Here is a 72,089-nt window from a genome sequence, read left to right on the forward strand (position 1 = left end):
TTGTTTCCATAAATGCAGTAGAAACTATACTGGCTTTAAATGGATGTGATAATGCACAAAAGTGTGCATACTTGGTAAGTCTGTCAACTACCACCATGATGACACTCTTTCCCTCAGACTTGGGTAAACCTGTGATACAATCCATTGATACCTCCTCCCAACGTTGGCTTGGAATGGATAAAGGTTGTAATAGACCCGGTGTCTTAATTGTTTCAACTTTATTTTGTTGGCAAACCAAACATTCTGCCACAAACTTTTGAATATCTGATTTAAGGCCATCCCAAAAAAATTCCTTCTTAACCCTGTGGTAAGTTTTTAAAAATCTTGAGTGCCCTCCTAAGGGAGAAGTGTGCAATTCCATAAGAATCTTTTGTTTTAGCTGGGAATTCTTACAGAGGTATAAGCGATCTTTGTACCATAACGAATCATTTTGCCAGCTAAATGTATTAGACGTACTGGAATCTTGTTGTAGCTTTTGAATAAGTGCCCACACTTCTTCGTCATTCTTCCATTCCCCCCTTGCTTCATTTATCCAATCTGGTTGGATGATAGAAATAGCGCACAACAATGCTTCCACATCCTCATCCTTTCTTGAGAGTGCATCTGCCACCACATTTTTCTTCCCTTTTTTGTAGATGATTTCAAAGTCATAACCCAACATCTTTGTGACCCACTTTTGTTGCTCTTCAGAGGATAATCTTTGTTCTAAAAAGTATTTAAGGCTATCATGATCCGTTTTTACCTTGAAGTGTCTTCCCATTAGGTAGGGTCGCCATTTCTTAAGTGCATGGAGTATTGCCAACATTTCCTTCTCATAAATAGCTTTGCTTAAAAACTTTCCCTTGATTGGATGACTTTCAAAAGCAATGGGTCTTTCATCTTGCATTAGAACAACACCAATTCCATTTCCTGAAGCATCACATTCCACAATAAAGGTTTTTGTGAAGTCCGGTGTAGCTAAGACCGGTGCTTGGCACATTGCCTCTTTAAGATGTTCAAAGGCCTTTGTTGCTTCCGGAGTCCATGAAAATGCATCTTTCTTCAATAATGTCATTAGAGGTGCTGCTATTCTCCCATAATTCTTAACAAACTTGCGATAATACCCCGTCAACCCAAGAAATCCGTGCAGATGCTTTATGGATGTGGGGATTTTCATTCCTTAATGGCTTTAATTTTGCTAGGGTCTACCTTAACTCCTTCATGAGATACAATATGACCCAAATATTCCACCTCCTGGACTCCAAAGAAACATTTGGATCTTTTTGCATATAATTGTTTCTCCTCCAATAGTTGTAGCACCCTGTCAACATGTTCAACATGATCCTTCCAAGACTTGTTGTAGATAAGTATATCATCAAAAAATACTAACACAAATTTTCTAAGGAATGTTTTGAAAATTGAATTCATCAAACCTTGAAATGTTGAAGGTGCATTGGTAAGGCCAAAAGGCATGACCAAAAATTCATAATGACCCTCATGAGTTCTAAATGTTGTTTTCGGAATGTCTTCAATCTTCATTCTGATTTGATGATATCCTGAACGAAGATCCAACTTGGTGAAGTAAATTGATACATGCAATTCATCCAGTAATTCATCAATGACAGGAATGGGGAACTTATATTTAATAGTGAGCTTGTTGAGCTCCCTATAATCCGGACACATGCGCCATGATCCATCCTCCTTGTGCACCAATACTACTGGAGCAGAGAAAGAACTTTGACTCGGTTGAATTATACCAGCCTCTAGCATTTCTGCAACCATACGTTCAATTTCACTTTTTTGGACATAGGGATATCTGTACGGCCTGATGTTTGGAGGAACACTTCCTGGAATCAGATGAATAGCATGATCATGATCACACATAGGTGGGAGACCTTTGGGAGTCTCAAATACCTTGGAATGATTGTCCAAGACTTTTTGGAGATCTGGAGAAATAGATGATTCTAATGTGGAAACATCTAGCGAACATAATTGTGCAATTACACCCCTTTGCTCATTTTTTAGAAGCTTTGTCATACCATTAGAGCTGATTATTTTTCCTGGTTTCCCTGCAATACCCCTTAATTCAACTTCCTTTCCTTCTGTAGAAAATTTGATGAAAAGTTCTTGAAAATTAAAAGCTATTGTACCCAAGGATTGTAGCCATTGGACTCCTAGTACAACATCAACACCTCCCATTGGAATGGAAAGCATTGGGCTAGTCAATACATATTATCCCATGGATAGCTTGATATTATGGCACTTTCCAGAGCAATTTATTGTTCCTCCATTTGCAATCATCACTTGACACTATGGTGCTGGATATAGGAAGCAATTCAATTCTTTTGCTACCCTACAGTGAATAAAATTGTGGGTGCTTCCTGAATCAATCAACACTATTACCTTTTTCTTCTTGATTTGTCCTTCTATATTGATGGTTTGAGTGGTAATTCCCGCCAATGCATTACAAGATATGATCAGATTTATTTGTTCTTCATCTAGGCTTTGTTCTTGGAGCATATCCTCTTCTTTTGACCTTTCTTTCTCCTTTTCTTCTTCCTCTTCACAATCTATGTAGAATAATTTCATCTCAACACACTTATGACCTTTAGTGTATTTGCTATCACAACTATAACAAAGCCCTTTTGCTCTTTTTTCTTCCAATTGTTGAGGTGTCAACCTTATAGGTTGTGGAAGACTAGGGGCAACTGCACTTCTGTCTTTATAGTTGTGAGTGGCATGCTTCCTGGTTGCCATAATTTTGCTTTCCATTTTTCTTGCTAACCTGAATTCCTTCTCTAATGAATCAGGTTCCCAAAGGCGAACATCATGTTGGATATTATCCTTTAAAGACCCTATGAACACATCAATCCTATGCTCCTCTGGAATATCTTTTGTACCCTTATGTTTAATTTTTGGAACTCCTCAATGTGCTCCATTATTGAACCCTGTTGTTTGATACTTATCAATTGGCTAAAAAAAGTGTTGCTTTTTGTATCCTCATAATGTGCTATCAATTATTCCGTAAACATTTCCCAAGTGATAAATTTTTTACGAGAGCAAAGCCATTGATACCATACAAACTGATTTGGTTCCAAATATAAAGTTGCCATACGTACCTTGAATGGCCCAGATCTGGCCATCGAATGTGTGCCACGTGTCATCCCTTGAACGGCCCAGATCTGGCCATTGGATGTGTGCCACGTGCCACGATTTCAACGCCCCAGATCTGGCCATCGGATGGGTGCCACGTGTCACGCCTTCAACGGCCTAGATCTGCGCCACGTGTCATCCCTTCAGCGGCCCAGATCTAGCAATCGGATGGGCGCCACTTGTCACGCCTACAATGGGCCAGATCTCGCCATCGGATTGGTGCCACTTGTCCCGCTTATAACGGCCCTGATCTGGGCATCTGATATGCGCCACTTATCGCGCTTACAACGGTCAAGATTTTGGCCGTCTTATTCCTGCCACTTGTCACGCCTTCAATGGCCCAGATCTCCCCATCAGATAGTCGCCACGTGTCTCACGATCAATGGCCCAGATATGGCCATCGGATGGGCGCCACTTGTCACGCCTTCAACGGCCCAGATCTGGCAATTGGATGTGCGCCATGTGTCACGCCTTCAACGGCCCAAAACTGACAACCGGATGTGCGCCACGTGTCGTGCCTTCAACGGCCTAGATCTGGCCATCAGATGAGCGCCACGTGTCACGACTTCAACGGCCCAGATCTGGCCATCGGATGGGCGCCACCTGTCACGATTTCAACAGCCCAGATTTGGCCATCGGATCGGCGCCACATGTCACGATTTCAACGGCCCAGATTTGGCCATTGGATGGGCGCCACGTGTCATCCCTTCAACGGCTTAGATCTGGCCATCGGATGGGCGCCACGTGTCATGCTTTCAACAGCCCAGATCTGGCCGTGGGATGGGCGCCACGTGTCGTGCCTTCAACGGCCTAGATCTAGCCATCCGATGGGCGCCACATGTCACGATTTCAACGGCCCAGATCTGGCCATCGGATGAGCGCCACGTGTCATGATTTCAACGGCCCAGATCTGGCCATCGGATGGGTGCCACGTGTCACTATTTGAACGGCCCAGATTTGGCCATGGGATTGGTGCCACGTGTCACGATTTCAACGGTCCAAATTTGGCCATTGGATCGGCGCCACGTGTCATCCCTCCAACGGCCCAGATCTAGCCATCGAATGGGCGCCACGTGTCATGCTTTCAACGGTCCAGATCTGGCCGTGGGATGGGCGCCACATGTCACGCCTTCAACGGCCCAAATCTGGCCATCCGATGGGCGCCACGTGTCACAATTTCAACGGCCTAGATTTGGCCATCGGATCGGCGCCACGTGTCACGATTTCAACGGCCCAGATTTGGCCATCGAATGGGCGCCACGTGTCATCCCTTCAACGGCCCAGATCTGGCCATCAGATGGGCGCCACGTGTCATGCTTTCAACGGCCCAGATCTGGCCGTGGGATGGGCGCCACGTGTCGTGCCTTCAACGGCCTAGATCTGGCCATCCGATGGGTGCCACGTGTCACGATTTCAACGGCCCAGATCTGGCCATCGGATGGGCGCCACGTGTCACAATTTCAACGGCCCAGATCTGGCCATCGGATGGGCGCCACGTGTCACTATTTCAACGGCCCAGGTTTGGCCATCGGATCGGCGCCACGTGTCACGATTTCAATGGCCCAGATTTGGCCATCGGATCGGCGAGGGTAAGTTCCTCAAAAAGAATACCAAAAGGACACCGCTCACAACCAGATCGCAGATCAATACACCAGTATTTTTGACGTGGTTAAAACCCTCAAAGTGCAAGGAGGGAAACAGTGCACGGCCTGTCCCAACGTGGGTACTACAGGAAATTTATTAATCAAAGAATGAAAATTTACATAAGATTCTCTCATGCACGGATTACCTGAACAATGACCCTCCATGCGCTTTAAATAGAACTCATGGACCAATCGGGTGTCAAGCCACGGATCAAGTGTCGGTAATACCGAGGAGAGAATGAACCGTCGGATCACTACATATCGTGACCGTCGGTTTGTAAGTTACAAAATGTACAATGGTAAAGAAACACACTTTACCTAACTCTAACCTAACTCTATAATAGACCAAGTTGAACTTAACTATATCCTATGTGTCGGAATATCCTAACATCCCCCCTTAAGAACAACTTGGGATAGGATTGAAGGATTTACAAATATGACACAATAGGAGAAGGAAGGAGGCACTAGAGCCTATCCCCCCTTAGTGACAGCTTCCTGAACTCCAAGCATATATCGAAGTTTAGTGAACTTCGCCTCTGTGAGAGCCTTTGTGAAGATGTCTGCAACCTGATCATCTGTTGGACAATATTGCACTTCAAGAACATGGTCATGAATGAGCTTTCTGATGAAGTGCATGTGTAGTTCAATGTGTTTGCTGCGCTGATGCTGGCCTGGATCTTTGCATAGCTGAATGGCACTTTGATTATCACACCAAAGTGTGGTTGGATGCTGCTGCTCAAAGCCAAACTCTGATAGGATCTGACGAAGCCACAAGGCTTCCTTACTAGCTTCCACGGCACCACGATACTCTGCTTCTGCTGACGAAAGAGAAATGGCAGCCTGTTTCTTACAAGCCCATGTAATAGGTCCTGAACCAAGAGTGAAGACATAACCGGCAGTAGACTTCCGATCATCAGGGTCACCAGCCCAATCAGAATCAGTGAAACCAACTAACAGAGGAGCTGCTTTGGCACTGTAATGAATCCCAAACTGTATTGTACCTCGAACATAACGAAGTATTCTTTTAGATGCTTTCCAATGACTTTCACGGGGGTTTTGCATAAAACGAGCAACAAGGCCAACAGCAAAGGAAAGATCAGGACGAGTATGGGTTAAATACAAGAGTTTTCGGACAAGTTGACAGTATAAGGTAGCATCAACTTCAGGAGAAGTACAAGAGACTGAAAGTTTGACTCCAGACTGAAAGGGAGAAGGGGCTGGCTTACAGTCTTCCATGTGAAAATGACGAAGAATATCACAAGCATACTTGGACTGGGAAAGGATAATACCCTCCTGGGATTGCAAGACTTGAAGACCGAGAAAATAGTGTAAGTGTCCTAAGTCTGTCATTTCAAATTTCTTTTTAAGGCTGGAATTCACATGGTTTATAAGGTTGGGATCACTACCAGTAAGAATAAGATCATCAACATAAAGAACAAGGATGATAAGAGAGTTGCCCACTTTCTTGGTGTAGACAGTATTGTCAGAATGACACCTAGAAAAGCCAGATTCTAAAAGAAAGCTATCCATTTTGGCATACCAAGCCCGAGGAGCTTGCTTGAGGCCATAAAGGGATTTCTTAAGTCGACAAACAAGGCTGGAGTCTGTTTGTATGAAGCCAATGGGTTGTTCCATATAGATTTCTTCCTGCAAGTCCCCATGCAAGAAGGCAGATTTAACATCCATCTGATGGACTTCCCATTTTAAAGAGGCAGCAAGGGAAAGAACAAGGCGGATAGAGTTCATTTTGGCAATAGGGGAGAAGGTTTCAGTGTAGTCAATGCCTTCAACCCGTGAAAAGCCCTTAGCAACGAGACGAGCTTTATGTTTATCAACTTTCCCATCTGGTCCATACTTGTTTCTGTAAACCCATTTACATCTAACAAGTTTGCGTCCCTTTGGTAGAGCAACAAGATCCCATGTATCATTTGTCATCAATGAATGATATTCTTCATTCATAGCTGCTTCCCAATGTGGATGGCCTGAAGCTTCTGCAAAAGTGTCAGGATCATGATTTACTGGAGCTTGAGCCAGTAAAGAAGAGGCTCTTTCAAACTGAGAACGTGTACGTCGCTGATCTGTAGGATCACCGACAAGATCACCTGCTGCATCCCGAGTAGCACGGACCCATCGTGGAAGTTGAGGATCCTGAGAAGGTGGGGGAGGATTATCATCCTCGCTTTCATCATCTGAAGAAGAAATGTTTTCAAAAGTAAAAGAGATAGGAAGAGGTGGCACATCCACCGGACTAGGCTCGCAGGCCGATTTATTTTCATCAAACTTTACATCTCTTCTAATGATAACATTTTTGGACTTAAATGGAATAAGTCTATAACCTTTTACATCTTCAGAATATCCAACAAAAGTACATTTCTCACTCTTAGGTTCTAAAGCTTTATGCTTTTCATCTGGAATATGGGCCCATGCTTCACTTCCAAACACACGAAAGTGACTTACATCTGGTTTAATGGAACTCCAAGCTTCTTCTGGAGTGATATTCTCTAGAACCTTAGTAGGAGTGCAATTGATTATATAATTTTCAAAATTAATTGCTTCGGCCCAAAAACTAAGACTGAGTCCTTTAGATTGCAGCATACAATTAGCCATTTCCTTTAAGGTGCGATTTTTCCTTTCAGCTACACCATTTTGTTGTGGAGTGTATGGAACAGTATGTTGCATTTGAATTCCATTTTCGGTGCAAAATTTGACGAATATGTTTTTAACATATTCTCCACCATTATCAGTTCTTAGCTTAAGAATTTGATGTCCAGATTGTTTTTCAACAAAGGCTTTGAAGGCCAAAAAGGTGTTAAATACTTCGCTCTCGAGTTTTAAGAAGTATACCCAAGTGCGTCTGGAGAAATCATCAATGAAAGTTAAGAAGTACTTGCAGCCAGAGAATGAAGCAACAGGAAGAGGACCACATAAATCACTATGCACAAGCTGTAAAGGGGCTGAGGCATGCCAAGAGGCACGTTTGTCAAAACTGTCCCGATGATGTTTTCCGAGTACACATCCAGAACAAACACCATCTCTGCAAGATACCATAGGAAGACCTGTCACCATATTTTCTTTACATAGATGCTGAAGGGAGCGATAGTTTAAGTGACCAGATCGCTCATGCCAAAGTTTGCTCACTTCATCATTATGAGCAACAAATACTGAGGGAAGATTTGATGACCCAAAGTTGTGAAACTTATACAACCTTTTGGAATCATCAGCAAGACCAGTAGCTAGAATCTGTTTAGGATCTTTTAGATCCTTGATTACAACATCATGAGGTGAAAATTCAACAATTTTACCTTCACCTGAATGAGTTATCTGATAGACAGATAGAAGGTTGCAGGATAAGGTTGGAACACATAATACATCATTAAACTGACCATTGTCTAGATGAACAGTTCCAGTCCCTACAACATTAAGAGATCTATCATCACCAACATATATAGTTTTGGTGTTACAATCATTTAAAGAAGAAAACATGGCTTGTTTTTGGCCATGTGACAAGAGGCTCCAGAATCAATGAGCCACTCATGAGAATGAGAAGAAGAAGAAGAAGATACATTTAATGCATAACCAGACTGAGATGATTGACAATGACATGCAGAAAGTGCCATTCCGGAAGTTGAAGTTGAAGTAGGCTCCACATGGATGTTATGTTTCTTCATTGCGGCTTCCAAGGCTTCCATCTTATTAAAGCATTTAGATTCTAAGTGGCCATCTCGATTACAAAAGTTACAGTGTCTATCAGTCTTCTTCCATTTGTTTTTATTGGTCTTATCATTTTGCTGAAATGATCTTTCATTTTGAGGCTGAGATGGTTTAGGACCATTCTTTTGAGGATATGACTTCTTAGGATTCTTTGAATTTGGTTGCTGCTGGGCGGCTAACGCTTTCGTGGAAGAGTTTCCAAGATTAAGAAGACCAAGGTGTAAGAGTTTTTCTTGTTCTCTTATTAAGGAATCACAAAAGGAGTCAAAGGAAGGGGCCTTGTAGTCTTTTCCTTGACAAATGAAAGCTTCCCTTGTAGAATGGAAAGTGGAAACAAATACAGAGTAGGCTGGTCCCAACTTAGTAAGGATGGAAAAAATAAGGTTACCATCTTCTTTCTTAACTTTAACACCTTCCAAGAGATATCTAAGGGTCTTGAATTTGGACAAGAAATCTTCAATGCAAGAAAAATTATTGGGATCCAAAGTAAGCAACTCATTTTCAAGTTGATGGGCTCTAATTTCATTTTTAATCCCAAAAACTTTAGCGAGTTTTTCTAATGCTTCATGAGGAGTCTCAAGGTCTGCAATGTGGAATCTAAGATCAGGAGAAATAGACATCCCTATCAAACCACGTGCTTGATCTTGTCTATTTTCCCATTTTGCAACCTTGTCTTCATCTTTTGGTTTCTTCTCTTGGTCTGTGGCTATTCTGAAGAGACCTTTACTTCTAAGTAAATCTTCCATGTAGGCTACCCATTGGAAGTAGTTAGTGCTGTCAAGAATGACTTGGCATGGACTTTCCATTTTTAAGAAAAACTGAAGCTGAAGATGCTGAAAGTAAGTGTTCCAATGGATAGATCTCGAAAAAATAGGCTGTTTTAAAAAAAACGGGTCTGAAAAAGGCTTCCGGATGAAGAAGTTATGGCTTTTTGAAAAAAAAATTGTTGAAGTTGCCAACAAAGTGCGCGAATGTGCGGGAATGAAAAAATCCGCCCCCACAAAATGGAGACTTGAACCCAAGACCTCTACTCTCTTTAAATAGCTTTGAACCAATTGATCTATACAAAAAAATTGAGAGAGAGAGAGAGAGAGAGAGAGAGAGGGGGGGGGGGGCCTTGGTTTGCGTGCTTGCCTTGAGAAAGCTCTTTTTCCCTACAAAACACAAAACACAAAACCCAACACGAATATGCAAAGAAAAACGAACCTTGCGGCTCGAAGTTAGCTTTAGCCAAAAAACTAGAAATTTAAAAAAAAATCTCAAAGTTAGCTTTAGTCGAAAAACTAAATATTTTTCTCAATGTTTCTGATTTTCCGAGATCACACTAAGGTGCAGGGAAAAGAGCATACGCATGAGAAAAATCCTTCCTTTCTGTTTCTGATTTGCCTAGATCGCACAGAGTCGCAGGGCAAAGAGCATAAGCAGAAATGAAAGGTATAGATCCGGTTAAAAAAAAAGGGCTAAATAAACCGAAACCGAAATAAGCAGAGAGAAAATAACAGTAAACTGCAAAAAAAACACTGTATACCTCCCGATCTGAAAAATGACGCAGCTAGGGCTACCGGAAACCTTTTTGCGTGAAACAAAAGGGGTTCCTTACTGGAACAGATGCTCCGAACGCAACAGAGCAGTCCACTCGGCCCGAAAGCAGTCAGAAACAGCAGATCTAGGAAACGACAGCCGCATGCAGTTCTACCGGCTTTATATTTTGATCACCAGCGGACGCGGCCCTCAAATAGCTCTGATACCATGTAGGAATTTACAGGGTAAGTTCCTCAGAAAGAATACCAAAAGGACACCGCTCACAACTAGATTGCAGATCAATACACCAGTATTTTTGACGTGGTTAAAACCCTCAAAGTGCAAGGAGGGAAACAGTCCACGGCTTGTCCCAACATGGGTACTACAGGCAATTTATTAATCAAAGAATGAAAATTTACATAAGCTTCTCTCATGCACGGATTACCCGAACAATGACCCTCCATGTGCTATAAATAGAACTCATGGACCAATCGGGTGTCAAGCCACGGATCAAGTGTCGGTAATACCGAGGAGAGAATGAACCGTCGGATCACTACATATCGTGATCGTCGGTTTGTAAGTTAAAAAATGTACAACGGTAAAGAAACACACTTTACCTAACTCTAACCTAACTCTATACTAGACCAAGTTGAACTTAACTATATCCTATGTGTCGGAATATCCTAACAGTGTCATCCCTCCAACGGCCCAGATCTGGCCATCAGATGGGCGCCACGTGTCATGCTTTCGATGGCCCAGATCTGGCCGTGGGATGGATGCCACGTGTCATGCCTTCAACGGCCTAGATCTGGCCATCCGATCGGCGCCACGTGTCACGATTTCAACGGCCCAGATCTAGCCATCGGATGGGCGCCACGTGTCACGATTTCAACGGCCCAGATTTGGCCATCGGATCGGCGCCACGTGTCACGATTTCAACGGCCCAAATCTGTCCATCGGATGGGTGCCACGTGTCTCGCCTGCAACGGCCCAAATGTAACCATCGGATGGGCGCCACGTGTCATCCATTCAACGGCCCAGATCTGGCCATTGGATGGGCGCCACGTGTGAGGCTTTCAACGGCCCAGATTTGGCTGTGGGATGGGCGCCACATGTCACGCCTTGTTTATGTAAGTAATAGATAAACTAAAAACAACTTGTTTTGACGATGAACCACATTTGTAGGTTTGTTGACAAATGTTTTATTATGTGATTTCCGCCAAAGACTCTTCTCAAAAAAACTTACATGGATCACAAAACCCTAAATTCAATAAACAAAAATTAGTAACTATTAGAAATGGAAATTACTAAAAAACCAATAATAAGAGCTCAACCAATCACCTTACAAATAAATAAATTTCAATAATAATAAAATTTGAATTTCTAATGTTAAACTATGGATAAGCGTCTTAATTTTTTGGTCAAAGACAAACTAATACCTAGTCGAATGCATTATACTAAGAAAAAACAATGTCGAATGCATTGTACTAAGAAAAAACAATGTCGGGAGTGGATTGAACCTGTGCCCTCCGTCTAGGAATATCGGACACCTGAGAGGTCGACACTTGTCACAGATTGGGCACCTGAGAGGCCAACACTTGTCAGCTGATGGTTAGATTAGCTAGACACCATCGGATGCTTTACTCCATGGCCAAAGTTGCAGGTTCTACGTAGAATAGCTAGACACCATCAGATGCTTTGCTCCATGGACAAAGTTGCAGAGTCGTCAATGAGAAGGGGGATTCCAAAGGACAATACTTTGCTTCGTAAGCGACGCCTTTTCCATCATCTCCTCGGATCATCCTCAACTTATTATTACAACACTCAAATGGTCAATTGGCCAATGTAATACTTGATCTATAACAATAAAATAATAATAATAATAATAATAATTGTTTAATAAATTTTATTTTATTATATAATATCATTTTTATATGATTTTTCTACATGTTTTATTTATTTAGGGCTTAAACCTATGTCAAAAAATTCAAATGTCAAAAGCTTGACCAATCCTGTTTACCCTAAAAACCATTATTCCAGTTTATCCATAGTAAAAAATAAATAAATATATTAAAAATCAATAAAATTAAATAAAATTACATTACATTACATATATTTCACAGTAAAAAATAAATAAATCTATTAAAAATCAATAAAATTACATATAGATTCAATATATATTGAATAATTTGAAATTTAATATATTTAAAACTATATTTCTAATAATTTTGATTATTCCATAATTTTTTACATACAACATTGGATTTTCTTATAATTTTGATATGATGAATTTTCTATAATTTTAATATGATTATTCCATTATTTTCTAAATACAACATTAGATTTCTTATAATTTTGATATCATAAATTTTTCTATAATTTTGATACGTAGATAATTAAATGTGTGTAAATTTAATAACTAGAACAGATCTATTTCAAGTTTAAATTTAATGAATTTGAAAAAGTAATTATTCCCCAGCAAAAATCTACTTTTTATACATCTTTTCTTATAATTTTGAAATCATGAATTTTTTATAATTTTGAAACCTAGATATCAATTCTACTTTTTACACATATTTTCTTATAATTTTGACATCATGAAATTTTCTATAATTTCGAAACCTAGATATCAATTAAATGTGTGTAAATTTAATGACTAGAACAGATCGATCAATTTTAAATTTAATAAATTTGACATCATGAATTTTTCTATAATTTCGAAACCTAGATATCAATTAAATGTGTGTATATTTAATGACTAGAACAGATCGATTTTAAGTTTAATGAATTTGAAAAAATGATTAATCACTAGCAAAAGTCTATTCTTTGCACATCTCCAAACGTAAAAAATATAACAAAGTTTCCAAGATTTATAGATACATATAAAAAATAAACCATCAATCATGAATACAAATAATTTTTTACATGATTTTTTTCAATAATAATACTTTTATTGAAGAAAAAAAAACAATATAACAAAGTTTCGAAGATTTATTTTTACATATAGATATATGTAAAAAAAATAAACCACCAATCCTGAATACAAATATTTTTTTATATGATTTTAATGATTTTAATTTTTTACATAATTTAATGATTTTAATTCCATAATAATATGCCTTCCATTAAAGAAAAAAAACAGACCAAATGCTCAGCTCTTCTCTTCTTTTGAACTAGGTAGACAGGAAAAAAACACACTCTAAATCATTCAAATTCAGGAAACTATAACACAGCATAAATTTTCACATCTTTGCCACTGCCAGTGGAAGTGCTGAAAAGAATCTGCAGAATAATAATTTACTGTTTGCAAATGCTACAATACATGACCATAAAATCAAAAGAATAAACGAATAACAACTGTGTACCCAAAAGCAGCATACAGTAATAGTAAAGTATTGTATTGTATAGTTATTATATGATATCATGTATGAGGGTTTTATGCGTGTGAGTCACAAAACCAAAAATTAAAAACAAAAAAATATAACATTATCAAATGATAAAATTTAAAACTATTAAACCTGAGATTAAATAATAATAATACGAGAATTCAATTTAAGTTGAAGATAGTACCAAATCTGATCAACTAGAAGTGGAACCTCTCTTTCCTCCAATTTAGTTCATTCATAATACAATTTTAAACGAATATGAAGTTGAGTTCAAGAGGAAAGATTCATTGGTAGGCATGGTAATTGATCACCTCGTAGCATTCATCTGTGATCTTTTTGAAATCACAGTTTTTATAGCCTCCAATTTAGTTCATACAATTTTAAACGAATATGAAGTTGAGTTCAAGAGGAAAGATTCATTAGTAGGCATGGCAATTGATCACCTCATAGCATTCATCTTTTATCTTTTTGAAATCACAGTTTTTATAGCAAATAAGGGGAAAATATCAGTATCTTTTATAGCCAATAAGGAAAAAACTACTCAGCTAAACCAATCGCATTATTACATGTTACATTTCTTGCTGTTAATCAATCCCTTTGTTAATACTTTGAATGTAGCGATGGTTAAGCAAAAACTACTCAGCTAAACCAATCGCATTATTACATGTTACATTTCTTGCTGTTAATCAATCCTTTTGTTAATACTTTGAATGTAGCAATGATAAAGCATAATCCGTTTTTTCTAATTATTGTTGCTATGATATCATACGTATGACTCCTATATCTACTGCTGTGGAGTGACAAAATTCAGGTTCTATTTCCTCCAGCTGATGGACAACCTCATCCATGTCTGGCCTTGGCCTTGCAAAAGGTGCAGGGTCCACACAATGCATAGCCAGTTGCAAAGCGTTAACTCATCACCATAATTGGAAAAAAAATTCATCAATTTCAGGTCAAAAGCTTCATTAGTCCACTCTTCTTTCAAAGCAACCCAATCAGGAAGGTCCATCTCACAGTCTGCGGTCGTGGGTTCACGTGGTGCTTCGCCAGCCAGAAGCTCCAGCAAGACAATCCTAAAGCTGTATACATCTGTCATGGTGGTGGCTTTCTTCAGTTTTGTGAGTTCAGGAGCCCCTGCTGTGGCAATCACATTAGAATTGGCAGCAGTTGTCATCAACCTAGACAAGCCAAAATCTGCAATCTTGGCATTCAAGTTTGCATCAAACAGGATGTTGCTGGAAGTGACATTTCCATGAATGATGTTCTCATTGATGTGTAGATAAGCAAGTCCTTGCGCTGCACGAATTGCAACTTCCATTCTGGTGTGCCAATTCAAAGGTGTCTCTGTGCCTCTTGCTGCCAAGGAGAAGAAATCATTATTTCTGAGTAATTTTGAGTGATATAAGACCCAAATCGTTTAGGGTGCATTTCCTCAGTATTGGGCCATATACCGATAAAAGGTGAACTGATTTCATTTACATAAACCACATTTTAATGTAAACCTAAGTTTATCAAATTGTGCTCTTATTTGGGTAAGAAAAATACCATGAAGGAATGCTGCAAGGTTTCCACTACGCATGAAGTCAAATTATGATGCCTGATCTTCCCAAGAACATTAGCTTCTGTCTCAAATTTTCTTTGATTCTTTCTTATTCGCTCCCTTAGCTTCTTCACTGCCACTTGATTCCCGTCCTCCAAAGTAGCCTTTTACACAGTTCCATAAGTGCTCTTGCCCATTACTTCTGCAGTTGCACAAAGTCGGCCATCCACTGTGGTATTGCTGTGAATACCTGACAACCATCTGTTGTGGCAACTACATTGGAATTGGCAGCAGTTGTCATCAACCGAGACGAGCCAGAATCTGTAATCTTGTCATTCATGATTGCATCAAGCAGGATGTTGCTGGAAGTGAGATTTCCATGAATGATGTTCTCATTACTGCGCAGATAAGCAAGTCCTGCCCGTGCACCAATTGCAATTTCCATGAATGATGTTCTCATTGCGGCGTAGATAAGCAAGTCCTCGCCATGCACCAATTGCAATTTCCATGAATAATTTTCTCATTGCTGCGTAGCTAAGCAAGTCCTTGTCATGCACCAATTGCAATTTCCATGAATGATGTTCTCATTGCTGCGTAGATAAGCAAGTCCTTGCCATTCACCAATTGCAATTTCCATCCTGGTGTGCCAATTCAAAGGTGTCTTGTCTGTGAGCCTCTTGCTGCCAAGGAGAAGAAAACAGTATCAATCAGAGATTTCTGAGTAATTTTGAGTGATATAAGACCAAATTCGTTTGGGATGCATTTCTCTGGATTGGGCCATATACCAATAAAAAGTGAACTAATTTCATTTACATAAACCACATTTTAATGCAAGCCTAAGTTTATCAAACTGTGCTCTTATTTGGGTAAGAAAAATACCATGAAGGAATGCTGCAAGTTTTTCACCAGACATGAAGTCAAAGACCAAGAGTTTTTCATCTTTAGGTCCCCAGTAATAAGCTCTCAGAAGCAAGCAAATTAAGATGCCTGATATTCCCAAGAGCATTAGCTTCTGTCTCAAATTCTCTTTGACTCTTTGTTATTCGCTCCCTCAGCTTCTTCACTGCAACTTGATTTCCCGTCCTCCAAAGTAGCCTTATACACAGTTCCATAAGTGATCTTGCCCATTAATTCTGCAGTTGCACAAAGTAGGTCATCTGCTGTGAATACCAGACAACCATCTGCTGTGGCAATCACATTGGAATTGGAAGCAATTGTCATCAACCTAGACAAGCCAAAATCTGCAATCTTGGCATTCAATGCAATCACATTGGAATTAGCAGCAATTGTCATCAACCTAGACAAGCCAAAATCTGCAATCTTGGCATTCATGTTTGCATCAAGCAGGATGTTGCTGGAAGTGACATTTCCCTGAATGATGTTCTCATTGCTGCGTAGATAAGCTAGTCCTTGCCCTGCACCAAATGCAATTTCCATCCTTCTGTGCCAATTCAAAGGTGTCTCTGAGCCTCTTGCTGCCAAGGAGAAGAAAACAAGAAAACAGTATCCATCAGAAATTCCCAAGTAATTTTGAGTGATATAAAACACAATTCGTTCGGGGTGCATTTCCTCAGGATTGGGCCATATATCAATAAAAAGTGAACTAATTTCATTTGCATAAACCACATTTTAATGCAAACCTAAGTTTATCAAACTGTGCTCTTATTTGAGTAAGAAAAATACCATGAAGGAATGTTGCAAGGCTTCCACCAGGCATGAAGTCAAAGACCAAGAGTTTTTCATCTTTAGGTCTCCAGTAATAAGCTCCCAGAAGCAAGCAAATTAAGATACCTGATCTTCCCAAGAGCATTAGCTTCTGTCTCAAATTCTCTTTGACTCTTTGCTATTCGCTCCCTCAGCTTCTTCACTGCAACTTGATTCCTGTCCTCCAAAGCAGCCTTTTACACAGTTCCATAAGTGCTCTTGCCCATTATATATGCAGTTGCACAAAGAAGGTCATCTGCTGTGAATACCAGACAACCATCAAAGTGTATAAGCTTTCCTCCTTCGACCACAGCAGCAGTGTCCTTCTCTCCCACAACTTTGCCAATAGAATTCCGACCCAAGAAACAGAAGAGGAGAACTAAACCAATGATCATCATCAAGCCAAGAACGCTCCCAATAATAATTAAAATGAGCCATATAATTTTAAGTATTCTTCCCTTCTTTCACGGTTAGTTCGATTGAGATACTGCTGGAGACCCACTTGGTGATAAGGACTGATTACAAGGGGTTGTAATATCGTATCCACACAGACCCAAATTCCCTGCAAAAGAGGTAGCATTGGATTTTCTTGGCAAATACGATGGGGCAGGACCACGAAGCCGATTGTCAGAGACATTGAAGCTCTTAAGATTGCTCAGCCTTACTAGAGTAGATGGTATGACGCCATTCAGCTTGTTAATTGATAAATCAAGTAATGACAGGCCAGTGATATCTCCAATGGACAGTGGAATCTGTCCAGTCGAATTGTTGTGTCCTAGACACAGGGGCTACCATTTTCTGAAGATTTCCTATTTTGCTGGGAATGGTATCGCTAATTATATTGTGACCTAAATCTAATTGGTTAAGAGAAGTAGGATTGCTGAGGTGTTCTGAAACTTCCATTCAATCTATTATAGGATAGGTCAAGGGCTTGGAACTGTTTAAGATTGCCAAGCTCATTCGGATTGTGTCCTTGAAGTTGATTGTGACTCAGGTTAAGTTGCTGAAGCTTTCTCAGATTTGCCGGTGAGGGGGAATGCTTCCAGCAAATGCATAGTTCTCAATATTCAAGTACTGGAGCTGGTACTCCTGCTTTCCTTCACTCTGTGTATTAGCCAATGAGCTCTGGAGATCATTATTCTGGAGGTTTCGAAATGTCAGAGAAGGATTCTGAGCCAGGTCTGCAGGAAATGATCTAGTGAGGTTGTTGATGCTCAAGTTAACTCTATATAGGTTGCTTGAACTTCCAATCCCAAGAGGAATAGCCCCACTGAATAAATTGTTACTCAGATCCAGATCTTGAAGGGAAGGAAAATCACCAATCCCTTGTGGAATGGTACCAGAGAGCTTGTTGTTAAAGAGTTACACCCGCTTAGGTTCCTCATAACAGCCAGGGAACTTGGCACTGCACCGGCTAAGACATTGTCATGCAGATTCAGCTTTCTCTGTGTAGTGAGCTAACCCACTTGCTCAGTAATACGACCTCCCAAACCCCTCCATGGAATCTGTATTGAGATCACTTGGCCATTAACACATTTGATTCCAAGCCATCCTTCAGAGCATGCTCCAATCCCACTGTCACTCCAGCTCTTCAAAACACCTCGAGGATCATCAAGGGCACGCTTGAAGGCCCCAAGAGCCTGATGATCCTGTTGTGTGACAATCATCCCATCATAATGCCATCATCCCATCATCAGATTTCCCAGTGAGGGGGAACGCTTCCAGCAAATGCATTGTTCTCGACATTCAAGTACTGGAGCTGGTACTCCTGCTTTCCTTCACCCCATGTATTAGGCAATGAGCCCTGGAGATCGTTATTCTGGAGGTTTAGAAATGTCAGAGAAGGATTCTGAGCCAGGTCTACAGGAGATGATCCAGTGAGGTTGTTGATGCTCAAGTTAACTCTAGATAGGTTGCTTGAACTTCCAATCCAAGAGGAATAGCCCCACTAAATAAATCGTTACTCAGATCCAAAGCTTGAAGGGGACGAGAATTACCAATCCCTCGTGGAATGGTACCAGAGAGCTTGTTGTTAAAGAGTTACACGCCCCTTAGGTTCCTCGGAACAGCCATGGAACTTGACACTGCACCGGCTAAGACATTGTCATGCAGATTCAGCTTTCTCATAGTGAGCTAACCCACTTGCTCAGTAATTCGACCTCCCAAACCCCTCCATTGAATCTGTATAGAGATCACTTGGCCATTAACACATTTGATTCCAAGTCATCCTTCAGAGCATGCTCCAATCCCACTGTCATTCCAGCTCTTCTAAACACCTCGAGGATCATCAAGGGCACGCTTGAAGGCCCGAAATGCCTTATTATCCTGCTGTGTGACAATCATCCCATTATAATGCCCTGAAACACTCGGCAAGCCTGATTATCCTGCTGCGTGACAATCATCCCATCATATTGCCCTGAAACACTCAGCAAAAGTGTGAGGAACCAACATCACCAGCCTACCACCGCTAGTTTCTTCCTCTCTTTTCCCATAGTCTTCCCAAAAGAGCTTTAAGCACTATAGCTCCACTAGACCCTTCAGGGACAATATGCAAACCTACAAGCACAGATTAAGAAATTCACAGCTCCAACCTGCTTTACAAAAACAATTCAAAACAAGAGATCAGCTTTACAGCAACACCAACAATAACAGCTAATATAGTAATATGTTGTCTCTGTTAATCCCTCCATATCCAAAAAAAATCAAAATGAGCAATGCATTTTCCTGTCTTCAGAAAGATATTGCTTGAGCATTAAATACATATACATTGCTTCTGCAATACATTGATCACAAAAACTGAAGCATGTACTGCTTCTGCAATACCAATCTAGTCATTCTATACCAAAAATCAAAACACCATTTCTTTTAACCGAAGATTTGAAACTTCTTGGGCATGTGGATTAGGTGATTCTCAGGTAAACCCCCAAACCCATATAGCAATGCACTGAGGATAGAACCTGGGCCAGTTGTGATAAACTCCCACGCTCTCAAATTTGGACTAGATGTGGTAAACTACAGATCTAGCCATTGATTGGTGGGTGAACGATCTTGCAATAATGTACGTGGAAGGTATTTGTCGTGTTTACATTCTTGAGATTGCCTAGAAATAGTATTGGGCAGATTTCAAGTTTCTTGAAAGATTATCATTGAACAAATTATTTTCAGCAACAAGGATTAAAAAATCTCGAAGTAGAACCATGACCTCATAGAGGTGAGCTGTACATTTTAGATTGGTAAAATTCAATAAATTTCAACATATTTGAAAACAAACACTGCTTTAACAACTTTACATGGTAATTTTCAACGTCAAACAATTAACCAAGTGATAGTACTTGGGATCGTCGTGGATTCATCAACATTATTGCAATGACAACCAAGTGATAATATTTGTTGGACTTGTAATCTTCTACGTGTTGATCCTCTAAGGGTTGGTGTGGAAGGTGAACAGTCAAAGGGAGTCAAAGGGAGTCCAACAGACCACTTGGAATATGAAACCAAGGGTCACTAGACTTGTATAAATATGTATCATTGTGAATAATAATGTATTCAAGGTTGATCCTTCATTTCTTTTGTCTTAGCCATTGTTGTGTTTAACATGGTATCAAAGCCACAATTTGTGGCCTTTTCCCACCATTAGTTGTGTGGTCTTTTTCAAACTAGGTGCTCTGCCATTCGACCGTTAAATATCTGACCCTTTGTGCACTATTTTCGCTGCCCTCTCTGCCTTCTGCATTGTCCTCCTCCTTGCAGAAACGTTACATTTACCTCAGAGCAAATCCTGTCAGTTATATTCTAGTTGCGAATGTCAGTTATATTCTAGTTGCGATTTTTGTCCAGTTATATGGCAGCTCTGAGAAACGCCAACGGTGACATATTAATTCACCTGATAATTATCAATCTTGGCATAAGCTCAGTCCTTTCATTTCTCAGGTTTTCCATTACCTCATAACGCTCCATCAATTTAGCCTCTGTCAGGAAATCCATTTGTTTCCTCTCTATGCGACTGAGGTAGGGATAGCTAAAATCGATTTTGATTTCAGACAATGTACACACGCAGTCCTCATTCTTTCTGCATCGATTCATATTCTCTGTGCAAAGTTTCAAGCTGTTCTTATGCATTTACCTTATAATAAGTTGAATACTGTAACTAGGATTAAAATGATTTCTTTTTCTCTATGTTGTCAATGTCGCTATTTCTGCATGCTCAAATAGTTTCCAGTGATGGGAACCTATCTGCTCTAATATGCCAAAGAAATGCCAAATGCCTTACCATTGCTTCTGTGTGTTTTTCTAGAGAAGTCTCCAATCGCAACAGTGTTCTTTCTTCAACTCCATCAACCATCATATGTGAAGATGTTCTACTAGTTCTTGGTGCTAGTGGCGGAGACCTGGAAACTCTGATATTGACAACCGATGGCAAAGATCTTGAAAATTCGTCTTGTTCCCTTATTAGAGAACTAACTAATCTGGGTGGCACTATTTCTTCAACTTCGTGAACTAGTGACTGTGTAGATGTTGCAGATATTGATCCCAAAAATGGGACTCTTTCAGCTTCAATATTTTGATGAAGAGAAGTAGGATGTTCTGACATTTTAGTGTGTCCCTGGCTGTAGCTGTTAAAATGTTAATTTGAACAGCGCGGTGGAGGTTTTCGAAAACCAGCCCGGTCTCCCCGCACCACCATTCGGCGAAGGCAGTTTCCATAGCAGGGGTGCCGACACAATCAGGGTGCGCCACGCGTCCCATGTACGAACACCCCAAAACCATTTTCCCCGGACGGTAACGAGCGTTTGGTTTGCCGGAGGAGGGTGTGCGAACCACGTTGGATCAGCCAAGTGATCTGGGCGCGTGATCTCAGCCGTTGACTCTTCGAAGTTGCCCTCCGCCCGCGTCAAATCAAGTTTCTGCGTGGAGTAAAAGGTTGACCGCCGTAGGAAGAATTAATGGTTTTATTGGTTGGTCGTAGATATTAGGTGGAGGCATAAATTTTAGTCATGGGCATATGTTTTAATGTAGGGATGGGCATACGTCCCATGTGTTTAATATGGTTATGGGGCATATTTTAATATATGCTTTTTATATATATTTTTTTATGATGTAGTAAAGAGACTACGTGTGGTAGTTGAGTGTCGTTTTTTTTGGATATATGTTTTATAAAAACAGTGTGTCGTGTAAGTGTGCACTAGAGTTTTTTTTGGTGAGTGGTGCATGCGCATGGCATTATGTAAGTTTTTTTTTTTTTTGTTTTTCTTGCTGTAAGCACAAAAACGCACAGCAGTGCGAGAGATAAAAGGGATGTAATGTTTTGTTATGCTGGCCATTGAAAAACAGAGGTATGTTTTGAAATTGGTTCATGTAACATCCACCGCAGTGGAAAACAAGAAAATACAGAGACAGAGTTTGTTTTGTAAATTCCTCTCTGCACAGAGGATGAAATTTGTATCAGTTTTTTTTAATTAATAGAAATGCTTTGTGACTGTGTAATGGTGTCTTCTGAGTCATTGTGATTTTTAAGAGGTTCTTGGCAAAAGATTCTGGACAAAGGAAACAGAGCATTGTCTCTGTGGTGAATTTTTATTTGGTTTTGGTATTTCTCCATTTAAAAATACCCAACAGTGGTATCAGAGCAGGCCCAGGCTCTTTAAAAAGTTAAAGAAGCTGAAGGGAGAAGGTTGTTGCTGCAGCAAAACCTCTCAGGCAGACAGAAGACTCAGACAGCGAAGGATTCAGGTATTCCCCAAAAGCATTTCTCTTGTTATTGCTGAAGACAGTCAGTTGTTTTTTAAAAAAAACACAGTCAAGGATTTAAAACCATAGTTCAAGATGCAAGGAATGGCAAGCACAAGCATGGGTATGTTCAACACCCAGCTCCCACACTTTAATGGGAAGAACTATGACTACTGGTCTATAACCATGAGAGCTTTGTTCATCGCTCAGGATATATGGGAACTAGTAGAATATGGGTTTGAGGAACCAGCAGATGAAAATGAGTTCAATGCACTAACTCAGGGAGAGAAGGATCAGCTGAAGCTCAATAGGAAGAAGGATGCAAAGGCCATTGTTTTGTTGTATCAAGCAGTGGACCAGAGTATATTCCCAAGGATAGCAGCAGCTACAACATCACACAATGCATGGCAAACCCTAAAAACTGCCTATCAAGGCATGGAGAGAGTGAAGACAGCAAAATTGCAAATGCTGAGAAAGGATTTTGAAAACTTGAAGATGAAGGAGTCAGACAACATTGAATCATTCTTCACTCATGTGATTGGTGTAATCACACAAATGAGAACTCATGGAGAAACAATTGAAGATAGAAGAATAGTGGAGAAAATATTGAGGGTCTTACCCTCAAGGTTTGATGCCATAGTCACCACCATTGAAGAGACAAAGGATCTCTCAAAATATTCAGTTGATGAGCTACATGCATCACTGATAACTCATGAGCAGAGGTTGAGTAGGAATGAAAACTCATCCCTTGAGCAAGCCTTCAAGACCCAGATGTCCTTTGGAAGAGGAAGAGGTCAAGGCAAAGGAAGCAAAAGAGGAAGAGGCAGAAGCCAGAACAGAGGAGGAAGGAACAGCCCATCAAATGCACAAGGAAGAGGCAGCAATCCAAATCAGAACCAAGGTCAAGGCAGCAACCAACAAAGAGAACAGTATCAGGCTCAAGGACAAAGGTATGATAAATCTAATGTTCAATGCTATTATTGCAAAAAGTATGGACATTATGCTAGTGATTGTAGAAAGAAACAACATGATATGAACAGCAGACAAAGTGCAAATGTTACAAGAGAAAACAGCAGTCAAGAAAATGTCCTGTTAGCTTGTAACATGGCTGAAACACATAGTGAAGACATATGGTTTTTAGACTCAGGTTGCAGCAACCATATGACAGGGAATGTAGCCCTCTTTTCAGCCTTAAATCAGAATTTGAAATCAGAGGTCACACTAGGAACTGATTGTAAAGTGTCTGTTATGGGAAAAGGGGAGGTAAAAATATTCACAAAACAAGGAGAAAAGAAAACCATAGCAGATGTCTACTATGTCCCCGGAATGAGATGTAACCTCTTGAGTGTTGGACAACTTATCCAAAAGGGTTACAATGTTTATTTTGTAAATGATGTGTGCACCATCATGGACATACCACCCAGCAAAAGATGCATTGCTGAGGTAAAAATGACAAGGAACAGGATGTTCCCTCTCCGGATCAGGGCAGACATGAAGAACAAAAGGGAAATGGCAGCAGTCACCCAAGAGGCTTTCCAAAGCGTGCCAAAGGATGAAAATTGGTTGTGGCACTTGAGATTTGGTCATCTCAATTTTGGAGGTCTAAATTTGTTGAGTAGGAAAGGAATGGTAAAGGGATTACCATTGATAGAGAAGCCGGACAGCCTTTGTGAAGGTTGTATATTGGGCAAACAACATAGAGAGAGTTTTCCATCAGGGAAAAGTATAAGGGCAAAGGCACCCTTAGAGATTATCCACTCAGATTTGTGTGGACCAATGCAAGCTCCATCATTAGCTGGCAGCCTATATTTCTTGACATTCATTGATGATTTTACAAGAAAGACTTGGATATATTTCCTCAAGAACAAAAGTGAAGTTTTTGAGAAATTCCAAAACTTCAAAGCACTTGTGGAGAACCAAAGCGGGCTGCACATAAAAGTTTTGAGAACTGATAGAGGAGGTGAGTATATCTCCAATGAATTCCTAAAGTTTTGTAGGGAAAATGGAATTCATAAACAATTCACAACTCGGTACACCCCACAGCAAAATGGAGTTGCTGAAAGGAAGAACAGAACCATCATGGAGATGGCAAGGAGCATGTTGAAGGCAAAGCATTTGCCAAATGAGTATTGGGCTGAAGCTGTACATTGTGCAGTTTATATTTTGAACAGGTGTCCTACAAAAGCAGTCATGAACAAAGTGCCAGAAGAGGCATGGAGTGGGAGAAAGCAAGGAGTCACCCACATGAGAGTTTTTGGGTGTGTGGCCTATGCACACATTCCAGATAAACTAAGGAGGAAGTTGGACAGCAAAGGGGAGAAGTGTATCTTTATTGGATACAGTGATGAATCCAAAGCCTACAGGCTGTACATTCCATCTACCAAGAAGTTCTTTGTTAGCAGGGATGTTCAATTCATTGAAGAGGAAGCTTGGGATGGAAGCATAGAGAAAACAGTGAACATTAAAAACTGTTTGCCTCATGATGAAGATGAAGAGGAGGTGGCTGAAATGAATCCCCAAACAGCAGCACCAACACAAGGACAGCAAGGTACACCATTGAGGATAAATGAGAGTGCTTCTCCAAGCACGCCACAAGGAGGAAATTCAAGTGCATCTTCAAGCACTTGCACACCAAGTGAAAGAGGTAAGAAGTTTAGAAATCTAAGTGACATTTATGATGAAGGAATGAATTCCTTATTTGCCTTGTTTTGTCATGTTGATGATCCTATTCATTTTGAAGAAGCTATTAAAGATAGGAAATGGATAGAAGCTATGGATGAAGAGATGAATGCCATAGAGAGAAACAAAACATGGGATTTGGTTGAGCTACCGAAAGGCAAAGAAGTCATTGGTGTGAAATGGGTCTACAAGACCAAGAGCAATGCTGAAGGCAAGATTGAAAGGCATAAAGCAAGGCTGGTTGTCAAAGGCTACAAGCAGCAGTATGGGAGAGATTATGAGGAGACTTTCGCCCCGGTTGCAAGAATGGAAACCGTGAGAGCAGTGCTGTCCATAGCAGCTCAAAACAAATGGAAAGTCTACCAAATGGATGTGAAATCAGCATTCCTAAACGGAGTGTTAATGGAAGAGGTTTATGTGGAACAACCTCTTGGCTATGAGAAGAAAGGTGAAGAGCACAAAGTGTGCAAATTAAAGAAAGCTCTTTATGGGCTGAAGCAAGCGCCAAGAGCATGGTACAGCCGGATAGATTCATATCTATTGGAGAATGAATTTGACAAATGTGAAGGAGAACCCACAGTCTACATCAAGGAAAAGGATGGTAAGATTTTAATAGTTGTCTTATATGTTGATGATGTGATTTTCACAGGTAATGATGATCAGCTCATTAAGAATTTTAAATCAGTCATGAAGGATGAATTTGAAATGACTGATATGGGTTTGTTGAGATACTTCTTAGGCATAGAAGTAGATCAAAATGAAAAAGGAATTTTTATATCTCAAGCAAGATATGTAAATCAAGTTTTGGGCAGATTTAAGATGGAAGAATGCAAGGCAGCAATCACTCCCACAGTAATGGGATTAAAGCTCAGCAGAGAGGACAGCAGCAAGGATTTTGATCCTAGCTTGTATAAAAGCATTGTGGGCAGCCTTATGTATTTAACAGCAACTAGGCCTGATATTATGTATGCTGTTAGTTTGATTTCCAGGTTCATGGAGAGGCCAAAGGAAGCACATTGGCAGGCAGCAAAGAGAATTTTGAGGTATGTCAAAGGCACTAAAATGTTTGGAATTTTATATCATGCCTCAAAACATTCAGATTTGATTGGGTACACAGATAGCGATTGGGCTGGAAGTGTAGATGATCGGAAAAGCACTTCCGGTTATGTTTTCAATATGGGTTCAGGAGCCATTTCATGGGCTTCTAAGAAGCAGTCCATTGTAGCATTGTCTACAGCAGAGGCTGAATATGTGGCAGCGACAGCAGCAGCTTGTCAGGCAGTTTGGATGAGAAGGATGTTGAGAAGCTTAGGCCAAGAGCAGGCAAAAGCAACAGTGGTCTTTTGTGACAATAGCTCAGCTATTGCCTTGTCAAAGAATTCAGTGTTTCATAAGAGAACGAAACACATCGACACAAGGTTTCACTACATCAGAGAGTTAGTGAACAATGGAGAAATTGTCCTAGAACATTGCAGGACCCAAGAACAGGTTGCGGACATCTTGACAAAGCCACTGGTTCAGAAGAGTTTCGAATTTTTGAGAAAATGTTTGGGAATGACTGAACGTGCGGCTGTTAAAATTAAAGGGGAGTGTTAAAATGTTAATTTGAACAGCGCGGTGGAGGTTTTCGAAAACCAGCCCGGTCTCCCCGCACCACCATTCGGCGAAGGCAGTTTCCATAGCAGGGGTGCCGACACAATCAGGGTGCGCCACGCGTCCCATGTACGAACACCCCAAAACCATTTTCCCCGGACGGTAACGAGCGTTTGGTTTGCCGGAGGAGGGTGTGCGAACCACGTTGGATCAGCTCAGTGATCTGGACGCATAATCTCCGCCGTTGACTCTTCGAAGTTGCCCTCCGCCCGCGTCAAATCAAGTTTCTGCGTGGAGTAAAAGGTTGACCGCCGTAGGAAGAATTAATGGTTTTATTGGTTGGTCGTAGATATTAGGTGGAGGCATAAATTTTAGTCATGGGCATATGTTTTAATGTAGGGATGGGCATACGTCCCATGTGTTTAATATGGTTATGGGGCATATTTTAATATATGCTTTTTATATATATTTTTTTATGATGTAGTAAAGAGACTACGTGTGGTAGTTGAGTGTCGTTTTTTTTGGATATATGTTTTATAAAAACAGTGTGTCGTGTAAGTGTGCACTAGAGTTTTTTTTGGTGAGTGGTGCATGCGCACGGTGTTATGTAAGTTTTTTTTTTGTTTGTTCTTCTTGCTGTAAGCACAAAACGCACAGCAGTGCGAGAGATAAAAGGGATGTAATGTTTTGTTATGCTGGCCATTGAAAAACAGAGGTATGTTTTGAAATTGGTTCATGTAACATCCACCGCAGTGGAAAACAAGAAAATACAGAGACAGAGTTTGTTTTGTAAATTCCTCTCTGCACAGAGGATGAAATTTGTATCAGTTTTTTTTATTAATAGAAATGCTTTGTGACTGTGTAATGGTGTCTTCTGAGTCATTGTGATTTTTAAGAGGTTCTTGGCAAAAGATTCTGGACAAAGGAAACAGAGCATTGTCTCTGTGGTGAATTTTTATTTGGTTTTGGTATTTCTCCATTTAAAAATACCCAACAGTAGCGGCAGAAGATTCCAATCCTTTAACATCAAGCATTAATGGTCTAAGAGCGCGCTCATAACTCACACAACACATATGCAGCAGGCAAAGCGCACATAAAGTGCACGAATAGGTCACACCGCACATCGGTGGAAGTTGTCCGCCTCCATCTACATCCGGCGATGAAATTATAAACATTCTCGCTACTGGAAGCATTGAAACAATAGTCTGCTTGAACTTCTAGTAATAAACCACTTGAATTTGGTGACAAGGGATTTGCATGTTCACGAGGCTTTACCATTTGAGAGCAACCTATTTTTAAGCAGCACATCATTGATGATATCACAAAGTAAGGTAGCAAGCTACGTGGACTTTCCTTCGGAGAATTAAAATCAGCTTCAATGTTTTTTTGTGTTTAATATATCGATCAATATTTTTGCTACAACTAGGAGGGTGTAGCCAAGAGCTCTGAGGTGAGACTAGTGAGCGATCAATTTTTGAAGACTTACTGTTAGAGGCCGAGTATCAAACGCTGATAGTGGACGTGCCAACTGAAAACTACTATGCAGACCCTCTACTAGAAAGGGTTTTACGTCGACCTAATTATGAAGAATCGTTTATTATGAAGCATTTAAACTCTAGTAAATGCAATGAGTATGTCCAGTCGACTTACTATATACAGTGCAAGTATTTTCAATGAAGACAAGCTCGTTTCATAAGCTTGGATCTCAGGCTTTTATAAGCTCGCATCTCAACATTGGTTATTGTATCGTTGAAGTCCAAGGGAACAACAGAGTTCAGGTTTCTACTTGCAACCATATTGCGCACAGGCCGAATTTTCAAATTTGATACTCTGGAAAGCTTCTCTAACTAGTATAATATTGATGCTCCTCTAAGTTTCCACAAGTTTAGTAAGTATTTCAAAGTGAGATTGTTACTCCTATTAGTGATCCTAGAACCCCAGGTGTTAATGATCTTGGTGCACAACTTTCATAAGAATTAGGCACTGTTTATGTTCTTTAAAGTTGCAGCAATTTGGCATTATCTAAGATATATGTTCGTAAGTTCACTTTACATTCTAAGCAAGTGCATTTGTAGTTCAAGCATTATTGTCAAATGGATTGAATTGATGATGCATTAAAGTTATTGAATACTCTAATTTATTCCACTGTTGACGGGATGGTAAAAGTCAGTTAGGGAACTCTTTTTGACATCAAAATTTGTTTACAAAATGCACAAGAAAACATTGATTTTTTGCAGTAGGAGTCTCACTTTCAGCAAGATGAGTTACAGTAGAAAAGGCATCCTTCTGAACTTGTTTTTGTTCAGAACAATCCCCTATTTGACTTCGAAATAGGATACTATCAGCAGCAACCAAGTCATCAAATCAATAAAGTTGAGGTTGATTTAGATCAAGTGCCCATTTTAGAAGCAGCTTTGCATACAGGTGTGGAAATTCAACGTTCACTTCCCAACCCAATCATCAGTCCTTGGAAAGAGCTTGTGCATAACAAGCACAAAATTGGTCTTGGGTATCACAAGGATGTGTCCTTTCATATTTCAGATTACTCAAAGCCCATCGAGTTCTATAGTGTTGGGTTTATTCATGACAATTCACCTTCAGTTGTTCTTGGTTCTGGTCCTCTTCCACAACAACCACAACAAATTGTTACATGTCAACATTGTGACAAATTTGGCCATATGAAAGATCATTGTTTTGATCTTCATCCATGTGAGCACTATCATAAAACCACTCATTCTTCAAACAGACGCTTCAAAAACAAGCCTCCTGCAAGAACAAAAATTCGTTTTGGATGAACCGCTTCTTGGCAATGGGCTTCAACAACCAAGAAGATATTTCAGTCATATGTCAGAACTTGTTCTAGAGTATTGAACAATCTTGCAGTTGACTTTTCTCCATCTTCTCACCTTGTCTCTGACAGGGGGGGAGTGATGGTCATATACAAGCTTCAAAGCCACATCAAGCGAGCACGAGCCACAACTTTCCATACCATATTCAGAGTTGTAGCCAGAGAAAGAGATGCCCTTGAGCATACCTTTGGTTGGTGGTTAGCCTTAAACCATCTATGTGGGGTTGGGACCTCCTTTTTCAAGTTGAGCTTCTCCCTCTTCAAATAATTTGGGACACTTCCTCTAGCATAAGACTTCAGCTTCTTGCCATTTTTGGAAGAGTTTCAAGAATTGCATTAAGAATTCTAGAGTTGGTGGTTATCCTTAAACCACCGCGGGTTGTAGACCTCCCTTCTTCCAAGTTGAAGGTCTCCCTCTCCAAAGCATTAGGGACACTTCCTCTAGTAGAACACTTCAGCTCTAAGTTGCATGAAGCGCCAAAATATTTCGAAGTTTCTGAAACGGGTATGTTTAGAAACATCACCTCCCAAAAATGGAAACATTGGCTGAAATGTCATATATATATATATATATATATATATATATATATATATATATATATATATAAGTGAATAACATAATATTTTGCAAGAAAAAAGGGAATAAGACCCATAGATGAAATTATAGAAGGAAAACCAAGTCTATATTGACTCTCATATATGATTACATTACGGTCGAGTTTCGCAGCTTCAAGTACGGGTATGTCTCAAAACGTCAGGTCCCTAGAAATTTTGTGCAACATAGCTTCAACTTCTTGCCAGATTTGGAAGAGTTCCAGGAACTGCACTAAGTGTTCCAATGTTGGTGGTCATATTTAAACCATCACCTTATACCAACATTTCAGAGAGCACATTCAGCCTAATGTTGCCATACATTTTTGCACATTTTGTATTACAGCTCTCTTCTTGGACTCATACATACCCCTTCAGATTAAGGGGGGGATATGTTGGACACGTAATCCTCTAAGGGTTGGTGTGCAAGTTGAACAGTTAACAAGAGTCCAAGAGACCACTTGGAATGTGAAATCAAGGGTCACTAGACTCGTATAAATATGTATCATTGTGAATAATAATGCATTCAAGGCTGATCCTTCATATCTTTTGTCTTCGCCACAGTTGTGTTTAACAAGATCAGGTGGAGGGAAAGGGAAAATGGAGGGAGTCTGTATTTTGTTGAGTCTTATAAGAGTTTTATATGGGTTGTTCCCAATTCTTATACGAGTCGTTGTGTCAATAGCGAGACGAGTCTTATACGAGTACATGCAACATTGGATAATACCATGAAACCATGACATTGTGTGAACAACAAATATTTCAACGGGTTGAAGGAAGATAGTAAAAGATGCGGAAATCTCAACCAATTTTGAGAGAAAGGCTTTAAATATTCTTCCGGTGTTTCATTTCCAAGTTCCATAAAGTTATGGATAGGAAAGAATTTCATCAAATAGAAATTTTTTCTATCAATCATACTACTTTGATGATTGAAGCGATATATGAGGATTGATAATGTAAGTACTTTATTTATGAGAAAAGCATGAGTTACCCATCCCATCTTGTCCACTACATTTACACAGAGTATAAAGTATCTTCACCACCTAACCTTTTCACACTATACAAAGTGAACAAATATAATTTAGTATGAGACCGAAAATGAAAGATATAATACACTAAATCACAAACAAATGGAATGACGAATTAACCATGCATGCCTCCCTTCTCATGACCATTGCCCACACCCATGGAATCATTAGCCATAGAGAAAAGTAAGTGAATCATTACCATACTAATTGATTGGTTAAAGCATTAATATGGTTACCTGCTCCACATTTATGTTCTCATTCATGCAACAAGTTGTTTGGCCGTGTGTGTAATGAAGGTTGGATAAGTCTATCTTGTCTTGTCACGCCTTGCAATGTAGGTGGCATATCATTGTTGTATTATATTTGTCATCATTGGTCTAATTTTTTGATTCATGTGCTATAATTGTCATCATTGGTCTGATTTTTCTCATGAATCGAGGAGGAACTGTAAAGGTTGTTTTAGTATGCTAATTTATTGGGACAGCGAAGTTGATCCCTATGTTGTTGTAGCCATAGTTTTAAAACCGGTCGGCACGAATCAAAAACCGACCAAACTGACCAATTCATTAGGCAACCAAGTCAAACCAGGCAAAAAACTCAATTTAAGGGCTAACTTCGCCAAAAAATCACAACAACCAGACCAAACCGGCCGGTTTTTTACAAAACCAATCGATTTATGTTCAAACCGGATGGTTCTGTCATAAACTGGATAGCTCATTACCAAGGTCGCGACGGACAGTGACAGACCCACACAAACTCTTTTTGGAAGCTTCCTGGGTGTTTTGAAGGAAAAGTAAGGGTTGTTTCCCTCCAAAAACACCCTCTCCAAGCCTTTAAAAGGAGATCACCCCCCTCATTTGTCTCACACATCTCATTTGGAGTTTTTGTCAGTTTCATTGGGAGCTTGGAAAGTGTTGAGTTTTTGCTAGAGTAGTGGAACAACAAATATTTTGAGCTAAGTACTAGCCACCATGCCTCCAAAAGCCAAGGATATTGTATGGGCTCATGGTGATATGATTGATGGAAAAATGACCTACAAATATTGCCAAAAATCTATTGAAGGAGGGGGTATTAACAGGTTCAAGCAACACTTGGCTAGGATAGGAGGCCATGTAAAGCCATGTGGAGCACCAAATGAAGTAATAAGGCAGAATACCTTCAGAAGTTTGAGACTCAAGTCACTGAACTAGCAAAGAATTTTGTGACTCAAGCAATTGCAAAGTTTGGGAGTAGAAACTCAAACAATTGATTTTGATCATGATGAGAAGTTTCAACTTTCAAGTGATAATGTTGATCATTAATATCATATATGAAGACTTGTAGTAGACTGTAGGCCAATGGTCCCATAGCTTGTAGCATTGATTTTGGACTTTATAGTCCATTTAGAGCCTCATTGCTTATGTATTTTCTCGATGATATGCATTGCACTGGGTGTCAACTGTCATTTTGATATATTCACGTTTACATGGTATATAGATGAGAAAATTTTGCATATTTTGTCTCTATTGGTTTAGAATCATGGTTTTAATTTTTAAATCTTAAGTTTTTTCATTAAAAATTAATTATTTCATGTTTTTTTTTAAAACTGGTTCATTGAGATCTGACCAGTCCCAGCTTGACCAGTTGCGGTTTGAAACCCAGTTTATTAGGTGGACTGGTCCGGTCAGCGATTCTAGTTTTTAAAACTACGCTTTTCAAAGCTCTGAATTGTCAATATTATATTTCCGTTGTAATAAAAGTAACTTTCAGATCTGTGTATTAAGATAGAACTTTCCTTAAGGGGCTCCGGAATAGTGTACGCATAAAGTCTTTGGCGTGCTTACATTCTTGAGTTTTCCTAGAAATAGTACTGGGCAGATTTCCAATTTCTTGAAAGTCCATTGAACAGAGATTTCCTAGAAATAGTATTGGGCAGATTCCAATTTTCTTGCAAGTCCATTGAACAAATTTGTTTCAGCACCAAGGATTAAAAATTTTAGACATATTTGAAAATGAACACTGCTTTAACAAGTTTACATGGTAATTTTCAACCTCAAACAATTAACCAAATGATAATACTCACGGTTCATCATGGATTTATCAACATTATAGCAATGACAACGATGAATAATAGACCTTGAAAATGTGAACCCCAATTAATTTATTTATTTTTAATCAAAGTACTAGGAGAAGCAATAATATCACACCCACTAACAAGATGATATACCATGAAACCATGACAAAAGGATAAATCATTGTACGAAAAACAGATATTTCAATGGGTTGAAGAAAAAGATTAATTATTAAGAGGAAAGCATGACTTACCCATCCTCTCTACTACATTTGCAAAGTGTATAAACTATCTTCACCACCTGACCACCTTACATTGTACAGCTGTAATCACACACTATACAAAGTAAACAAATATATTTTAGTATGAGACCAAAAGTAAAAAATATAATAAACTAAATAACAAATAAATGGAAAGAAAAATTAATGGTGCATGCTTCCTTTCCCCTGACCATTGCCCAGATGATTGTGGGCATTCCTTCACTACAACACCCCCCACTACAACTCCCCTTACTTCACCCAATGTGGATGCATTAGTGTCCCTTGCTACAACTCCCCTTGCTTCATCCACTGCTACAACAACACCCCTTGTCTCATCGACTTTCGTTGCACCAGCCCACCCTACTACAACTCCCCTTGTCTCATCGACTTTCGTTGCACCAACCCACCCTACTACAACTCCCCTTGTTTCATCCACTATGGCTACACTAGAAAACCCTACTACAACTCCCTTTGTTCCATTCACTTTTGTTCAACCAACATCCCCCACTACAACTCACATTATTCCATCCAATGTTGTTGCACGAATCTCCAATACCATGACTCCCCTTGTTTCATCCACTATGGTTGCACTAGCCCCCCCTGCAACAACTTCCCTTGTCTCATCCACTACGGTTGCACCAACCTCCCCTACTACAACTCCCCTTGCTTCACCCACTGCGGTTGCAATAGTGTCCCCTACTACAACTCCCCTTGCTTCATCCACTACTACAACAACTCACCTTGTCTCATCGAATTTGGTTGCACCAAGCCACCCTACTACAACTCCCCTTGTTTCGTCCACTATGGCTGCACTAGAAATCCCTACTACAACTCCACTTTTTCCATCCACTTTGGTTGAACCAACCTCCCCCACTACAACTCACATTATTTCATCCCTTTTGGCTGCACTTGTTGACCCTGCACTTTATGACAATGTACACATTGATTACATTAAATCAATGTGTACATTGTCATAAAGTGCAGGGTCAACAAGTGCAGCCAAAAGGGATGAAATAATGTGAGTTGTAGTGGGGGAGGTTGGTTCAACCAAAGTGGATGGAAAAAGTGGAGTTGTAGTAGGGATTTCTAGTGCAGCCATAGTGGACGAAACAAGGGGAGTTGTAGTAGGGTGGCTTGGTGCAACCAAATTCGATGAGACAAGGTGAGTTGTTGTAGTAGTGGATGAAGCAAGGGGAGTTGTAGTAGGGGACACTATTGCAACTGCAGTGGGTGAAGCAAGGGGAGTTGTAGTAGGGGAGGTTGGTGCAACCGTAGTGGATGAGACAAGGGAAGTTGTTGCAGGGGGGGCTAGTGCAACCATAGTGGATGAAACAAGGGGAGTCATGGTATTGGAGATTCGTGCAACAACATTGGATGGAATAATGTGAGTTGTAGTGGGGGATGTTGGTTGAACAAAAGTGGATGGAACAAAGGGAGTTGTAGTAGGGTTTTCTAGTGTAGCCATAGTGGATGAAACAAGGGGAGTTGTAGTAGGGTGGGTTGCTGCAACGAAAGTCGATGAGACAAGGGGAGTTGTAGTAGGGTGGGCTGGTGCAACGAAAGTCGATGAGACAAGGGGTGTTGTTGTAGCAATGGATGAAGCAAGGGGAGTTGTAGCAAGGGACACTAATGCATCCACATTGGGTGAAGTAAGGGGAGTTGTAGTGGGGGGTGTTGTAGTGAAGGAATGCCCACAATCATCACTTCCCAAATTTAAACAAAAACAGATATGGGTTTTACACCAAATAGTAATCAACCATGGCAAAAAGAAATACAAAACTAACAAAAAGAAATCATGTAAAGAGAAACAATAGATAGAGACACTCATCTGCAACCCCAACCCCAAAATGTGTGATGCCCAACCAACGAAACCCTACACACCAAAAGAGGTATCATTAGTAATATTAAATATATACAAAAAGTTTTAAGAAATGTGAAACAAATATCAAAGCATTTTATGAAAAATATTGCATAGAAACCAACAATATTATGAGAACATTTCCAAGCAGAATTTGACACCAATGACAATTATGAATGGGACAACAGGCATATCAGTTTCTCTAAAAGGTTAATTCAAAATTGAACTCCGATCTAAAACAAGACAAAAGAAACAAAAAACAACAGAGTTCAAGTTTCTACTTGCAACCATATTGCGCACAAGCCGAATTTTCAAATTTGATACTCTGGAAAGCTTGTCTAACTAGTATAATATTGATGCTCCTCTAAGTTTCCACAAGTTTAGTAAGTATTTCAATGTGAGATTGTTACTCCTATTAGTGATCCTGGAACCCCACGTGTTGATGATCTTGGTGCACAACTTTCATAAGCATTAGGCATTGTTTATATTCTTTAAAGTTGAAGCAATTTGGCATTATCTAAGATATATGTTCATAAGTTCAATTTACATTCTAAGCATGTGCATTTGTAGTTGAAGCATTATTGTCAAATGGATTGAATTGATGATGCATTAAAGTTATTGAATACTCTAATTTATTCCACTGTTGAGGGGATGGTAAAAGTCAATAAGGAAACTCTTTTTGACATCAAAATTTGTTTACAAAATGCACAAGAAAACATTGATTTTTTGCAACTGGAGTCTCAGCTTCAGCAAGATGAGTTACGGTAGAAAATGCATCCTTCTGAACTTGTTTTTGTTCAGAACAATCCTCTATTTGACTTCGAAACAGGATACTATCAGCAGCAACCAAGTCATCTTGTCAGTAAAGTTGAGGTTGATTTAGATCAAGTGCTCATTTTAGAAGCAAATTTGCATACAGGTGTGGAAATTCAACGTTCACTTCCCAAGCCAATCATCAGTCCTTGGAAAGAGCTTGTGCATAACAAGCACAGAATTGGCCTTGGGTATGACAAGGATGTGTCCTTTCATATTCCATATTACTCAAAGCCCATCCAGTTCCATAGTGCTGGGTTTATTCATCACAGTTCACCTTCAGTTGTTCCAGGTTCTGGTCCTCTTCCACAGCAGCCACAACAGATTGTTAAATGTCAACATTGTGACAGAGTTGGCCATATGAAAGATCATTGTTTTGATCTTCATCCATGTGAGCACTATCATAAAACCACTCATTCTTCAAATAGACGCTTCAAAAACAAGCATCCTGCAAGAACAAAAATTCATCTTGGATGGATCGCTTCTTGGCATTGGGCTTCAACAACCAAGAAGATATTTCGGTCATATGTCACAACTTGTTCTAGAGTATTGAACAGTCTTGCAGTTGACTTTTATCCATCTTCTCACCTTGTCTCTGACGAGGGGGAGTGATGGTCATATACAAGCTTCAAAGCCATATCAAGCAAGCATGAGCCACAACTTTCCATACCATATTCAGAGTTGTAGCCAGAGACAGAGATTCCCTTAATCATACCTTTGGTTGGTGGCTAGCCTTAAACCATCTATGTGGGGTTGAGACCTCCCTTTTCAGGTTGAGCTTCTCCCTCTTCAAATAATTGGGGACACTTCCTCCAGCGTAAGACTTCAGTTTCTTGCCATTTCTGGAAGAGTTTCAGGAATTGCATTAAGCATTCTAGAGTTGGTGGTCATCCTTAAACCACCGCGGTTTGTAGACCTCCCTTCTTCCAAGTTGAAGGTCTCCCTCTCCAAAGCATTAGGGACACTTCCTCTAGTAGAACACTTCAGCTCTAAGTTGCATGAAGCGTGAAAATGGTTCGAAGTTTCCGAAACGGGTATGTTTAGAAACGTCATCTCCAAAAAAAGGAAACATTGGTTGAAATGTCATATATATATAAGTGAATAACATAATATTTTGCAAGAAAAAAGGTAATAAGACCCATAGATGAAAATCTAGAAGGAAAACCAAGTCTGTATTGACTCTCATATATGATTACATTATGGTCGTGTTTCGAAGCTTCAAGTACGGGTATGTCTCAAAACGTCGGGTCCCTAGAAGTTTTGTGCAACATAGCTTCAACTTCTTGCCAGATTTGGAAGAGTTCCAGGAACTCCACTAAGTGTTCCAATGTTGGTTGTCATCTTTAAACCATCACCTTATACCAACATTTCAGAGAGCACATTCAGCGTAATGTTGCCATACATTTTTGCACATTTTGTATTACAGCGCTCTTCTTGGACTCATACATAACCCTTCAGATTAAGGGGGGAAATGTTGGACACGTAATCCTCTAAGGGTTGGTGTGGAAGTTAAACAGTTAAGGGGAGTCCAAGAGACCACTTGGAATGTGAAATCAAGTGTCACTAGACTTGTATAAATATGTATCATTGTGAATAATAATGCATTCAAGGCTGATCCTTCATATCTTTTGTCTTCGCCACTGTAAGACTTCAAAATATTTTTCGTGACACATTAATATTGATATGTGGCTGTTAGATGAATTTACATCAAATATTCCTCAATCTCCAAATCTCCTAATAAAATCTCCAAATCTAAAAATTAAATCTCCAAATCTTGGTTCTATCTCGAGAAAAAACCTTATTCAATGTCCATTATTTACATCAAATATTCCTCAATCTCCAAATCTCCAAATAAAATCTCCAAATCTAAAAATTAAATCTCCAAATATTGGTTCTATCTAGAGAAAAAACCTTATTTAGTGTCCATTATATCAGTTTCGCTAAATGAATTTAACTCGCAAGAAATCTAGGTTTTTCTTACCAGTCCAAGAAACCAGGCGTTCTTATCCAAATCTTGATTGTGTTAGGGTGTTCTTAATCCAAGTGCCTAATACGTCCAATCTGGCATAGAATGGCATAACGTGGAGAAGATAGGTAATTCATAGTTCTTTTTTAATTATCAATCTTAAATATTAAGGGAAGTTGGTAGCTAAAATAATGTGAAATCTGGGCTATTTGTTGGAAAGCTACAAGGATAAATGTAGTTCATGATAGATGCCAACCAACATACCCACTAAGTTAGTAAAACCATCCTGCATCTTGTTTCCAGATTACTTTTCTTTTCCGATTGTTGTTTTGGAAAACTATTATGCAGAGCAAAAGTGAATATTAAAAGTCACATAAAAAGTGCTTTAAAGGTAAAATAGTCAAAAAAAAAAAAAAAAAAAAAGAAAGAAAAGAAAAAAAAGAAAAAAAAGAAAGAAGAAAAATTTCAAAAAATTCTTTGATAGGTAGGGTCCCCATCAAATTTAACCCCTAATAATATGTATTGTGTGGTAATATGTATTGCGTAGTATGGTATTTTTTTTTAGCTTTACCAGAAGTATTGCTTGTTGTTCGCGCACACTCTATCTGGGTTGAAAACAAGCCCTATCAAAACCAAACACAGCATTAAATATACATTGGTTAGAAACGCATGGATCCTAAGTTTGATATATGATTTCTCCAGCAAAGGATTTTTCTTACATTGGTGCAAATCTGCGCTCATTGTTTACCTGAATGTCATCGCTGAAGCAACAGTACCATGGCTATATAGACTGAAAAGCCATTTTGAAAGTGCTTGAATCAAAAGGAGCACACGCAAATATAGAGTTATGCGGTACCACAGAGGACATCGTATTTTCGTCGACCCATAAACGAGTTTATACAAAAGTAAGAACATTTCATGTTACATACCTTGGAGTCTAGAGTTCTTTGATACTTTCTTTAGGAAGAATACCAATTATGGAAACCTGCACTTTTTAACAAAGCAACTATGCCATACAACAGAAATCACCAAAAGTCAATACTGATGTAGTAACTCTCAAAACACAGATCTAAACTTATAGATGTGTTATTCATTGAGGAGTAATTGTTTTTCTTTAATCATTTTTTGATACCAAAAGAATTGGTAAAAAGTTGGAGACTGCATTGTCTCTATACACCTAAGCTTCATGCAACGTCTCACTGATATGCTAGGGGATCAACTTTTCCATGATGGATGGATGGTTAATTCCGGAAGTGAAAACTTTTTGAATACTTTCTCATAAATTGTAGATAATAAATTGGTGAATTATTTTAATCAAGTAGTCTATGTAATGAGTTAACCTCAACCTCAGCTCAAATTATAATATTACCATAAAAAATATTCCATAAAAAATGCACATTCTTGTTTATGACTTTAACCCTAACCTTGGAAATTGAATATACATTTTCCCCATCTTATAGTTTTATAAAGATATTATTTCTAAATTTTTCTAATATTGTGTCTAATATTGCTTCCCCTCATGAGGATTAAAAACATTTCCAAATGTAAATAACATTTTCATTTTGTCACACTTTTTCCCTTATTTTGATCTAATTGGTTTCTTGTTTAACTCATTTAGAGTATTTAGTACAACTACTTAAAGGACATGATTTAATTTTCCAAGATCTGAACATTGGATTTTTTTGCTTGAAGCTTTACTTATTCTACATAATGGTGGTTCAACTTCAAATTTTCCACGAGAAGGGGAGCCTATTTTTCCCTGGTAGTTTATGAATATTTTTCCTTCAAACAATACAGTAGTTTTAGTGGGGCTTAAGAATAATTAGAGGGTCCTAATTTTAGAGAGCAAAGTGTGAATTGCCCATGGAGTTGTTATTCAATTCGTGATTAGTGATATTGATATCTTTTAGTTGCAAGATATTAAATTGTTTTTATACTTAAGTTAGTCATTCATATTATAAAGCTAGGTTATACTAATTTTTTATCACTATGTTGAAGGTAAAGGTGGGGTTGGCATACCATATTATCCAGAAGAATAGCATGTTGTTCAACATAAGATTAAAACCTTATACATGAAATTGTATCATATGGGCCCTATTTTATTTTGAAGGCCATCTCCTAGGCATAGCCAACATTTATGCTCCATATGATGTAGACAAAAGTGTATCCTTATGGGAGTGGTTGTTGGAAAGGATGCCTTAAAAGGCATGTTGGTTGTTTTGTAGTGATCTCAATGATGTCAAAGATTCCAAAAGGAAAAGAGCGGTTGTTGACTACATGCATGTCATGAGGAGAGAAGTCAACTACTTTATTCAAAATAGAATGACACTTGACTTAATCAAAGGTATCCTTCACCTTGGCCCTCATGACACTATGGATGTATCATCCTTCACCTTGGCCGTCATGACACTATGGAGGTATCACAATATATTTTTCAAAATATTTGAGTAAAAGATTGTTATTAGAATGCAAATAAACATGAAAAAATAAATCTTAAAGTTAACAAGCAAGTATTTAAACATAAATACCTTAGTAATCACCATCATAATCATTCATAAACCTGAAATTAAAAACACTTCAATAAATGAAAAATAGTATTAAAATTGAAAAGATGATTTATAAAATGTATCATGAACTTTATCCATCCAAAATTGGCTCAACTATGCATTTTAAAAAAAAATGGCTCATCATGCCTAGGATATATAATCACAGTGTGTGCAAAAACATAGAAAAATGTTATTGAGTATCATAGATACAAAATAGAACCCCATGGCCAAAATGGCACATCATATCGAAAGGTACATAATAGGTCACTCACTACTCCCACTGTGACAACTACCAATTGTATCTCACAAGGAAATGATCATCCTCTTATTCCCAACAAAAGCTCAACTCTTCTTACATATATGAGATATTTGTCTTTATTTGTCTTTCTAGAGACTGCAAAAAAAAAAAAACAAAATTCATATAAGTAAATTCATATAAGTTTTTCCACAATGAATTAATGCACTTACACAATGATAATTTATAACTCAAGTCAAGAGAACTCACCAAGGATGAAAGTATATATCATTTGTGTCTTGCTTTCTTCTGTGGCCTTAAACTATGTGCACTGCTTCCCTACAATAGTTACAAGAATCAAAATGAGAAATGTAATCAATTTCCATAATATATATTCCATTCATGATAGAAAAAAAATAAATTATTAGCAAATGATCCCCTACAATAGTTACAAGAATAAAAACGAGAAATGTAATCAATTTCCATAATATATATTCCATTCATGATAGAAAAAATAAATTATTAGCAAATGATCTCACTGGTAATGGAGATTGACTAGAACTAGGAGTGCTTGGTTGGACAAGACTCTATAAGGAAACAGTTGGTGTAGGGTCAATAGCCAAAACAACACTGGATGAAACAAGGGGATTTGTAGTAAGGGGATTGGTCCAACAATAATGGATGAAACAAGGGGATTTGTATGAGAGGGGATTGGTACAACCATCCTTGATGAAACAAGGGGATTTATAGTGGGGGGGTTGGTGCAATTGCAATGGATGAATGAAGGTGAGTTATAGGAGTGGGCACTGATGTATCTATAGAGGAAGAAACAAGGGGAACGATAGCAGATTCAATTGGGACTTGGAACAACAAAAAGAGAAATCAACACTGGCACTCTTAAAATTTGTCTTCAAATCATTGAATAAATTGCAAAACACCCTACATGGTTAAGTAACAATGGAAGTTCTTGAAAACCCTTAAATTGTATCTATGCACATTGAGTTAACAACTTTGTGTAGTGGTTATAAGAATGCTTATCAGATCATGAATGTGCTTATATTTATCAATGTGTAACACTCAGGAACTCATTATCACAATTTTATCCATCAATGACAAATCTATAACCTCTATATAATTTATTTTTATATAAATAAATTAGACGCTTTTTTCTGTTTTCGTTGTAATTTTTATATCTAAATTATTTAATGAAAAAAGTGATGATTTCTTTAACTTAAATATGTTATGCCAATAAATTAAACAGAGTGCTCCTAACATGATGATTTGAAACGACTTGCCTGGAATAAATTACTGACAAAAGAAAAATTATAAACATGGAAATTTTGTATGGAATCATCTAAAGAGGTGGAGGAATTGTCTGGATAGTTAAAAGTGACTGAATTTGGATAAAAAAAATTAAAAAAATCTTGTAAATTCATTGTTTAAAAACATTTACAACGAAATTGAAAAACATTTACAAAATTTAAATGCATTTACAAGATTTTTTTAAAAACCTTTGAAGTTTAAAAACAATAACTTAAATTTACAAAAATCCTTGTCAAATTTTCTCTAAATATATCCGAAATTTCCAAAAATTTCCGAAAAACTCGTCAGCGTAGTTAGACTACGTGATTCCGTACCATCAAATACAAATACAGTAAACAGAAAATAATTCAAATATAAAATATAAACATGGAAACTCCGTACCATCAAATACAAATACAGTAAACAGAAGATAATTAAAATTATTCCCTCTCAGTAAAATTTATCGCGGCATATGCCGAAATTCCAATGTAAAGAGAACAATATCATGACAAAAAGCACTTTAACAATTTCTTATACGTCTGGGTTTTCATATACATCTGGAGTACATGGTAAAAATAACTAGAAAAATGGGGTCCTTACCAGTCTAAATTCATTATGTTTAAGAAAATTCATGGCGTATAGTTTTGTCCGAGGAATGCTGTAGTATGTAAAATATGTTGTAATATACAAAATATTATTTTAACTAAATAATTGTAAATTTAAAATAATTTATTTGGAATTTGAAAGTGTAAATGGTATAGTAAATTTTTTATAATTTTAAAAATAATATAATTGAGAACTAATATAGAGATGTATTGATTTAATAGTATTGATTTAATAATGAAATTATATATATATATATATATATATATATATATATATATATATATATATATATAAAAAGTATATAAAGTTGGTGATAGGTTGTTTTATTAAGATATTTTTTTATATGAAAGTTATTTGTAATTTGTAAATAAGTAATCTAAAGTTCAAATATCTGATCATATTATCTTTTGATAGATGATATTAGTGACTTTGACATCTTAACCAATAATTAATCTTACTAGTGAGAGATAAACTAACAAACAAAACATATAACCATGAAATAAAAAAGATAGATGAGAAAATTAAAGTTTTATTCAATTTATTTTTAATCATTATAAAAGTTATAAAGATGATGAATAACTTTTTTCTAAATTTTTTAACTTGAACAAAGTAACTCATATATGGTTGTCAATTTGAGTAAAGGAGCCTTCAACCAAAGAATACTAATCCAATAGGTTCGAGAAGATTCTAAGGAGAAAGACATAGTTCACTAATTGATTGAGGATATGGAGCTTGGAAATAAGGATTTCATTCCCTTATGTTGGTTTGGAAGATACAATTAAAAACTATGTTTTTTTTATTAAGTAAATTATCTTTACCAAATTTATTAGAATATTAGATATTTATTTCACAATGTATAATTATAAGGATTTTTAACTATTTAAGAAATATATAAACTCTCATTTTTACATATATTAACTAGGCAGAAGTTTCCTTTAATACACTAAGTTTTGAATTTTACTTTTAAAAATAAATAAAGATTTTTCAATTAAAATATTATAAAATGGTTAAAGGATTTTAGTTTGAGTGGTTTGATGAAAAAATATTTTTAGCAAATGAAATAAATAACAAACCATTACATAATGATTTCATAGAGAAAACACTTCCAATAAAAAACAAAAAACAAAAAAAGACACACAAACTTTAGAACATACCCCATTCATTATTTAGTGACTAAATGGTTATAGTAGGTTATAGAGTGTCTACTCTTTCAACAACATTATTTAGCAACAACATAATACTTGTAAATAAATTTTGTGATCATAGCGATGAGTCAAATCTCACACACTTGTTTTCCTCAATAAACAGGAATTACAAAACCATAAACCATTTATAGATTTATAGTTCCACAAGATAAAAACTACAAGTCTACTACTTAATGTTTGTTTCATGCCAGAAATCTACATTTATTCTAATCCACTACTGAAAAATTATTCCATGGTACTACTTAATATTTATTCTCTACTACAACTTAGTAATCATTATTTTCTCTACTACCTAAATACAAGGTGTATGACCAACATATCACAACATTCTCCCCCTTGTCATACACCTTCTCAAACTATAACATATATTGAATGGAACTTGAGCTAAATTCTAGGGACCATAAGGTCCATATACTCACATCACCACTTGAATTCGCAAGTTCTCATTGATTTTGACAATGCAGTTGCAACATTCCAAAAGTGTCAGATTTATACAATGTCACATTTCTATCATCTACCATGTCCTTTGATGAAATTATATTGGTTATCTATATTTTTTTCCTCACATGATAATTCATTTTCTAGCAAAAGGAACAACATTGTTACCACACATTAAACCAAATAATAACTATATAACCTAGCCTTACTTATGAACATTCTAAACATGATTTCATAAGCCAAATGACCTCCTTAGAGGCATGAGTAATTGCCATGTAATCTAAATTTGTAGTTGATGAAGAAAATTGTTTTTTTTTTTTTTATCCAAATTATTGCCTCACCAAACAATCAAAATAAATACTCACTCATAAATATTTATACCACATATATATCCCAAGCATTGAAGAATGGTATTTAGTACCCTAGATACAAAATAACACGTCATGGAAAAATGGCACACCATGAAAAAGATACATAAAATGCCACTCGTTAATTGCTTCAACCCTCAGAGCTACAAGGTACATCCCCAAGAAAATCAACCACTCCTTACTCCAAAAAAAAAACTCAAATCTTCTTACATATTTAAGTTATTTGTGTTTCTAGAGACCAAAAAAGGAGGGGTGGTAATTTTTAGTGGATATGAACATTGTTAAAATTCCTAGAATTTAGTGGAAGGTATAACTTTTATAAAAAGTATGATTTATATATTAGAAGGCTCATACACAGAATAGTAAACTATAATATAGAAAATAATTAATATTATATATATTAAAAAAATTGAATTTACAAAAGAAAATTTACTTACTCATTCGAAAATAAGTAAATCAAACCAAAATTTAACTTTACCAAAGAAACTGTAAACTATTTAAAAGAAACTTAGTTTTCCATTTACTAATTCATTTAAAAAAAATAACTAAAATTTCCATTTCAGGTTATGAATCATCAATAATTTCTTTTATTTATTTGATTATATATAATTCCACTGAAAATTCAAAAAAGACACTACTAATTGAAGATCAACCTTGTATTTGGTTCACCAATTATAAGATCAATGTATATTGCCACTACCATGGGAAATTTAGTCAACCTATTTGGCTCACCAATATATTTATTTGATTAGATATAATTCCACTGAAAATTCAAAAAAGACACTCTACCCACCAATTATAAGATCAATGTATATTGCCACTACCATGGGAAATTTAGTCAACCTATTTGGCTCACCAATATATTTATTTGATTAGATATAATTCCACTGAAAATTAAAAAAAGACACTCTACCAATTGAAAATCAACCTTGTATTTGGTTCACCAATTATAAGATCAATGTATATTGCCACTACCATGGGAAATTTAGTCAACCTATTTGGCTCACCAATATAATATCGATGTATATGGCAACTACCATGAAAAAGTTTGAATTTTGGAATGAATCTACACAAATGGAAGTCAAGTGATATTAACTTGAGTATGCCTGTGCAATGAACCAATATAGTTTAAAGTAATATACTTCCATTCAAAGGAAGCATGAGGAATATATCTTTTACACTAATTATTGAGAGACAAATGTGGTGGAAATTTAAATTAATAGTTGCAAATGAAATGTAAAAAACAAATGAAATAAATAGAGAAAGATTATACAATGTTTTCATAGAGAAATATCTTTGAAAGAAGAAAAAAATGCACACTTTAAAGCATGCCCAACTCATTATTTAACCACTAAATGGTTATAATGTGATATAGGTTACTTTTCTCTCACCAACATTTTTTAGCAACAACATAAGGATTATGAAGATTTTTTTTTTGACATAATAATCAACTCACACATTTTGTTTTCCTCAAACCCTAGCACTCAATAAATAAGAATTACAAAACCATAAGCCATTTATGGTTTTCTAATTCAACATGATGAAAGCTAGTGCCATTTATTTGGCCAACTAATGCTACTTAATATTCATTTCTTGCTAACAATCTACATTTATTCCCCATCTTTAAACAATTATTCCCTATTACTAATCAACATTTTTTACATGCTACAACTTAGTAATCATTAATTTATCTTCTACAAAAGTACAAGGTGTGTGACACATGTCACAATCTTATCCCATTTTTTATATACCTTGCATGAGGATAAGGGAGAATGGATGAAACTATGAGATAATTTCTAGGGGGACAACGTCCGGATTCACATCAACATTTGAATTTACATGTACACATTGATTTCATCAATGCATATACATTGATGCATATACATTGATTTCATCAATGCATATGAAAAATTCTATAAAGTGCCAACTTTATCTAATATCACATTTCTATCCTATACCATGGACCTCATGAAATGGTATTGGATAGCCATATGATTTTTTCTTTGCACGGAAATTCAAATTCTTAGAAGAAGAAATGCACTTTTACTGGCACATTAAACCACATAACAACTCTATGACCTAGCCCCACTTCTAATGATGTTTTTAAGCCAAATGACCTCCTTATAGACATGAGTAGAAACCATAAAATATACATGTGTATTCAACAAAAAAAAAAACATATTTTATTGCTTGTTGATCCAAATCATTGCTCCACCAAACAATCAAAACACATATATCCCAAACATGGAAGGATGGCATTCGGTACCTTGGATATAAAATTACACCTCATGGGAAAAAGTGGAACATCATGGCTAAGATACATAATAGGTCACTCATTGATTGATTCCGCCCTCATAGCTACTAGGTGCCAAGAAAATTATCCTCCTCCCACTCCTAATAAATATTTAAATATTGCTACATAATGGAGATACCTATCACTTGAGAGATTAAAAAAAGGAAAGAACATTCATATAATATTTTTCCACAATAAATTAACACGCTTACAAAATGATATTTTATAATTCAAGCCAAGAAAACTTACTATAGATGAAGCTAGATGTTGTGAGGTTCTTGCGCCCTCTCGCTTCCTTAACCTCTTTTCAACGTTTTCCTACAACAATTACAATAATCAAAGCATGAAATGTAATAAAAAATCCTAAAATAAATTCCATTCATGATAGATAAATATTTCATCAACACATTATCTCACCTTGGTTAACTTAGGTGATGATGGAGATTGACTAGTAGACTGTGCACTCGACTTGATAAGTTGCTCTGAGGCAACAACTAGTGTAGGCTCATTAGGTATATTGTCATAAAGTGCAGGGTCAACAAGTGCAGCCAAAAGGGATGAAATAATGTGAGTTGTAGTGGGGGAGGTTGGTTCAACCGAAGTGGATGGAAAAAGTGGAGTTGTAGTAGGGATTTCTAGTGCAGCCATAGTGGACGAAACAAGGGGAGTTGTAGTAGGGTGGCTTGGTGCAACCAAATTCGATGAGACAAGGTGAGTTGTTGTAGTAGTGGATGAAGCAAGGGGAGTTGTAGTAGGGGACACTATTGCAACCGCAGTGGGTGAAGCAAGGGGAGTTGTAGTAGGGGAGGTTGGTGCAACCGTAGTGGATGAGACAAGGGAAGTTGTTGCAGGGGGGCTAGTGCAACCATAGTGGATGAAACAAGGGGAGTCATGGTATTGGAGATTCGTGCAACAACATTGGATGGAATAATGTGAGTTGTAGTGGGGGATGTTGGTTGAACAAAAGTGGATGGAACAAAGGGAGTTGTAGTAGGGTTTTCTAGTGTAGCCATAGTGGATGAAACAAGGGGAGTTGTAGTAGGGTGGGTTGGTGCAACTAAAGTGGATGAGACAAGGGGAGTTGTAGTAGGGTGGGCTGGTGCAACGAAAGTCGATGAGACAAGGGGTGTTGTTGTAGCAGTGGATGAAGCAAGGGGAGTTGTAGCCAGGGACACTAATGCATCCACATTGGGTGAAGTAAGGGGAGTTGTAGTGGGGGACACTAATGCATCCATCTTTGAGAATGAAAATGGTTTCATGACTGCATGTGCCTCATCGTCACGGTTGCCATCATAATAGTCTTGTGTGAAAGTGGATGCCACCATGAGCATGAGCTCATCTACGCCATCGTTGCCCATGGCTGTCAGAAAATCGAGTTTGCTTCCCATAATGGCTCTGTCCAGCTCTTCTTCGGGAAACTGTAACATTCCGACCAAATTTTCTTTCCTGTGGGCGATGGTGCATGCGGCTAGAAACGCAGAGCTGAAAAGACGTTGAATCTGCAGAACGACTGAATGGGTCAGGAGTTCAAGTATAGAAACCCTGGAAATCCTATATGTATCTGAAAATATATATTCTATCATAATCGCTAAGAAGTGGAGGGGCTTGATGTTGCAATGGTCCCAATTTGCGAGAGGCATACTTCCCAGACTGTAGATTAGTCCAAAGGGAGAATCAATGTTTGCGTAGAATGACATCTCCACTTGCAAGTGGAGCAGCCCTGATTCATCAACTCTTTTCATAACAAATTTATCAATTTTGATTTTCTTGTTGTGGGGAAGCGAACTTGTGAGTGTCAGGTAGGGGGAATCGGCGAAATCTAGAGAAGAAATGTCCACGTCTGACTGAGATTCCTCCCAAGCCGACGTTGGTGGAAGATTAGAAATCCAATCATAAAATGTTGGAGGCATCGTCCTTTGAACCTGCATGCAGGCATCAGCTCTGTCAGTAAGGCATGCAGTAAGAAATTAGAAATCATTTGAAATCTGTACGTAAATGATCTCGAAATTATAACATAATTTAAATGGTCTATAAGTAATGCAGGCATTATAACTTAATTCGGAAGGTAATGCAGAATTCCGAACCAAATGGAACGCATTGTTCTGTTTTACCGGGATGCCGTTCTTTAGGTTTTGAGTTTGGTATATTTTAATATAAAACTATTTTTGTTTAGTTTCTAATTATTCTAGATTTTTGATAATTTTTTACATATAAGAAATTGTCTATTTTACTGCACTTGATAACATTACCAATATGTAATTCTATGATGTTTCGCATAGTTATAGTTTACCGTTTTATTTTTAAGTTGCAATTTTCTAGTAAAATATTTTAAAATGCATATAGAGGTGAGAGAGATAGAGAGTTTTGGGGATTAGGTCTCGGTAGGAGGATATCCGAGGCTACCAAAATAGAATTGAAGTTTTCTGTGGCTGAATACGTGTTGAACGCTGACAGAAGGGTCCATCTCTGCACTCAATTGTGGTGATGGAAGTCGAACCTGAACGTTTAGGATCATGCAGGAATGTTACACCTTATTTAGAGAAGATTATTTTATAAAAATATTATTTCTAGTTTTTTCAACCTACATTTTTCAACATTGTTTCCTCTCACTAAAATGAAAAACATTGAAAAATATAAATTACATTTTCTTAAGAACCTAATCCCTCATTTATTCCTTTCGTCATGTGTTTTCCCTTAAAATAATCTATAGTCTCTTATTTGAACCCAATAAGAATATTTAACACATTAATTTCTTTGTTGCCACTACTAGTGTAAAGATTTGGGCTCCATTTTCTAATTGAATAATCCAATTCTTACCTCATCTTTCCTTAAGAATGTCTCAACAATAAATCAATAGAAGAGAGGTTGATCTTGGAATCATAAATATATCAAACAATGTTTCAAAAGTAAAGTAATAGAAGAAAGGTTAACTTTGGAATAATAAATATGTTAATCTGTTTGTTATCTTTATGTGAAGATAGAACAATGAAAATTGTTAAAAATTTTAATGTGAGATTTCTCATTTAAGTTTTATTTGTTTTATCTAATAGTTCTCAAATTTAAAAAATTTCCACCAAATTGTGATCTTAGTTTTCTCTTTCATAATTTATGAATATTTTTCTTTCAAACACTATGGTTTGCATAATGTTAAAAGATTACTTTTAGATTCCTATTCATGAATATATAGACATATTATGCGAAGTGGGAATATGGTCCTCATTTCAGAGTGTAGAGTGTGAATCATCAACAAGAAAACAAGTGATCCTAGGGTATTATTGTATTTTAGTTTTTATAGAGAGGAATCAATAACTAATCACTTCAAATTTGACTACCACTATAACCCCTAGAGTAGTTCCAACAACTCACAAGGTGACACTTAGTAAGAAATTTGCAACTTGGTAAGAGTTGAGACATCCCACATGGGGTGTCTATTCTTCTAACTTTATTAGAATAAGCCAATATGCCACTCTACAAGAATAAAAACTTGGGTGACGAGTATCATAAGAAATTTTCCAAACCACATGAGTTAGACAATCATTGGACAAGGTTTAATTCTCGTGCAGGACACTTACCCTAGAAGACTTGGGGAAAGCCATGGAGAAACCTTGAATTATTGGTCAAAGTCATAGTTGTACCTATAAAAATTATATTGATGGCTTATGGACATATAAGTGGATTGAATCCCACCCCAAATCTTTCACTTAAAATAAAAGTATGCATTTGATTAAACAAGTCATACAAATTATAAAGATACAAACTCAATATAAAAGGAACTGACTCACACTAATAACATTTAAATCCCCTCCCCGATGCGGGTGTCTCATACGCGTAGCAGCCAAAAGGCTCGTCACGTGGGCAAGTGTCAGCCCGGACGAGCCACGCAGTACCTGGCAGATGGTTTCTTAAGGGTGACGGTGGTCGATCCTCAGCGAAATTTAATTCCAGTCCTTTTAGTCTTAATGGTTCTCATGCGAATTAGTGAGATGGCGCTAGAAAGGCCAGAAACCTCTGTCATTTTCCCGCATTCTTTCATAGAGTTTGGGCACTCAGCGACATCATTGGAAAATCCTCTGGTTCTGTGGGGGACTGCGCAGGGACTTTCCTGCTCTTTGGCAAATTTGATAATGCAGCGCGAGCATCCGAGAATGAGTAGCTGTCGAGGAAGCTCAAGGTGTCGAGCTTCTGCTCAGAGGTCGGCAATTTCTCCCTCTTCCTCAGTTGAGGTCACTTCGGACCATCACCGCTCCTCGGGTCAGGCAGCAGGCCGTGGTAGGGCACCTGGGTATGGCGAAATCATGGAATGTGGTCACACAGCGCATCCCACTGTCAGGTATAGAATACCCTGCACTCTGGCAAATTCTACATTCATCGTCTCGGTTTCTGTTGAGCATTGTGGTAATTCTAGAGGTCAAGTGGAAGCACCGTAGAGAAACCCTCCTCCGGTTCAAGGGATTGTTCCCACAATTGATATGCAGGTGCCTACTACCGATCTGCAACGCCCACTCAAGGAAAGCTCTTCCCAAGACTCTCAGGCTGCCATTGCGGGCCCAAGCGAATTGGCTCAGAGGATCCTGCTCTCTGATTCGGACGACCCCAAGCACTTCAGGGGCAAAGTGGAGGATGAGCCGCATACCACCGACGATGAATAATTCAACCAACAGTTCGCTCACAGTGGCCGGGAAGGGAAAGCTTATCTCTGTTTTCGCTCATCGTTATCTGTATGTGTTTGGTTTCAGTCCAGATTTCAAAATCTATGTGTTGGCTATCCATATGTTCTATGTGTCGGCCATAAGCAATGTCATGTGTCGTAATGTTAGTCTGTCATCGCCCCAATTTTTGTACCTGTTCAATTTTGGATATGTCTAAACTTGGGCAAACTGTCAATCTCTCGACAGGAGTTACAGGGCTAAGACCCTATTGTAATACTGATGTAATTTTTGACTTTTTGTAATATAATAAATTAGCCTGATTAAGAAGAAAAAAAAAAAAAAAAAACTCACACTAATAACATTTAAATCAAAAAAAAAATCCAGTGAAATAAATGTGATAATAAAAAATAAATAAAAATATAATGATATCAAACATTCATTAAATTTTCCTATTTTTTTAATACATATATAAAACATAATGATTTCAGATTGTTATTTTGTAAATTTAAATAAATCAAAATTATTAATTTATAAATTATATTTTAAAGAATATAGATTATAATTTTTTTTTTATTTTTTTTTCTGAGTAAAGACTATTCTATTATATAAAAAGGGGAAAAATATTTACAGCGAGGTATGAACCTCTGAGGGGGCTATAGCCTGCCCTCTACCAAAAAGTCTGTTGCATACAACTTTGATATGTCTAATTACATTCATGAAGACCCAGGGTTCAAAAGACATTAACACCAAAATAGATCTATCGTGCATTTCCCGCCATCCTAATATTCTGAATCTATTACAAAAAACTAGAAAAGCAGATTTATAAGCTGTAAGACTATAGTGTACCATACTGAAAATTCTGGAGGAAAAACCACTGTGAACAAGTTCAAAATCAAAAGCCGCCATTCTCAGAATTCGTGCTATGATGGAAAGGCTTATGCCTGAGGTGGCATATCATCATCTGCATCATTGTCTCGGCCAGGAAAGCGGACCCATTCGACCATCATGTTATCCTCGTACTCCCTTTCTGTGCGGCCCGGAGGAGGCACCATGTGCAACAGATTGCTTGAGGAAGACGCTGGAGCACAAGGAATGATATCCTCATAAGAAGAGATTTGTTGTTGGGGTGAATCCTCGCGTTGTTCTTCAACCTGTTGCGGGTTTGGGGCATTGAGAATGTCACCTGCTTCACTTCCTTGAGAGTCACTGGGATTGTGAGAGATAGGACTGTCCCTGTTGTGTTCATCTGAGCCTGAGGAATCCTCTTCTTCCTCAGAGAAAATAACAGTGATAAGGGCAGAAATGGAGGGCTTGTTTAATTTGATTTTGAACTTGAAGCGACAGGAGTGAAGGGAACTATGCAGAGAAGGGCCGGAGTGATCAGAAGAAGGGGAGGTCAGAGAGACGGAGGTGAGCGGTGCAATACAACGTGGGGTTGGTTCTCCTCTGCCTCTAATACCCCCACGAACCCATGAATTGCTGCCCCTTTGGGGAATTCCACGTCTTCGGGGAGCCATTGCAAAGGGACTGACCAGACTTAGAGTGCAAAAGGGAAACAGACACAGAATATAATAGTACTCGGAATAGTGGACGCCCAGGAAAGACTTCACCCAACTATGAATCAAAACTTCTGAAGCTATCCTAATACCTTCAGACCTTGGCCCAAATTGAGGATATTCGACTTCCCCGAGAACAGAGACTTGAGCTATTCCAAAGAGAAACCAAAAGACAACAGAATAACCATACCAGATACAGGTCAGATGAGTCATGAGCCGATGAATTAAACTGGCGAGGAGTTTCCGCCTCTGGAACCAGGGTGGTTTCTAGGTGCGCAACTCTGCCTCTGGAAATCACAAACCAGTTCGCTCAGGAGAGTATCTGCCCGAATGCTGCAGAAAGAATGTCGCCTTCCTGACAAATGCACCACTGATCCTTCTACCCATCTTGATAAACGAATCTCGCCTGCCATGAGCCGAATGTTTCATTAATAGTATTAAATTTCCTGCCATGAATTCAACCATCGATGACGCCATGAAGCCAGCTGCCCTCCTCGCTCACTTGAGCATTAATGCTTATTCCTACCACCCGCATTCAGGTTAGATTATATTTTATTATGGCTAATGAAATGTTTTTTTCATAATATTAAAGTTAATTTTAATTATAAAAACTTAATTAATAATAATTATGAATAAATATTTCATAATAATATTTTTTATTAATTAAATATTATAAAATATTAATTAATCAATAATATAATTATTTTAAAATCTATTATAGTGATTAGGTTTACAAAAGATTTTTCGGCCAAGATCACATGAAATATCATTTGTCGACGCGTTTTGAACCAACGAGTGTGGTTCATTGTTAGGACAAGTTGATGAAACAGATCCATCTTAGCATGATAAATAGATTGAGCAGAGTCTCCAATGGCTAACATGACCAACAACTAATCAGCTAATTTTGACCATTGGACCGGGATCAAAACCTTTTTAATAATATAAAGGAAATAAGTTATATAAATGACCAATCCCTTAATATATAAATATATAAATAATTTAAATTAGTGATAATAGTTAGTTAAAAAGGCATTAATAAATAATTAAAAATTATAGGTTAATTAGTATTTAAATGGAAATTAGTTATATAAAGTATGAATAAATTATATGTATATACAAGTTAGTTAGAAAAATAAATAAATAAATAAATAAAATAAAAGTTCAAAAGTAAATAAATGAATCAGAAAGAGATTGTTAAAAGAAAATAAAAATAAAAATAAATAAATAAATAAATAAATAAAATAAATAAATAATAATAAAAATAAAAATAACGAGAATAATATAATTCAACTTAAAAAAATAAAAATAAAAATAAATAAATAAATAAATAGATAAGAATAAATAAAAACGAGAAACTAACATTAAGTTAATTTAAAAATCTTAAAAAATAAAATAGAAATAAAAATAGAAAATAAATAAATAAATAAATAAATAAATAAACAAATAAATAAATAAATAAATAAACAAATAATAAGTTAGTTAAGAAAGTAGATGGTTATAATAATAATAAATTAATTAAGAAAGTAGATGGAATATACTAAAAAAAAGGAGGAAGGGGGCGGAAAAAATGACTAGGAAGAGAGCACTGGGACCCAACACCTACTGATTTTTCAGCCATCTTCTCTATTGAGATAGCTCGGCCTCTTTTCAATATCAAGCGCTTCCCTAAATTTCTGATGATGGAAGTGCGAAACCTTAGCAATAACATTAGCCTCCTCAATACAAACATGATGATTGGTTCTCTCAGCATGCTCAGCTAAAGTGGAAGACTTAGTTCGCCTATGCTTAAGGTCTGCTGCATGCTCACTAATCATTTGATTAATGGAGCAACCAGTCTCCCCAATATAGGGGGTCCCACAGGAACAGGGAATCATATACACACATTTCATATCTTTAGGGTCGATAGGATCCTTCACTGATCTGAGGGACATACAAATGGTGTTTAGGGGCCTAAAGGTCATAGGGACACTATGCATCACTTGATATGAATCACAGAAACCTCAACTCTACAAGTGATTAGGTTTGTTTGGATAGAGACTTTCAAAAAAACACTAAAATGAGCAATTATTTTAAGTGATATAATTTCGATCATGTTTTAAATAATTTTCCAAAATATATGGCATAAGAAATGACTCTCTCAATATATCAAGAAATCGTGATAAGGGGAAAAGTAATTCCAAAACTATATATTATAATATATAATGTAATAATTATTGAAAGAAAGAATATATCAAAAATAAAAAATTGATGATCAAATAGGAGGGAAAAGACCATATATTGCCCCCTTTACTAAATAAAAATGTAAAATACAATTAAAAGCAGTGTTCATATTTTTAATTTTTTTTGGATCATATTTATATTTTATATTATTTTCAATGTTACTTTTCAAAATGAATGAAATTAAAATTAGTGTTATTACTTTTAACATTTATTTTGACCATATTAATAAAGAGAAATTAAATTATTGAATGGAGGTTCAAAGGTTAGCCATGTTGGTTAGATTAGGGATATTCTATTATTAATAAACATGTCAAGGGCCTTTCTCTAAATATTTCCACATTTTAGTTGCTCATTCACTTCTCATGAGCATCATTAGGGGGGAGATTGTGGCCCTTATGTCTTTCCTATTTTGATGATCTTGAATCAAAAGTGAAAATTGATATGTTTAAGACTCAAAATAAATATGTTTAAATTTTTTTAATTGTATTAATAAGGTATACAATTTTTATAAGTAAATATTAATAAGTTGTTTTAGTAAAAATGTTTTTTTTTTTCATAACTTTAATATAGGTAACTAATATATTTTTGTTATATGATTTATAAATATTATATTATGTTGATTTTTATTGGTTCATTAAAATCTGGAGTCTTCTTTTTATTCTAAATTTCATATTTCGGATAATCTCAAGTTTTAGGAATATTTCTTCTTTTCTTTTCCGCATGTCCAAACTTCGTGAACGCATATGTCATATTAATAATTTATTTAAGGAAAAATGTTATTTTTTTTTTAATCTTTCATATAGGTAACTAAGATATTTTATTTATATAATTTATAGATAATTTATTATGTTGATTTTTATTGGCCCATTAAAATTTGGAGTCTTATTAGAAATCTCAGATGTCCCAATGTTATTTTAAATTGCATACTTTGGATAATCTCAAGTTTTAGGAATATTTCTTCTTTTCATTTTAACATATCCAATGTTCATGAATCATATTTCGTCTTTAATTTTTTTTTTTGATATCCAAAGTATTTAATTATATCCCTACCCATATTCGAGCATGTTGCCACTTCCATTTCCCTGATGCCACATGTTCTGCACATCTTGTCTCCTACTTCATAGCTTTCCCTTTAATCCATTGCTTCACAGATACACTACTTCATCATCAATTATATTAATAATTCATCAATGTATAATAATATTATAGCATAAAACAAAGGAGCGCACCAAACAATGAAGGATGAATTCACCCTATTAACTTATTCCAGGGAGGAAGAATTGGCTAGTAAATGTTTCTATATAATTTTTATTGAAGAACTAGTACAAATTCAAATGAGAAGATCTTTTAGACAATATTTTAGTTAAGAAGCCACAACCCTTCCTCGTTCTTTTGTATTTATTGATTGCAAGAAATTAGAGAAAACAAAAATTTTGGCTAAATTGAGTCGTTGATTAGCATCCATCTATAAATATAATACAACTCAAATGTCAATTAATTTCATACGAGAGATATAAGAGAACTTATTTCTTGAATTTATGTTGATTGAAAAGTGGAGAGAAAAAAGGAAACGAATTGTTGATTTTTCATACTTGAAAGAATAAAAACCAACTATTAAATTCAATCTCTAGATTTATCAGATTTGAAAAAACATAACCTAATTGTTGAATTTCAGTTATGAACATGTTGTCAGCAGAGCCCCAAAACACGTGTTCCTTCACTTTCTATGTTTCAATACAACCATTTGTCAAGTAGGGAATGAACCTAGATCATTTTTGTGTGAGGCACCCTAACATCCCACTGGTCCACAAACTGACCCAAATATAAAAGTATTTAATAGAAATACCACAACAAAGTATAAGAAACAATAGAACTATTAGTGAAAACCATTTCACATGTGAGTCAACATTGATGCATGGATTGGCATTGACATAGTGATGCATGGGTTGGTATCGACATAGTTTTGAGATGACGGTTGATTAAAGGGAATCAACTTATTAAATGGTCGGGGATGATTCAATAAATGAATTTGCACTTTTCAAGGAAATAAAATAAAAATAATATGTTAGTCACTACGGTGAAAAGACTTAAAATATATTATCCATCTAGCCATGGTATAACATCTGGTTGGAGTGTTTGTTGTAGTAATGACCTAGGTTGTTTCAATGGGCGGAACAACAACATGCATATTGAGTGAAACCCCAGTTTTTCAAATGAACTTGTTGGTAAGATATGGAAGTAGAGAATTAAATTATAAGGAAACCTTTAATGTTCTTGTAAGACAAAATAGCTAGGGAAGTCATGGAAAAGGGTTTTCACAGGATTTAATGAGTTAATAGAGTTTGGAAGATAGTGGAGCAATTAAAGCTTAAAGTTTTCGTAGGAAAAAATTTCCTTCAAATCCTTTGATAAACTTGTTGAGATTAGATGAAATACAAATAACTATGTGACATCTCATGGAAACAAAATATTGCCGTGAATTTTAGTTAAAGAAAACACTAGCATTATAAATATGGAGAAATAAAATATGAATAAAAGCACATGAAAGTGAGAAGCCTTGGAACTTATAAATACCATTAGAGTTATGCTACAAAATGGTCAGCGACAACAAAGCCAATTAATTTACCTTCATGTGGTGATTCAATCCAACGAATGATAATGTGCTTGAGTTCTTTGGTTGGGGAGAATATTTCTTGATATTGTTGTCAAATGGTGCAATGGAATTTGTTTATGTGTGTGACCCAAGATATTTTACTTATAGATACATCATAATTACATGAAACAAAGATTATAAACCATGGAGCTTAAAATCACATAAAACAATGTGGGAATAACATGATAAGAAAGAAACCATGACACAAAGATTTGACTATGGAGTTTGTCCAATTTGGACTACGTATTTGGGCCCTACTCAATAGTGGGGAGGCCTTCTTTCATTAAGTGGCATAAAAAGGGATAAAAGTACAAGAAACAGTCAACTACAATTCTTATACCTCCAAGCTGGAAGATGGACAAAGAATGGAGAGCTCATCTTCATAAATAGTTAGTATCACCGAAATCCTGGCAGGAGTTCATGCAAAAATGCCTATCTGAACACTCAATTTGGATAATTGGGCTTTCTACACCCTCTCGGAATCACTCTCCTACTCAAGTTGAGGTCCTGACCTGCTCCTAGGTCAGGTTACTATTGTTCATGATGTATTATGAACTATTTTGCTCCTCTCCCTCTCTCCAATGCAGAATCAGATAGTCCTTTATATATGGTGGTGATAAATCTCTCAATTCCCGGGCAATTCTAAACGAACAACAAGTTTAGCAGGTGGGTCAGTTTTATTTAATATAGAGGGTCTTGGGTTCCACATAATATGTGGTAAAAAACCTTATAAATATGGAAAAAATATTAACCATGCATTTAACCCGACGACATTTTACTATTGGCATTTTTCCCATCGGTGTTTCCAATCGGCAGACACACTAAAAGCCCATACATCAGGCACCTTGCGATAACCACAGACCCGACGAACTATTAATCGTGAGATATAATATATTGGGTTCGGGAGTCCATATTGCAAATCGCAATCGGCGGAAACCAAAATTAGTACAACATGCAACTGCATCCCCTTTGTGAAACACGATTGAGATATCGCAATTCTAAAATATCAACATAATTCTACGATTGTGAAATATCGCATCGCAATGAAGGCTTTCTTAGGCTAATTTTATTTAAGCTGCCACCTCTTCCTTCTTCAATCTACAATATCTAGAACTAGTGGCAGCCTACCACTTGGCGCTTCCCCATTTGTTGAGAGTATCTGCCACATCATCTCCTCCTGCCACATGTACAACTAAAACATAAACTTTAACTTGCTATAACACCTTCATATGAACTCGAATTTAAGTGTCACTGGCATCGTTAGAATCAGGATGAAAAGCACTTCGATCTGATTCTAGGTTTATCCAAATTCTGCCACTTTGAATTTTTGAGCCTTTTACCCTGCCACTCGTACCTTTTGAAGATCCACCTGGATCAATGTGCACAAACATGGTCGTAAGCTTATAATCCAATTGATTAATGTGATAAGATGGAAAAAGCCATTAACTCATGGCAACTTAGATCACCATGGATCCATAAAATCTGTGAAACCATGGATGTAGTCAGGTTGACAACAACAATTCAATGAAGGAGATCTAACCAACAAGTTGCTCGACTCTTCCTGATCTCCCAATATAGGAAAATGCATTAAAATAATCTCTAATGATTTTATGATTACACTTGAACCTAGAACATGGTGTTTGATTGATAATTAATCCCTTCCCTAGTACTCCAAAACTAGAACCTCGAAAGAATATTGACAAATGTTGGGTTTTAACGCATGTTAGGCCATGGGAAATATAAAAGACTACATATTAATATGTTTTGTAACATTTTATCCTAAACTAATTAAACTAAATAATATAAATCCACTGATTAATTAACTTCTAGTTGTGACAAACTCTGAGCATGCATTAAGCTATAAGTTATGTGACATACTACATGTGTAGCTTAATATCAATGATTCTTTTTGTAAGGGGGGAAAAGGTGGAGTGGATTTATACTATCGATTTATATGGGTCAAAATGCTCATCATATCTAATATACAGGATCTTTTCATCCTAGTTATTTGTGACAATATTTTCAAATGAATTCCTTGGGATAAACAAACACCACCATAAGGTTCCTAATTTTTTCTAATGTAATTGTATATGTAATGGTTCTTTCCTATGGTGTCATTCATGCCTTCGTTCATATTCATTTTGATTAGGGCCAAATAATATTTTCTGAAATATTTTAAGACAACCGAGGGAATCAGGTTATACACAACACGTAGAGAAGACTAGTGATATCTCATCGAGGGTAATTGGCTCAAGGTTGTTGTTACTATCATCATAGTTAAGTCGTGTCAATGGCCCTTTATGCTTCATATTCGCTACAACATTTCTCTTCGATATAAGGGTGGTGTTATGAATTCCTATTTTCCTAGTTGACGTGGGTGTATAAGGGTTGAAGAGGGAAGGTAAAAAGATATATCTAGAAGATTTTGAAAAGGTAATTCACGGGGAAGGCCCAATGGGCTGGATGAAATGCATATAGATTGGATTTTTGGTAAGTTCATCATGTTTGGTTCAATTATTTCCATTATGTAAACTTACCTACAATGATCCTTGGAAGAAGTGATGTTAATTGCATCAAAACAATTATAAAATAGGCCCATATTGGTCATACCTTGTGCTTTCATTGGCGAGGCCTTGGATTTCTAGTTTGGAATATTTTTGTCACTCTATAGGAAGAGAGGATTTGAGCTATCTTGTTCAACTACTCTGAATTCTTGATTAAATTGAATCATTACTTGTGTTATAGTAAAAGTAATGGTCCATCATAAGTTACTAGAAAATTGTAGGATAAAGGTTGCATAATATTTTGTTTCTTATCACAACATATTAGTAATTTATCTCTAAAAATATATTTCCTTATTGGGTATTATCTCCCTTAGTTAATGTTTGAATTTTTTGAGGCATTGGGTATGCTAAGAGAAGTGTAGAAATAACCATTGATGTCAATATGTGTTCACACTAATAATTAAATCCATAGTAGGAGTGTACCACCACAATGTCATTGAAGTATTGAGTTATATGATTTTCTTAGTGCATTGGTCAATGTTAGTAAAAAATGCCACCATTCACATGAATTATCTCAGTTTAATACTATAATACCCATCTATAGGTTATCTTCTTTTTCTTCCTATTCAATATTTGTGTGCATCCATTGGGTACCCATTATTTTCCGCAACGATCTCAGGTACTTATGCTTAATTCACCCTCACACCCATTATTATTTTTTCTCAATTTTTTATGCTAGTAGATTATTTTTTCTTATTAATTTAGTGAGTAATCAATGAAGAAGTCAAGTGATGCTTATGTTTGTTACTATTTATATCAATAAGATTTTCAACTCTAGGAATTTATAACAATTTATTTTCTTGGTGTTTTATCACAAACAATTAGTAGTAAATCTAAGATGCCTTGAATAACTAGAATTGTGTTCATGGACAATTTCAATTGCTAGTAGAAAAATAGAAATTAGTGACTAAAAAAACTAATAAAAATCACATATAAATGATTATGTTTGGTCATGTGACCACTAGTGCCTGATTTATAGTATCTTATCCTTGTGACCAATTTAGCCATATTCGACTTAGTTGCTAATTGGATGTCTCAATTTTAATGTCTACTAGTATATTTAGTCGTGAATTTGGTCATTGAATTAGTCATTGATTGCTCAAAAATGATATATTACAGAGTAACAGAACACTTAAAATATTGCAGAAACACAAACACAGAAAATGCATCAGACAAGAGAGAGACACTGATATAACTGGTTCACCTAATTTGGGCTACGTTCATAGAGAAACAACCAATCCTTCCTTTTATATTATCTAGCAAAATGAAGAGATACAACCTACAACCGATCAACTGTAATTTCCTCTTCGCTCTCACAAAGTCTCCTCTCTCTTTCTCTCTTAGAATACACATATATTCAGACACAATACAATTCCCTCATATGTAGTGAGGGGTTGCCTTCTAGGGAAAAAAACCCTAAATTAAACATAACTTCTACCATCGGATCATCTGCTTAATGAACGACCCACATTGACTATGAAATTACAATATTTTACAAGGTAAATTTACATCTATTTTTAGCTTTCGGGATACTGCTCCTGAACCCCCACCAGGGGGGTCATAAAAATCATTGTCACCCCCTGGCAGTGAACAAACAGGGAGCGTTGCCGCTCCATTACTAAATGGGTTCCATGTGACGATACATCTGAATAAAGAAGATAATCAAGCTCCACACCCAACGCTGATTTAGTCACTCATTGCCACTTTTAATGGAAAAAACACAACCAAATATATTACTACGTGATTACCCAATGAAACCAATTAATGACCAAAGAAATATGACCAAAATGTTAGTCATGAGAGAAGATACTAGAAATTAGCCACTAAGAGTCCTTTACATGCAAATTTATGTCATCATTTGTAACTAATTCGTGACCAAATAAATATGACCAAAATGTTGGACGTGAGATAAAATATTGTAAATTAGCCACTAATAGTTGTTTATATGCAAATTGTAGTCATCTTTCATATTCACAAATTTATCATTTCCAATAGCCATTTATCTAATTTTTGTGGTTTCATATCATTCTATAAATGACTAATTTAGTAGTGTATTTCATTTCATTCCATTTGCTTTCATTAGTAATCATTATAAACAACTAATTTAGTCATTGTATATTCATTTTCTTTGTGTTCATTATTAATCTACATAAATGAATTAGTATGATTTTATGACTATATTAAAAAAAACCATACAATATTTGTGCTCATTTAATATGAAAACACATGTGAATCATGCAAATTCTCATAAGTTGATTACAACACTAAAAAATATCAAGTACAAACACAAATAGTTTATATTTTACAACATTTATATATTTTATTTTTATTTTTTAATGTAATTTGACTGAGTCAAAATGTTTACATTACATTACAACATTTATACCATATTTATTTGAAGAGTGCCTCTCGATGCAAATATTGTTAAAAAAATATATTTTATTTTTATTTTTGATATTACAACATTTTAAATTTTTCCTTTTTTTCATATTATAATGATTTTATTTTAAAATATAATTCAATTAAATTAATAATGTCCTAATAAATTATTTTTATTTTTTATTTTTTATTTTTATATGTTAAATATAAAATAAAAAAATTCAACCTTTAAAATATAAAATGTATTTTATGACTTTAGTTTTATGATGCAAGCCCAATTTTTTGCCTTCTTTAAAAGCCCAAAGTTTCCAACTACTCTGTGAAGGAGACTCCAATCCCTACTCACCATCGCTTTATGGGATTACAAAACCCTTTATATAAATTACAGTTGAAGGATTTAGATAATAGTGGGAGGAGCTGAAGGGTATCAACCCTTCCTATATATCCAAGTCTCATAGCCTCAACCCTTAGCTTTTTAAATAGGTGCACATACGTTTATCTAAGACCTTTTCCTTTATCTTACAACCACCAGAGCCAAGATAATGCCACAACCTCAATATGATGAGACTGATGATGTTATCAATTCCCAACACTCTAGCCTGATATTTTCTCCTCTTTCACTGCCTTTGAACCTTTCCTGATAACCTTATGCTCCATCGTCCTGGTCAAGTCCCTTTCATACCCAACACAATTAAAATAGGTTCTGGACTTCTGGGCCTCTCGGCTTTTGGGTATGGAACCCATTGGCCTTAAGACTTCAAGGTTTGAAAACCTCTGCGCTTGTTATGCTTCTAGCTGGCCCACTTATCCACCTGTCAACCACTTGTAATGAACCTTCACTTTTTGTTCCCACTTGTGCTCCCAACATCCAATTTAATTCGCTTTCAGGTTTGAAATTTCAGGGTAAGGGGAAAGTTACTCGTCTCCTACAGCTTCCATCAGTAGCTGAATCCCTAGTGCTTGATGACTTTTAAAAATATAATTCATATAAACCTCACAAGAATTCTTATCTCTAGTAATATAAGTTATGCGTTTCATCAATTGATAGTCCCGAGTTTCGTTAATTAATGATTTTCACCGAAAAACAAAAATTAACTAAGTGTTGGGCTCCTCTACGTTCGACTCCACCTCGAACTTGGTTTTGTAGCTTCTAGCTCCTCTGTGGCTCCTTTATCTATTCCTCCATTATCATTTCTCTATCTACTTCCTCTACTATATTTGTGCATTCTTACACATCTTATACGCTTCTAGTGTGCCCTCTCTTATGCCTATATTGTACAACTATAATAAATTCATTAGTCAATATTACTCTTCCTTGCTGATTCTAGTTAACTCATGATCATTGATCATGCAATTTACCAATGATGAACAACCTCACTCCCATTATAAAAAATTTATATCACTTCAAATGTATTGAATCCTTTGACCCTATGCAATCTCCATGCTTCCTCTGCACTACTTTGATACTGGAACAATTAGCATATATATATATATATATATATATATATCTTTCTGTGTGTTGATCCCTAATGAGCTTTGATCATACCTGCAATGCATCTAATAAAAAAAATCACAAGAATCATCTCATACAATAACATGATTTACTTAAACTGATTAAACTCTATTAAAGTGCAAACGTAATATTTACAAAAGGCCTTCTCAACGAGATTTATAGTAAAATCCCTTTCGGCCTTGTGGCCTTACTTTCCCTGAAATTTGCTCTCGACACTATCTCTTTCTCACACACACCTCTCTACATAATCCTATTTTAGCTACATATTTATACATAAGGATTATAAACTATATTCTCGTTTAGATCCACAAAATCTTCACCTAAACCCCCTATTCTAGGATTCCTAGTGTTGAGCCTCAAACCTGCACTCCTTTACACATCCTCACAGCCTCCTTTTCCTATTCATTTCCTTCCTTTGCCACTCATTCCCTCCATCAAATTGCTCAAATCATTGTATTTTAGGACTTTTTACATGGTTTGCTAATTATGCTAATGACTGTTGTTGGTTTAGAATTTTGGTTCAAAGTGCTGCGTTTCCGCAGCTCACACAGGGTTTCCGTAGCTGATCCGGTTTCCGTAGCCAACCCCGGATTCCGCAGCTGTTTTATTAAATGATATGTTCCAGGTGTCCTCAGGGAAGAAGAGCCACATGGGCAAGTTCGTGGAACCAAGGACATGGTGTGTATCCTTCCAGCTCATCCAAACCGGTCATCAAAACCCGTGGTCAACGAGGAGGCAAATACGGTCAAACTGAAGTCATTGGCGGTGGCACGACTCTGCGTGTTCAGTTTGGAGCACGTAAAGAACAACTGGCCTCTTCCTCAGCCATGAGGACCGTGGAAAACAAGAATCCAACATCAGATTGATGGCCCATAATGACTGTTGCCTAAATCCGAGGACGGTGCTAGATTACGTGTTTTTACATAGCTGATAGAATAGCCCAGTTTGCGTTAAGTTAGTTTGCTTTCTCTGCTATAAATAAAGTGTCTCTAAACGCTGGATAGTTAGTCTTTTTAATCAGTTGTAAACTCTGTTGAGACTTATTTTTATAAGCATTTTGTAAGCTCCCCACTGTATTTTTTATATGTGCTGTTAATACATGAGAAGACCGTTCTGTTTCTAATCGTGTAATTGATCTTTTGAATTGGTTGAAGTAGGCGGAGGGCCCCTGTCTGCTACAGCCACTGTACAGTAGTTTTACTTTTACTTTCTCGCATTTCTTTTTCTGATTTCATGTATAATAACTGTACATATGTCTCTTTACTTGCTGCATTTTTATTTCTTTTTCAACATGTATAATAGCTGTACATAAACTTTGAATTCTGCTGATTTACATTTCTGTATTTTTGTTCATGACTGATCAGTGTGTTATGCAAGTTTCTTAGGCGAGCCCGGGATAGTTTTCTTGCTTTTCTTTTTACAACTAGTGGCATGTGTGATCATCTTGTCTAGGCTGCTTACCTTTACTTTTCTGCAGTTTGATTTTCATTAGTTTTATTCCTTCAACTCGCACTTTACTTTCTGCTCAGTAGTTATCAAGTTGTTCATCTATTGATGGTTCTTTTTCTATAATCAACTAACCTTATTGGAGCCAAAATATCATTTAGTGCAGCTTGGTTTATTTTGCTTTAAGACTCACATTACTGACCTGTTCATAACTGTTCTCACATCATTAAGAAGAGGTTAAAATAGTGTGATTTGTCTCACTTAGATTTCACATTGATTAGATTTTGTAAAGTAGTGTAAAGTAGTTGTTCTTGCTTTTAATTGAGTTAATATAGATTTCATTTTCGTTTTCATCAACAACAGAGATACTGGGCCAATGCCATTAGTCTTTTATTTGACTTCAAGCTTTAATTTGATTTCAGTTATTGTTCAAGATTTCTTTTAGAATACTCTTTAAGTTTCAAGAAATCACTTAGAAATCATCACAATCACACACATTCACTCGCTTTATTACATCTCCATCACATCACATCTAGGAAAGATACAATCAAAAACAAACTAAAAAGATAAAAACGACAAAAGATTAAGAAAACAGTTACCTAAGTACATATAGTACACCTCACTTCATCAGCTTACGAGCCCCGGGTTGACATTTAAAAGTTGCAATTTAGACATCACTAAATTGACCAAACATTTTGGTGTTGTTGCCGGGGAAGTGAAATTAGGTAGCCAATTCTTAAAAAAAAAAAAATACAAGAAAATTTCAAGGAAGGAAAATTAATAACCTCTCAAAGTATGCTCTCCTCTTCCACCTAGAGTAATCTGGAGGATCAGAAAAGAGAAAGTTATTGGTTTAATAGTTTCTTGAGTATGCTCTCTTCTTGCACCTAGAGTGACCTGGAAGATCAGAAAGAGAACTATTACCCCGACTTGAAGGAAAATAAAAAATGACATGCATAGAGCAAGAGATTCTAGGGGAAGGTTTTTAGCTAGAGCCAAGAGTTCGATTTTTACAAGTCCATCTACTTCAAGGAATAGACAAGAGACACCTCCATCATCTCCAACTTACACTCCTAGCCCTAGGATTCCTGGAGTTCAAGAGGCAATAGTTGACTCTCCCACACCATCTATCGAATCTAAATCAGAAAGAGATCCTTTCCTTCCTTCTACAGAAAGACAAATTGTAATTGAAGAAGTAGAATCATCTGAAGAAGAGGGAGAAATTCTTTCTCGTTCACCCTTAGTAGAGGAACCAAAAAACTCTGAAGTCTCAGGGGAGAATACCATGACAGAAGAAGGAGCACCTGGATTTGGTAGAGGTAGAGGTAGAGGAGGAGGAGGAGGAAACAATGGAGGAGGTCGAGGTAACATTGGAGGAAATAGGGATGGCTATAACTCATTTGGATGTCCTATAGTCGATGAGGACTCCCGAGCCACCATGAAAAACATCTCACCATCTGTCCTCCCAAACTTCCATGGGTTAAGGAAAGAGGACCCTGAAACATTTCTATTTGAGTTTGAAGTTGTATCTCGAACTTATGATTATCTGGATGACTCTCAAAAACTCAAACTGTTTCCTTCAACATTGAAAGGACAAGCTTTGAAGTGGTTCATGGGATTACTCACTCAATCCATTAGGTCTTGGAATGATATGAAACAAACATTTTTGGATAGGTACCTCGACTATTGTATGCCCACCAATCACAAGGATGAGGTATTCAAAATGATGCAAAAAGAAGATGAAAATTTGGAGGATTTTCTTGAACGATTTCAATACAACCTGAAAAGAGCAAAAATGAACAACTTAGATGAGGAGACCTTAAAAGCCCTTCTACTAAAAGCCATTAGAGATGAATGGATAGATATTTTGAACATGATGGGAAAGGGAGATATATCTCAACTTTCACTCAATGATATAGCAGAACTATGTGTCCATCTCTCAAGGGGGAAGTCTAAAACTCAAAAAGGGCCTAGAGATCCTTCTCTCATCAGAGCAAACAAATCTGCAACTGGATCAGTAATTAGGGCTGAGATTGGCAATATTCTTGATGAATTTAAAATTGATATCTTAGGAAGTCTTAGTGAACAATTAGACACCCTTAAGATTCACAATAAACAGAAAGCAGAAGCTGAGGCTTTGGCCATCTTTTGCCGAAAGTGTAGAAAGAAACATGCTCTAAGGGAATGTCCCTTGGATGCAAAAGTTGTAGAGACATGTGTAATTTGTTCAGAGACTCATGAGACCAAGGATTGTCCTTCAATCCCTGGGCTCAAAGCTGTCTTTCAAGAAGATCCAAATACACTCGAATCTCTCTGTTTTGTTGCAAGGAGACCTTCGCAGGGGCAAAAAAATCAACGGTTTAACAACTCTATGAATTTTCAACCCCCACCAAATTGGAATCCTTGGCAACAACCTTGGTCCCAACCTCAAAATACTTTTCAATCATGGGTACAAGGTATGCAAAATCCTTATGGGAGATTTGCTCAATTTTACCAATATCCTCCATCTTTTCAAAACCAACAAGCTCCACAACTTCCAAATCAAAATCCACAACTATCATTGCCATTTCCACAACAACAACAACCTTCTCAACAGAATCCAAATTCTCAACTCTTGCTTCCATTCCAACAGAAGTCTAATCAACTTCCTTCTCAGCCATTGCCAAACCCTAATAATAAAAATCCTCAAAATGCTTACATGTTGGAAGGTCAACCATTTCCTACCTATATGATTGTTCCTCTCAATGAAGTACAACTCAGATCAGGTAGAGTCTTAGATAAGCCTTCTATAAATGATCAAAAGCAAAGCATTTCTGAGGAAGAGTCTCTTGAAGCCAATAAGGGTTCTGAAGCATCTCTTCAAAACCCAAATACTCAAAAAGAAAAAGAAAAAGAATTAACCCCCACAACTCCCATAGTTGAGCAACCTGCATCTTTATCCACACCTCCTTTTCCTGAAAGATTACAAATTGACAAAGGAGTGGAAAAACAAATTTGGTTGCCTGACTATAATTTTCTAGATGAATTGAAGAATGTCTGTATCAAGATTCCCTTGTTACAAGCCATTAAGGAAATTCCTATTCTAGCAAAAACAATAAAGGAGTTGAGCCTTAAAGGACCAGGAAGGAAACCAAGATATACCAGAAGGATCCACCTGGTAGGAAAAATTGCAGATATCATGATGGGAAAAATTACTATGCAGAAATATGTAGACCCTGGTAGTCCAATTGTCAAAACACATATCAATGGGGTAGAAATACCAAATACTTTGATTGATTTAGGGGTTGCTATTAACATTATGAGTAGACATACTATGGAACAGCTAAAACTTCCTAATCTTCTTTTTACACCTACTTTATTGCAATTTGCAGATCGATCAATTATTAAACCAGATGGTGTATTAGAAGACATTCCAGTCTCCCTAGACTCTTGGGAATATCCAGTGGATTTCATGATTTTAAATCCCAAGAGTAATCTAGGAGGACATCCTCTTATTTTAGGAAGACCTTGGCTAGCCACAACTGATGCTTTCATAAGTTGTAGGTCTGGGGATATGTATATTTCTGATCGTAATTCGACAAAGAAGTTCAATCTGTATCCTCCAGCAAAAGCAATTACAGAAATAGGGGATAATGAGTGGATTGATCATGAAGATACTATACAACCTGTCTTTACCATTTCTGAGGTTAGTGAAGATAGTCAAATTCTGAACACATTAGAAAATTTTGAACCATCTTCAGAATATGACTCCACACAATTTCAGTTGGATTCTGACATTGAGTGTCTATCATCTAGACAAATGTCTCTTTTCTCTATGGAAGAGTTTGGTAGTTCTGCCATTGAGATTTTTCCAGGAAAAACATTGAATATCAACAGAAACTTGGAAAAATCACAACAAGGGGAGCTAACCAAAATCTTGCAAAAACATTCTACTGCATTTGCATGGGAGTATACCGATATGAAAGGTATTGACCCTAAGACTTGCATTCATCACATCTACATTGAGGAAAACAGTAAACCAATCAGACAACCTCAAAGAAGGATGAATCCAAAACTTAGGGAGATGGTGAAAGAATAGCTCCAAAAGTTACTTAATGTAAACTTCATTTACCCCATTTCAGATAGCCGGTGGGTTTCCCCTTTGGTTATAGTACCTAAAATGAATGGTAAATGGAGGGTTTGCATTGATTACAGGGAATTAAACAAAGCAACTTTGAAGGATCACTTTCCTTTACCCTTTATTGATCAAGTATTAGATACTTTAGCAGGCAAAAAGTATTTCTCATTTTTGGATGGCTTTAGTGGTTACAATCAAATTCAGGTAGCACCTGAAGATCAGGACAAGACCACATTTACCTGTCCATGGGGAACTCTTGCTTACCGAGTACTTCCTTTTGGATTATGTAATGCACCTGCAAAATTTCAAAGGGCAGTATTAGGAATCTTTTCTGATCTAATTCATGATTGTGTAGAGGTCTATATGGATGATTTTACAATTTATGGTAATTCATTTGAAGAGGCAATAGAAAATTTGGAAAAAGTTCTGATAAGATGTAAAGAAACAAATCTTTCATTAAGTCATGAAAAATGCTTTATGATGTTTACTGAAGGGATTGTTTTAGGACATCATATTTCAGGAGATGGAATTAAAGTTGATAGATCAAAAGTTGAAGTCATCTCTAAGTTACCTATTCCAAATTGTCAAAAAGATGTTAGAAGTTTTCTTGGGTTTACTGGATATTATAGAATATTTATTGAAAACTTCACCAAGATAGCATCTCCGCTCTTCAAATTACTTACAAAAGACTGTGAATTCAAGTGGGATCCTGACTGTCAATCTGCATTTGAAACTCTAAAAACAAGAATATCTGAAGCACCCATTCTGAGAGGGCCAAATTGGAAACTTCCTTTCCATATTTCTACAGATGCTTCAGATACAGCTATAGGAGCTGTGTTGGGTCAAAAGGATTTAGTTCCTTATGCCATTTATTACACCAGTAAAAATTTGACTCCCACTGAGTTAAATTATACTGTGACTGAAAAAGAGTTCTTAGCCGTTGTTCATGCAATTAACAAGTTTAGACACTATATAACCGGCTATGAAACTTTTGTCCATACTGATCATTCTGCAATTAGATATCTCCTGAATAAACCTGTTACTAATGGCAGAGTCACAAGATGGCTTTTACTTTTACAAGAATTCAATATTACTCTGTTAGATAGACTAGGAAAACAAAATACAGTAGCTGATTTCTTGTCTAGAATCCAAAATATTAACGAAGATTCTCCCGTAGAGGATAAGTTTCCAGATGAATATCTGTTTGCAGTAACTACTAAAACTCCTTGGTATGCAGATATTGCTAACTACTGGGTTACAGGGAAGCTACCTCCACACTTATTTCCTAATGAGAAAAGAAAAATCATTCAGGAGAGTTCAAAGTATTCATGGATTTCTAATGAATTGTTCAAAACAGGGCTAGATTGTGTAATCAGAAGATGTGTTCGGGAAGATGAAATGCCTGACATCCTTAAGGCATGTTATGATGAACCGTGCGGCAGACACTTTGCTGACAAGAGGACGGCCTATAAAATCCTTTCTTTAGGATATTATTGGCCTTCTCTCTTCAAAGATACAAAACAATATGTTAGAAGGTGTGACAGCTGCCAAAGAGTTGGGAGACCAACTTTTTCAAATGAAATGCCATTACAGCCACAGGTACTCATCGAACCCTTTGAGAAATGGGCTTTAGATTTTGTTGGACCTATTAATCCACCATATAAACAAAAGAAGTATATATTGGTTTGCACTGATTATGTTACTAAATGGGTAGAAGCCAAGGCATTGCCTTCTGCCACTGAAAATTCAGTTGTTCAATTTCTTTTTGAGGATATTTTTACTCGTTTTGGTGTCCCAAGAGAAATTGTGACAGATCAGGGAAGTCAATTTACCTCTAACTTGATGGAGAAGCTGATGGAAGAATATAAAATCAAGCATAGAAAATCTACTCCATACCATCCGCAAGAAAATGGTCAAGTGGAGTCCACAAACAAAGTTCTTGAGAGTAT

At 36.8% G+C, this 72,089-nt stretch overlaps 1 pseudogene; it reads right to left on the reverse strand.

Annotated features, from left to right (window-relative positions):
* Positions 1–14,148: 14,148 nt before the first annotated feature.
* Positions 14,149–48,953, reverse strand: LOC149160635 (putative leucine-rich repeat receptor-like protein kinase IMK3; annotated as a pseudogene).
* Positions 48,954–72,089: the final 23,136 nt, after the last annotated feature.

This window comes from Pinus tabuliformis, chromosome 5_2, assembly GCF_031772625.1.
Source record: "Pinus tabuliformis cultivar Carrire ecotype Pingquan chromosome 5_2, CPIR1, whole genome shotgun sequence".
Classification (NCBI taxonomy): Eukaryota; Viridiplantae; Streptophyta; class Pinopsida; order Pinales; family Pinaceae; genus Pinus; species Pinus tabuliformis.